Here is a 72,089-nt window from a genome sequence, read left to right on the forward strand (position 1 = left end):
ATTTATTTATGTCAACGTTGTGTAATTATTTATCTTTGATACACAATCAAAAATCGGTTATTAAGGTCAACAAGAATAACTATATCAACTCTCTACTCAATTCGAGCGTTTAGTGTAGAAAATTCAATAATGATATATATTAAAGTTTTCATTTTTATCAACGAACGGGGAATTGAAATATCAGTTAAGGAAACATTCTCAATATTCCAACAAACTTTAAAAAGCCGTGTTTCGTTAAAATTATTAAGTTACTTCCGGAAAAAACATCGACTAAAATTTAATAATAAATTACAAAATTTTGGTAACATAATGAATTAAGCCATCAAAACAAGTATGATTCGTCGTCATGATGTTAACCTGGCGACATAAAACCCATTCGATTTTGAGTATCGTGTAATGCAAATTCAAAAGGAAATAAATGAAAGATTTTGTGGGACAACAGTCAATTTGTTCGACGCCACCATGTCCGAACGGGAAACTATTAAAGTTCAATTTTGAGAAATTTGCGACGTAATATTTATGTGGCTAACCACTTACTAATACATTTTTCTAATCAGCATCAATTATATTTGATGTATATATCACAATTAACATGACGTGTCGTCCGAAAAGCGATTTTCCCAAATGTGTTCCAGCTGTTTGCTGAGTCAGTCAGGACGGAAAACATTTTGTCGCACGTATTGTTTTACTCGGCAGAGTCTGTTTTACTTAACAAATGTTATTTTGAAACTAACAATAATAATGTATTACTACCAGTATACTGACAAACAATAGATGTTACTGTAATTGGCGAATGTCCTTGAAAATGTGATTAATAATAGCCGCTCTCTGACTTAAACCGGGCATTAAGCAAGTGAATAAAGTATCCATAAGATATGCCTGTGCCGTCGACACAGACTAAGTAGGGACGATACTTTTCGCTTTTATGGATTTTTTCTTTAACCCATTTATGCCTAGTGGACTCCCCCATCCTTCAAAATTGGATCAATTTATTTCTAAAATTAGGGATGTCTTGTATATTTAATTCTATTTTTAGAATATTTATTAAAGAAATTCCTTTAAGCAAACAGCGCAGACCCTGATGAGACGCCGCATCATGCGGCGTCTCATCTGGGTCTACGCTTTTTGCCAAGTCCTTTTTTCTAGACGCTAGGCGTAGATGGGTAAAAGGAAATCTCTTCTAAACTGAAATCCAGTTTATGCGGAAAGTGTCGCGACAGATAAGCCTTTGCGAACTTTATGATCTACATGCCTCCAGATCGTTAAACCGAAATATGTATATCGTCTCCATGCAGGCTTGAGTTGCCGTATGAGGAACTTCTTGAAGAACTTCCTTCACCTCTCATAAGCAGCGGAATCTGAAAGATGACTTCGCTGTCATCATCAAGTACCACCTACCCTCGAGTTGATCGAGTAATCACAACACATTTCGGATGTCATTCATGTGTAACGGTAGAACTTCGGCGAAAGGCAGGTCGGAAGAGAGCCATGTACCGCGGAGGACGGTCGAGACGTACCCATATAGAAATGCAGACTTTGGCATTGAAAAGGTACTTGAATAGAGGATATGCAAGTGTCGACGAAAGCCGGTCAGAGTACACACAACGAACATAGGAAACCGTGCAATGGTTCGCATTGATAGCCAAACGACGACGACAATAGACTGAATATAGGTAACAGTACGAGAGGTGCGGAGGCATTGATTGGTACACGCGCTTATCACATAAACGACCCGGGTTCAATCCCCGGTCCTGGCGCATGCCAGTTTGGTCGTAAGTAAAAAAGGTAGTCAGGTACGAGTTCTGGGACGCACTCTCGGTCCTCACGTTATGCAGCCACAGGCTTAGAAGGACCTCATATCTTGGAAAACCACGCGAGGAGCGAAGGGGATGGTAGTAAAATGTTCGAAAACATCCAAGAGAAAAAGGACGCCACAGTACAGAAACGCGCTCGGCGTTCTTTTCGGGGGACATGGCAAAATTGTCGTTGTTTTTTTGTCTGATACATTTTCATAGCAGTGCAGTGTTAAGGTGCCATTAACGTGCACCGGGGGAGCTTCACTTTTGATCAATAATATTTGTTTCGGGAATGCTCGGAAAGACGGTAGAACAATTTACATACTTTGATATAAAATGTAACCTTTGTCCAGCAAGTTCACATACGTATGATCCTATGCAGCATGATGTGAGAAACTAAAAAAATCCAAAACAATCACCTCTGTCAACATGTTTTTTTCGTAAATGCAAAATCGTAAATAGTTTAACTTGAAACGTAATGTGTTAACAAATCTCATTGAGTCGAAGTAAGTGGCATGCTTTGCCACCTTACTGACAAGTCTCGAGTTTTGGTTTGAAATTTCCTATCCTCTATATATTTCTTATAAATATGTATTATAGTATGTCTGTTTTTCCTACACATTATTTTTGGGCAGCCCCTTACGTTGTTATGTTTTCTATTATTATGTGTTTATATAGCTCAGAGATGGTAACGCTTTAAAACGCATCTATTCATAGAAGAGAGAGGTTCACTCCTTCCACCATAAATGAGCGGTATGTAATCGGCGTGCAAAAGATTGGCATCCAATGTTCCAGCACTTAAAACATACAGACAAAATAACCTTACAACCTTACAACCACAATATTGCAAAAATAATTAAAATAATTTTCATTGCAGAAAACTAAATAAATGCAAATACAAACTAGATGTGTTTGTGAAACACTATGTCCCCCCATATATTTGACCTTTGACTTTAAAGGATGACCTTGACATTTCACCACTCAAAATGTGCAACTCCATGAGATACATATGCATGCCAAATATCAAGTTGCTATCTTCAATATTGCAAATGTTTTTACCAATGTTTAACTTTGACTAAAAAACAAACCAACAAACAAACCAACAAACTGGCAGGGCAAAAACAATATGTCCACCAGTATAGACTGGGGGACAAAAAAATAAAACTAACCAGGTCAGTAGAATTAAATGGCAATGGTCAAAATTTGACAATATAATTGATGTATGTCTCACAACAGCCTAAATACAAAGGATAGCATGGTAAGTAATTTGCAATTCCTTTAACTGGGTTTTAGTATTGGCCAATACAAATCTTGTTTGATTTCATATCTCTCATTCTGACTGGACAAAACATGTATGGCATCACGGTACATGGCCGGGCGCACGCATGACAATCGGACTGAATCAAGCAAGAGATGAAAATTGATTCATAAAGGAGAAGTGACATAAACACTGATATCTGAGACATAGTCACTTATAGAAAAATTGACATATCATACAGTTCCTTTTCATGCTCTATCATGCATATAGCCGCAATGCGAGATTGATATAACTAGATATACGGAGCCGGTTCTAGTTGACCGGTATCTTATGTGTATGCCGAACGCCGACTCGCCGACTTCCTGCTCCAATTATAAAACGACCACGACAGTATATCACCATCAAACAAAGATACCAAACATCGCAAAATATAAATATAATACTGACTACGCTACGTAGGTACCTAACATACAACAGCATAGCGCATCAAATCAACACATTTTACACAAATCTCTCATATTACCGACAAAATCATGTTCACGATGTTTAAAAAAGCACGGAGCAGGTTCTCGGTGACCGGCTGTCTTATGTGTATGCCCTACGCCGACTCGCCGACTTCCTTCTCCAATTATAAAAAGATTACAACAGTATAGCGCCTCTAAACGAATATAGTAAATAAAAACAAACTATACTTAATCAAACTCTCAAAGTATAATAAAAGCATTTTACATGACTTCTGTAACCGGTTGCCTTAGGTGTATGCCGTACACCGTCTCGCCGACGTCCTGCGCCAGCGGGGCTTGTGGCGCGCACCTGGCGAATTCCCATCACGCCGGCGCGCTTTGCTTAATATGACATTAAGAAGAACTGTGGCGGTTTCTCTAGTCAATCGTATGCTCGCTCGCATTTTTCTTATTATTTGATTTATAGTGCATGATATGTGCTATATGGGCGACGAGTAAGCAGTATAATTTAGGAAGGAAACTGTATTCCCGCCCTGCAATTTCCTCTTAAAACATATTAAGCGAGACTAGTTCAATATCATCACATGTCTGGATATAACAAGTAAAATGCCCATATTGAAATATTTCATTGCATGTCCTTGTTTTGTATCAGTGATAGAGTCTTGAATTATATTGACGGGCAGCAATTTTACTCAATTCAATCCCATCCACTTATTACTAAGTTCCGTAATGCAAGTATGTATTGCTAGGTTTTCGTTCACTGCTCATATATGTGGTTGTTAGTTTTTGTGTGAATTGGTTTAACTAATTCTGTTAATACTAACTTAACTGACTAACATGCCTTCCGCGAGGTACATTAAAAGGGGGTGCAATGTATTGGTGCTCTACACCGGGTTAAAAGAACCAGGGACGCCTCTGGAATAGGGCCGTTTCCTTTATCCCGCTCGAACCTCCACTGACACCTCTCTTTAGAAGCAGAGCACAGTTAAAACACACACAATTTCAAACACAATCTTTTAAACAACCAATCATAAATAATAAATGGTGGTAATTATAATAATGATAATACTTATAATAGTGATAGTGAAGGTGGTGGTGATCGAAATGCGGATAATGGTAATAATAATAATGATGATGATGATGATGGTGGTGGTGGTGATGATGATGATGAGGAGTAGAAGGAGGAGGAGGAGGATGTGATGATGATGGTGTTGTTGATGATGATGATGATGATGATGATGATGATGATGATGATGATGATGATGATGATGATGATGATGATGATGATGATGATGATGATGATGATGATGATGATGATGATGGTGACGACGACGATGATGATGATGATGACTACCAGTAAACATTAAGTTCTCATTTTCCACCATACACTGGTGTATTTGTATATAAACAAACTGTTTTTGTTCGTTCGGCGAAAACCCGTGAGCCGGAGTATATTTGATCTACTTTAGCTCAAAACTCAACATTTTCTCCTGAAAGGTCACATGGGCAGGTCTGCACATAAGGTACCCGAGAAGACTCGGCGATGACCTGTCCCTGTGACTTTTCAGGAAAAAAATGGACACACACGATAAAACTAGTCGTATGTAACCTGTACTGTATGAACTGTCGGGCATAGTATTTAGCGATAAAAATGGTTGACAAGGAAGCCGGTAAGTTACTTCTAAATTATCTATCGAATATGTATGAAAACATCATTAAATCAAAACTCAATATACTTTAATTTGTTTTATTTACGTGTATCTTTATCATGCGTAGACTATATTGGGAGATAAAGTGAAAAACTATATATGCAATACGTTTTCGCGACCTTCCTTTTCATATTGATTACTGTGTAAATCATTTGTTGCCATTTTTAGCACTATTGATAGGGCATGTTAAACGAAATTTAGGTCTTTCTTTTATATTTCCTTAAGAACCCTACAGCTGAATAAACGCAATTTACAGTAGAGTCCGGACATTTATTCCTATCGACAATACGTCTTGTGCTAATTTTGACGCCTGTTAGTGCGAACACAGGTACTTGAAAAAAAAGTTTGGTCCTTATAAGATATAATAAAAAAATAAATAAGGTCCAAAAATTTTTGTTTTGTACCTGCGAACATATTTCTTAGGTTAATTTGAAAACCTGATCAATGGTTCTTTCATTATTTATATAACATTGACATTGTTTCCTAGTCCTACATGTACATGAGTTTGACCCTAAACACTTGGTTCATACAATGTTGGAATTGAATTTGTAGGAATGGCAATTCCTATATTGTTTTATATTGTTTATATAACGTATTGTTTTCGTAATTTTTTAATTAGCAGTGAAGGAATCAACTAACTGTCTGTAAGTAAGTTAGTTTATCAATAAGTTAATTCAGAATCATTTCATGTAACAGCTTGTTATGAACAGGCTTTTGGTTAACAAGTAAGATGTATTGAATTATTTGCTAGTATGAGGTGATAATCTCTGATTGGTGTTAGGGTAACGAACACTTTACTCTTCATTCTCATAATAAAGAAAATGTCCAAATAAAATGTTATAAAATATTATCTCACAATGAATTCAACTTCTGGTGACGGGAAATTGAGAATTATCAATTATCTTTATACCATTGTCCTTTTTGGTTTCACTGCATTCACAAATGACTTTATGCTGCAAATATAACCTTATTCTATAGTAATGAGAAGTAATTTTCAGTGGTTCCCTTGATTGTATAGGTTTTACAGTAACAAATGAATAACATCTGAGCTCAATTAGCCAGTTAGGTGAATGCAATTCGCCCTTATGGTGAACATGAGTTTGTACTGGCAGAGGTAACAGATGAAATTTAACCACATATTCATTCCAATTAACATGACTCACTCTATAAAGAATCCCATAGCTCACAAACAACAAAAATCACATAATGTTTTATCATTGTATCATGTCTGTACTTTTCTTTGTCACCCCCAGTGCTACAAATGGTTTCGTTGTTGTAAGGATCCGATAGATACTAAAAGTGACTATGTCATTTTTACTGTTTTTATGCTTTATTTTAGTCAACATGTTGACAAATAATGAACTTAAAAAATCAACACAGGAATGTTACTGTGCAACTTGCATTTTTATAAATATAGGGAATAGATAACCACATAAATGCTAAAGCGACTTTTGTCTTATGCGACCACTTTAAATCCCGCCCGAGCGTTTTAACTATCTTTTCATATTGTATTAAGCGACTTTTGTCTTACGCCACCAGCGACCGCTGATTTTAGTGTATTTTGATGCCCAAGTCTTGAATTAAGCGACCGCTTTAAGGTAAAAGTGGTAAAACTGTTGACCGTTCAGGAAGAAGTCAGTGTTGATTGTTTATATAAGCCGATAACATGAATGCTTAAACTTTTGTTATGTTTTCACACCAGCCATTTTCCTTTGTCTCGATGACCGGTTCTTGCCGGTGTTAATGCTGACTGCGTATAAATTTTTGGTGTCGAATAATACACTGAGGTATTGCCAACAGTCTACGGGTTAAAGAGTTTACTATCTGGGACATTATGTGACAAATTTGATGGCAGATTTTACTGCAGAAACAATGCACCAACGCGACAAACATTTTCACAGTGTTCTTGAGAGGTGTAAAAAATAAACTATTAATCGGTAACATGTAGTGAAATCTGTTTATTAAAAAATGTAATTGTTATTATGCTAATTAGTTTGTGTTAGCAAATTTTCCAATCAGGCGTGTTTATTTAGTTTTCAATCAAGGTGTTTTATTTATTTCCCTATGTACCATAAACGAGTCAGATATATACACCGGTAAGCTTACATGCAGAAATTAAAATGTCAAAACGGAAAGTATTAACGTTAAATGAGAAAATTTGGGTATTGGAAGTGTCGAAGAATAAAATTGCACGTAAATTTAATCGCGATTTAGTTTGGAGTCGGAAAAACCCATTCTCCGTGCAAACCATTTACATTGTATGTAGAATTAGAGGGAACAAATACAACTTATTTTAAGCAAAAAATTGTTTTATTCATTTTATTTATATTTAGATTCATTTGATTACAAAAGCTGAAATCGCTGTGTCAAAAGGAGATAATCCTATATCTGGATTTAAAATCAAAGGTCCGCATTCATCCCAAATGGCCATTTTTTTTAAATTTAAAGACCATTTTATTAAGAGACCACTTTTGGTTACTCCCTTTAGTGGTCTCTAAATAAAAGATTGACTGTTCAAATCTGTGTCTGTGTTAAAGGTGAATGTGTCAGACTCATGGGCGAATTCAGTGGGTATTGTCATACATGCCATAAATTTTCAGACCAATTACGGGACATTGAGCTAAATTTTCTGGGACTTTTGCAGATTTTCTGGGACATGTATACATATAGCGATATATATAGACATATATTCAATTTTGATGCGAAAGACTATCCGAAATAAACAAGATCTATGAACGTCAAATTAAACATTTCTTCTTCCGTTAATAGATACAAGCCATGTGTTTTTCATGTTAAAAAAGAGCAGCAAATTGCTTTTTTGTCCATGTCAAATATCTGCAGGAAACGCGTGGGCGTATCCGCAGCCGCATAAAAACTTTGTAGCGCAATTGTTACTATTTAAAGATGTGATGAAATAAGTCCAATCAGGGGGGGGGTTTCCACTGAGCACACGTAAATCGCCTGACATGATGTTCATGTTTTTATACAACACAAAATACACCCACACTTTCCATTTGACGTTCTACATGACTGCATAATTTTCGTGCGCTTTTTATGGAGACAAAGGATAAAGCACTGTTTATTTGACGCTATAAATTGTTAATGTTGCGTAAGCATTAAAATTCGAAAGTGTGTTTCGGATAACAAATTGAATAATGATCATTTGAGAATCAAACGAAACATTTACAGTTGTGCATAATTAATTCAACAAACTGCCATAAAATCACACGCTTATGAAAATTACGTCACTCGTCGTCAGCATGATCTTACTGCAGTTTACGAGTGTTGTCGCTCATTTACAGCATGGGCCAACAAACTGCCATAAAATCAGTATATTAAAGCCAATTAACAACCACATTAAACAATGCCAACTTTTCGGTTTGACTGCGAACGTGAGACAATCGATATGATAACAGGACCCCTGTTAATTGATCGATTTTGACAAGTAGCGTAGTTACCTATTCGGGTAGGCATTGCCATGGAGACGTTGCAGATTAGTTGGAACACAGTGATTTGAGGTGCAGTTAAGCCTAAGATAAGGTACATGTATATATGGATTTTGTAAAATCCGGGACATTTGACTGATTTCCGGGACTGCGGGACACGACCTTCATTTCCGGGACAATTCCGGACAATCCGGGACGTATGGCATGTATGGTATTGTTAATGAACTATTTTTCAATGAACATAAGCTAGGAATCTAATTATATTTGTAAAATAGATTCATATGATATGATAGTTAAAGCCTGCACAAGCTGAGTCCCGCCTTTGATCACCAAGCGTTTTATTATAGACTTAAACAGTTAACCCGTCTAACCAAGGGCAAGTTACCCTATTTCTTCTTGAATGCTTTGAGCTTTTTTGAGTAAAAACATACAGCTAAAAGTTTTTCCCGGTGAATGCGAAAACCTTTAAAAAAAAGTCTCAAGTATGTCTGTAAAATCTAGTTCAATCAACCTAACAAACGCAATACCTGTTATCATCCACATCAATTTGCATGTCTTTGTCAAAACAAGAGATGTGTTTGTCATAAACACAATGCCCCCTATTGCGCCGCTTTGAAGCCATAAATTTGACCTTTGACCTTTAAGGATGACCTTGACCTTTCACCAATCAAAATGTGCAGCACCATGAGATACACATGCATGCCAAATATCAAGTTGCTATCTTCAATATTGCAAAAGTTATAAAAGTTTAACCAAGGTTAAAGTTTTGTGACACACACATACAATGACTGACTGACACAATGACAGACATGTAGACAGACAGACAGGCCAAAAACAATATGCCCCGATCTTTCGATTCCGTGGGCATAAAAATGCTGAAAAATTTGAAATAAACAACTATTGTACTTAAGAGGAAGTTTTTAACCCTTTGCATGCTGGGAAATTTGTCGTCTGCTAAAATGTCGTCTGTTGAATTCCTAAAATTAGCATTTTCTTCAATTTTTTTTCAAAGAATACTATCAGAACAGCAAACAGTTTGGATCCAGATGAGACGCCACGTTCTGTGGCGTCTCATCTGGATCCAAACTGTTTGCAAAGGCCTTTAAAATTCAGCTCCAGCGCTTTAAGGGTTAATTGACGATTCAATCTATCTTACGGCGGTTCGGGAGATAGCTGAGATGTAGCATGATTGCTTGATTAAACCTACCTTGCCAAGGAGATATAACCATATTTTCAATATCTGAATACTTGGCGTTGTCAACTGCAAAATGTTTCCTGAACTCCCAGCAACCTGGAGGGTCAAAAGCTTTGAGTTTTATTATCGCAACTTGAACTATGATTAGACTATACTATGTTGATTGGTAAGTTTGGCATCTCATTGTTGGAATCGATATCTGGTATGTCAATTGAATATAGAAACAAATGTCCTAGTTGTCAAAATGACATAGGAACCACAAAATAACTTGTGGGGTAAATTAACACTATTGCTACTTTGCATGAACCAAATTGGCTTCTCCAGCATTACCTTGGGTAAAACAATTTAGGGGAATCTGGTTCAAATAACTGTTCTTGGGAAGGACTTTTTTTATTTCTGACATTGCACTCTCTTCCATTACAAAGAGGAATGGCTTAGAAAGAGAAAGTTAATCCCAGATTAAGTTTGTTGGTCTTATAATGCACACCATTCAAGAAACAGCATGTCAAAATTTTGACATATTGATGATTGACAAATGAAGTTGTGGATGATATTTCAGATATTTTCCATGTTGAAAGCTTTGGGCTTTACCTCATCCCCAGCTTTTGATGTGTAAAACACCACTGTAATTGTTGTGTTTAATGTTGTTGTTTTCAGATAAGAAAACCAATGTGTATGCAGCAGTTGGAGTAGGTTTTGTGTGTTTGGTGGTCGGTCTGCCTTTATGGTGGAAAACCACAGAAGTCTACAGAGTCAGTCTACCTTACTCCGATATAGACACACTAGCTGGCACCAAGGTAAGTCTTAACCCTTTGCATGCTGGGAAAATTGTCGTCTGCTAAAATGTTGTCTGCTTAATTTCTAAAATTAGCATTTTCTTCGATTTTTTTCAAAGAATACTATCAGAAAAGCAAACAGTTTGGATTCTGATGAGACGCCACGTTCTGTGGCATCTCATCTGGATCCAAACTGTTTGCAAAGGCCTTTAATATTCGGTTCCAGCATTGAAAGAGTTAAAATGGATAAAAATTGTACAGAGAGTCAAGAAATTTCAAAATTGACACATTGCACAGCATGTGTTTTTTTTTGTCAAATTTGGAAAAGTATTGGAACCTGCCCAATCGGGAAACATTTGCGCAAAAGCCTCTGATATTGGAAAAATTTGCAGCTTGAAGTCTTCAAATAAGGATATTGGTGTATTTGAATTTTTGTTCATTGGTGTATTTGAATTTTGTTCCCAAATACTTTGAAATTGATAACTAAGCGCTGTCAAGCTGTCAGTATTATATTTACATAGGTTCAAGCCATAGAGCTGCATAGGAAAAAAAAATAAATGTTGCATTTTTTATCTAAAAAAGAAATGAAACCTTCAATTGGGAATTTTTTGGACAGCACTTGGAAAATTAGTTGTTTTTCCCCAATTGTGAAAGTGCCGTTTTTAGGTACTTTATAAAGACATAAAAAAATTGTATTCTGAAAACATTAAAGTCTTATCGAATGGTTGGCTGCACTTAACTTGACATCTTTTCTAGTTATCAGTTTACTTGAGTGTTGTTGGTTCAGTTTTAGAATTTAATATGATTCTTGGCCCTACCTGGCAATAGCTTTTTCACAGCTTTGTAAGGTGATAAATGCAGTGAATGTTTCAATTTTTTTTCAGATTCAGTACACCGTGGACATTATTGTTAAAAGTTTTCTGAAGACCTCTTCCGAAAAGGACTTGGCTGTGTTGTCAAGGAATCTGCTGGATCAGCTAGGTAGAGTTTGTCTGAACTTCAGAAAATGTGCACTTTTATTTTTTTTTGTTCAGCCAGACTAATATTGTACCAAAACAATATCCTACTTTCAATAGAAAATTATTAGAAAGTATTGAAAAAATGTTCACGTGTTGAAAATATGCAAGAAATCTTTTACCCGTAGTTGTATTATTTTTACATTATTTTCCTCTGGTGATATGTAAAAGCTAACACATGCTTAAAGCCACACAACTTATTTGGCTTAGTAAATTTAAGTATAAATAAGAAACATATTTTATCTATGCCAATTAGAATATATCTGGTGGTTACAAGGTAGGAATCTGTCTTTTTTTCGCTTTAAAACTTAAAAATAATCGTGTTTGTCGAAATGGACGTATGCGTCTAGAAATGCTACTTTCGCTTTCAAAAGCGTTACCATTTGAAAAATAATAAATTACTTGCTAACAAGGCTATAGATTTAATGACAATTTTGCACACTTTCAAATTGCATCTATATGTATTGATAAACATGTATTTCATTTCAAGGTCAGAAGCTTTAAAAGTAACTTGTTCTCAGTTTGGAAAAATGACATTTTTTTCTTCAAAAATTGGCATAGATTCCAAAAAGAATGTATGCATTATATGCAGACAAACATTTTAATACTCTTTATTATGAAGCACATGTTTGTTTTTTTTTTCTATCTTAATATATTTGTTTTAAAGTTTTTTAATGTGATGGTTTTGTAAGTAAATTAATTGCATTATATACATTTAAAAAATATGAAAATCTGTGTGAGCAAGGCCCTTTAAATCATCATTTACCTTTCTAAGTAGTACATGTAGTATTTGAAAGGTTCTTTTCTATTCAGGTGGCAAGCAAGACGCTCTCGTGAAATCCTATTATCGAACAATAGTCAAAGCAGCTAGTACTGAGGAACTTCAATTCCTGGAGAAAAGTGCATCTCTAAAAGGTATGAAATAAATGTTTAATTAAAAAGTGTTTATTCATCAAAGATAATAGCAGCAAATGCAGGTCTTGTTCTGATTTCTTTGAATTCAAATCTTCTCTTAGCAAAAAATATGGATTGTTATAATGGAATCATGTGATATTAATTTTGGCTGTCAGGCTAGCACGATCATACCTAGGCAGTCATGGGATATCTATAAACTGGAAGGCATATGGGAGCTTGGTTGGTGGTCATCATACCATGTACCGATTCTAATGAATTGAGCCTCGTACTTGGAAAGTTGGGCTTAATGCATGTTGGTAAAGTGTCGTCTCAGATAACCTTGATTAGTCTGCACTGGCTATGAAGGGACGACACTTTTCACCTGAACTGGATTTTCAAAATATTCCATAAAACAGAAAGTGTTGTCTCCAATTAGCCTGTGCAGATTGCATACCCTAACTGAAATAACACTTTATGCATATGCATTAAACCCTGTTTTCTCAGAACTAGGCTAAAATTCATCCCAACTTTGGATGCCTTTCAAAGTGAACTAGAAAATAATGCATCCCAGGCCTGCAAAGTCCGTTTCCACATAAGTCCTTCAGCCTGTGGACACATCTGGTAAAAGTGCAAGAGGTCCAGGAATGCTTTCCAGATTACAGGCTAGTTAATGTTTCGGTCAAGTTCTTCTTTGTATTTGCCTGGTCAGTTAATTGGCATTGGATTTTTGCTTAAAATTACAGCCTCTTACAGGCTGTTACCCAATTGAATAAAGTATAAAAAAAAAGTGCTGATTCACAATTGAAAAAAGTAAAGTAAAAAATTTCCCCCAAAAATCTGATCAAAATTTCCTCTAAAATATGCCAAAAATAATGTCTTTGAAAACTATCAACACAGCCACATCACCTGACCTCATAATGACTGTGACATTGACCTACATTTTGACTGAGACTTATTATCCCCACCGAAAAAAAATTCGGAGGGGATATAGTAATTGGTCCTGTCTGTCCGTCCGTCCGTCTGAATTTCTGTCTTTCCGTCCGAAACTTTGTCCAGAGCATAACTCCAAATGTATTTAACGGATTTACTTTAAACTTTGAATATAAGCAGATGGCAACTAGGAGAAGTGCAGTGACCAAAAACCATAACTCTATCTACCTTAGTTTTTGAATTATCTCCCTTTATATAATTTCAAAGTAAATTTTTGTCCGGAGCATAACTCTAAATCTACTGTAGGGATTTACTTGAAACTTCAAAAATAAACAGATGGCAAGAAGGAGAAGTGCAGTGACTAAGAACCATAACTCTATCTACCTTAGTTGTTGAATTATCTCCCTTTATTTAATTTCAAAGTAATTTTTTGTCTGGAGCATAACTCTAAATCTACTGAAGGAATTTACTTGAAACTTGTAATATAAACAGATGGCAAGTAGGACAAGTGCAGTGACTAAGAACCATAACTCTATCTACCTTAGTTATTGAATTATCTCCCTTTATTTAATTTCAAAGTAAATTTTTGTCCAGAGCATAACTCTAAATCTACTGAAAGGATTTACTTGAAACTAGAAATATAAACAGATGGCAACTAGGAGACGTGCAGTGAACATGAACCATAACTCTTTAGGCCATAGTTTTGATTTATCTCCCTTTATTTTTTAATTTTATTTTTATTTTAAATATTTATAATTTTAATTTATATTTAATTTTATTTCAAAGAAAATACATTTTATTCTCTACAGCATAACTCCAACACTGTATAACTATTTGATCCTTGAAATATAAATAGATGACACAGGTGCCATGTTTTACAAATATTATTCTACTCTTTAAAACAAATGTTGTCATACAAGCAAACACATATCGGCGGGTATTTGGCACTACTGTGACAAGCTCTTGTTCAAATGGCAAATGAATCAATACTGGCAATGCTTCCACTTGGGACATTTGTGTTTATTCCAGCATCTTTTTCATATCTTATTATTTTTAGCTCGGCTGTTTTCGGAGAAAACCTGCCGTATTGTCATAGCCAGCTCGTCGTCCGACGTCTGCGTCATGCTAAAACCTTAACATTTCGTTAAGGTTTTGAACATTGGCTCTAAAATCCAATTGCTTCCACCAACAACTTCGAAACTTAATATGTAGATGCACCTTAATTAGTTCTACACGCCACACCCATTTTTGGGTCACTAAGTCAAAGGTCAAGGTCACTGTGACCTCTAAAAAAACATTCTGACAAGCTTTCATTTATTCAAAACTGCACCCGCAGCCGAGCGTGGCACCTGTTATGCGGTGCTCTTGTTATAATATTTTTTTTGTTTTATTATAAAAAGCTCATTACAACTTTTAACACATAACAATTTATAGCTTTGATTTGGTTTTGTTATTGACTGTGATTGGCTTTATTTAAAGACTTATTTTCATTTTCATTTTCCAGAGCTAGACTCGCTTTTAAGCAACAATGAAGGCCAAAGTAAGCCAAATAAATACTCCGTTTTCATTCTTCCAAGGAATTCACGAATCTCCATCAGTAAACCTACGTTTGGATGTCGCAGAAATGTTTTCATTCCAGAGCCAGAAAAAGGTTTGGTCCAATTTTTTTCTAGCTTACCATATCATTAGTGAATTGTTAATGGGTAGAAACACATTATATGATGCCATGTCAAATTACTCGCTTTTTGTAAATAATTTTATCTAGGGTCTGTATAGTTTTATGATTAAAAGTTAATGCTTACAAGATAAACTGCTCACAATGAATTTTGTCACATATGGCCAACACAAAAAAGTCAGATGTTTCAGGCAACCAACCTTAATGTTTTTTAGAGATTTAAATCTTCACACTATCCCACTAGTTCCAAGGCCAATGTTTTCGTGTTTTTCATTTGTGGCATGTGGAAATTTGAAGACACAAGACATGGGGTATTGTATATATATGGGCCATGCTCTGCTAACACTTTGCATGCTGGGAAATTTGTCGTCTGCTAAAATGTTGTCTGCTGAATTTCTAAAATTAGCATTTTCTTCGATTTTTTTCAAAGAATATAATCAGAATAGCAAACAGTTTGGATCCTGATGAGACGCCACGTTCTGTGGCGTCTCATCTGGATCCAAATTGTTTGCAAAGGCCTTCAAAATTCGGTTCCTGCACTGAAAGGGTTAATACGGGGTATTATGCATGTGTGTAAAGTTTGTCCCAGATAAGCCTAACTGGATTTGTGCTAAGATGAGATTTTCTTTGAAGGAAGAATATCATAAAAGCGGAAAAGTGATTTTCAGATTTCCCAGGTGTTGCAGTAACTATAGCCCACCTCGTGAAAGATTCCCTAGTCAGAGAGTCAACAGTTCTTAAAAGATATAAGACAGCCAGGGGGACTCGAAATTTGAAGGTAGGGGTATTTGATTTTCAGAAAAAAAATAATGCTGTCATAAAATTGTTTTGACATAAGAATCATGTTTATTATGTCTGAGATAGTAGGCATTTTAATGAAAAACAAAACCTAATTGATATAAGTTCCTGCAAAGTAAGTACGTAATGGTATATAATTTTCCAAGTTTGAGCGCAGCGAATTAGAGGAAAATTATTTTCCTTTGCATACGAAAGTCTCCTGTAGGGGTCGCTCAGTGTATTGTATTGGCGGTTAAATATGCTCGTGGAATAGCCATCCGGCTTTGCGATATGAACCAGAGAACACGTTAATTTTCCTAATATTTTATTGGATATAAAATATTGACAAGTTTTCTCATGAAAATGATTATCTGCAGGAATATTGTCAGTTGTATTTTTGTGTAAACAATATGAGTGTTAGTTTATTTATAAGTTATGAAATCAATATCAAAATGTGAATTATTCACATTTGTTTATTGTCATACGTTATTAATGAGTCATCTGGTAATAGGCATAGATTACAAAATACAAGCTGTATTTTCAATTTATATCGTTATAATGTTTGTTGTTTATTTAGGAGGTATAAGAAACTGAACAATTTACAATGGTAAATGATGTGTTTGTAATGATAAGTGATAGGTTTGTAATGTTGATGGTAAGATTCTAAAAAAAGGTAAAGAAAACAAGAGCCACATGTTATGGCGAGTGTTTAACATATACATACTGAGTAATTAAGTATATCAACACTAACAATTATTCTATTTATTGCATTTTGTAAAATGAAACAAGTTTAACTCTTTATCACTTAGATACGTATTTTTACGCATTTGTAAACCCCTTAAAAAGTTAATTATAACTTACGACCTTTCTTGCTAGATTCCAGTTTTAAAGACTTCATTTCCAAGCCTTAGATACTGGTGAGCAGCAAAAAGCATAAAGACTGAACAGACTGCGAGTTACTCTGTTTGCACATAGCGATTTTCACTTTGCTTTTGAGAGGGAAAGGGTTAATAATAAAAATAGCATTTTTTCATGGAAACTAACAAAATGACTGCATTCCACTGGGCATGTTTTTTTTTAACTGCAACATTGTAGCAACTACATCTGAGGGTATAGCACTAGGAATAATTTCATAAATGTTTCGATAATTTGAAAGATGAAAAAGAAAAGTGCAGCCAATTGAAATTAACTGTGTTAGAAATAAGAGATATCTAAATTGGTCACAATTATGACTTTTATTGTTTATCATCTGTAGACAGAAATAAGCAATATAGATTTTAGTCACAAGTACATTTAAAAGCTAAGTTAATGATCTAACGTGTTCAAAGTCATGTTCAATGTTAGAGTCATGTCACAAATTTTGTAGCAACTTTCCTTTTACAGCCCCATAAAATCATGTTAAATTGGAGGCTAATGTAACACATTTTATATCAAATTTTCTTTTTACAGCCTGATAAGGAGACAATGCGGTCAGTGCGGTTCAGCTCCGGGTATGATGTGACCTTGACCTTGGTCAGCCCTAGACCAGACATACTGGACGTGCAGTGGGACGCAAAGTCGGGCATCAGTGGTTAGTTGACGCTATTTCATTTCTACATCCATTCTTTCTGTACCTGTTATTCAAGAAGGGAAGTTGTCAGTTATTAGAATAAATATATTGGGGGAAAACAGGGTATGATGCAAATGCGTAAAGTGTTGTTCCAGATTAGCTGTGCAGTCTTCATTCAAGGTTATTTTTTGGGGAAAATATCTACATTTTGAGCAGAGCAATCAGACTTCATTTAACCTTAACTCTTTCAGTGCAGGAACCGAATTTTGAAGGCCTTTGCAAACAGTTTAGATCCAGATGAGACGCCACAGAACGTGCCGTCTCATCAGGATCCAAACTTTTTGCTATTCTGATAGTATTCTTTGAAAAAATTTTCGAAGAAAATGCTAAATTTTAGAAATTCAGCAGTCGATATTTTAGCAGACGACAAATTTCCCAGCATGCAAAGGGTTATAAAAATCACCAACAGCTGACGAAACATGCTGGCTACACACATCTGAGTTATTTGAATGTTAACTCGTGACCACTTACATGTAGATACATATGAGCCTTGTTCTGAGAAAACTTGGCTTAATGCATGTGCGTTAAGTGTCATCCCAGATTAGCCTGTGCAGTCTGCACAGGCTAATCAGAGACGACACTATCTGCCTAAAGTGGATTTTTGCTAAGAAGAGACTTCATTTTAACAAAAATGTCATAAAAGCGGGAAGTTTTGTCCCTGATTAGCCTGTGCAGACTGGACAGGCTAATATGGGACGACACTTTATGCACATTTATTATGCCCAGTTTTCTCAGAACACAACTCATATATTGACGCATTTGCAGTATCATAGAAAGTTAAATTTAATTAATGACCTTTCTTACTGGATTCAAGTTGTAAAAGCTTCATTTCCAACCCTTAGATACTGATGAGCAGCAAACAGCATGAAACCTGAACAGACTGAAAGTTACTCACAGGCTGTTCTGGCTTAATGCTGTTTGCACATAGCCATTTTCAATTTACTTGTTAGTGGGAAAGGATTAACATAAGTGACAAAAGCGTGGGGGATATTAAGCACATTTGTGACAAAGCTCAACTCTTATAAATAGCCTTCTTTCTTTTATCAGCGTATTTGACTCCGTTTGTGTTGAGGATGTCCAACTACACGAGCATTGTTGTGAAGTCTCAGGTGTTGTTCTTCACCAAGCTGCACACGAAGCCAAAGAAGGAGAACAACGAGTTTTACTTCACACCAGATGACCTGCCACACATGATAAACCCGCTTGAAGCAAAACTGGGTAATTTAGGGACGACATAGCCTCGGTGTGTGAAAAAAAGGATTTAAATGTGAATTGCAAATGAGACGCGCTCTGTGAAAAGAGGGTGTGATGCATGTGTGTTAAGTGTCGTCCCAGATTAGCCTGTGTAGTCCTGATTATTATACACAGGCTATTCAGGGAGTACACGTTATTCAAACCAATTAAACCCTTATTCCCCAGAGTGAGGCTCAGTTGTGTCTTGTTCTGAGAAAACTGGGCTTAATGCTTGTGCGTAAAGTGCTGTCCCAGATTAGCCTGTGCAGTCCGCACAGGCTAATCAGGGACGACACTTTCCGCTTTAATGGTAGTTTTTGTTTCAAGGAAGTCCCTCCTTACCGAAAATCAAGTTTAGGCCGAAAGTGTCGTCCCTGAATAGCCTGTGCGGACTGCACAGGCTAATCTGGGACGACACTTTACGCACATGTATTATGCCCAGTTTTATCAGAACAAGACACAAATCACTTGCTGTTTTACCATAGATGGAAAATGTTTATCTTCAAGTTGGAATTAATATTGAAGCCTTTGTATTCAAACAGCACTTGTTTGAACAATTATATATTTGTAATACACATTTTAATAGTTGTGTGTGTCATGACTCCCTTGAGAAATAATTTATAGTGTTATGTATGTAATTCACCAAATCAAACATAACCAAATAGAAAAATCTTCTTACCCTTGATACTCAGATATGCACTATGAGGCATTTGTAGTTCCTTAAGTGGAATTAAATTAAAGACCTTTCTTGCTATAATCAAATTTTAAAGGCTTCATTTCCTACCCTAAGATATTGATGAGCAGAGACTCACAGAAACAGGCTGTTCTGGTTTTAAGCTGGTAGTATATACACTCGTCGAAGAATTTTCTAACACAATACTTTTCAAACATGAATATCTCAGATTATGAAAGATTAAACCATGCAAACCCAATATGCTTAAGTGTCCGATCGTCACAGATGGATGATTTTATTGTCAGCTTGTTCGGAATGTAGTCAAATAGAAACATGTAACATATTGAATCATAATATAAACTCATAACTGAGATATTTATGTTTGAAAAGTGTTTGGTTAGAAAGTCTCCAAGTGAAGCCATTGTGCTTTAATTTTGAGCTGAAAAGGGTTAACATCTTGTTATATATTACATCATACAGCTTTGAGGAGTGTTCATCACTACTTTGACTAGCTCTTGTTGTTATGGATTTATGAAACTTTCTGAACAAAGATGAAAAATGTTAATTATCATTTTGGAATTAATAATGGAGCCTTTGTATTTAGACATTTCTTCTTTTTTTTGTATAATAACAATAAAAACTTTTAATGTTGCAATAAGCACATGTGACATCTTTATGCCCCCTTTCGAAGAAAAGTGGGCATATAGTGATCGGACTGTCCGTCTGTCTGTCCGTCTGTCTTTCCGTCACACTGTGCGTTTAGGTTTTGAAAAATGCTCATAACTTCTATGTCCCTTGAGATATGACCTTCATATTTGGTATGCATGTGTATATGGACAAGGCCTTTCCATACGCACACAACTTTTTACCCCTGTGACCTTGACCTTGAACTTGGGGTCCGCGTTAAGGTTTCAAACTCTACGTTTAGGTTTAAAATAATTCTCATAACTTCTATGTCCCTTGAGATATAACCTTCATATTTGGTATGCATGTGTATATGGACAAGGCCTTTTCATACGCACACAAATTTTGACCCCTGTGACCTTGACCTTGAACTTGGGGTCCACGTTTAGGTTTCAAAATCTGCGTTTAGGTTTTGAAAAATGCTCATAACTTCTATGTCCCTTGAGATATAACCTTCATATTTGGTATGCATGTGTATATGGACAAGGCCTTTCCATACGCACACAAAAAATTACCTCTGTGACCTTGACCTTTAACTTAGGGTCCCATTTAGGTTTCGAAATCTGCGTTCAGGTTTCAAAAAATGCTCATAACTTCTATGTCCCTTGAGATATAACCTTCATATTTGGTATGCATGTGTATATGGACAAGGCTTATCCATATGCACACAAATTTTGACCCCTGTGACCTTGAGTTTGAACTTAAGGTCCGCGTTTAGGTTTCGAAATCTGCGTTTAGGTTTCGAAAAATGCTCATAACTTCTATGTCCCTTGAGATATAAATTTCATATTTGGTATGCATGTGTACATGGACAAGGCCTTTCCATACACACAAAAAGTTTTACCCCTGTAACCTTGACCTTGAAGTTAGGGTCCGCGTTTAGGTTTCGAAATCTGCGTTAAGGTTTCGAAAAATGCTCATAACTTCTATGTCCCTTGAGATATAAATTTCATATTTGGTATGCATGTGTATATGGACAAGGCCTTTCCATATGCACACAATTTTTTACCCCTGTGACCTTGACCTTGAAGTTAGGGTCTGCGTTTAGGTTTCGAAATCTGCGTTTAGGTTTTGAAAAATGCTCATAACTTCTATGTCCTTTGAGATATAACCTTCATATTTGGTATGCATGTGTATATGGACAAGGCCTTTCCATACGCACACAAATTTGGACCCCTGTGACCTTCATCTTGAACTTAGGGTCCACGTTTAGGTTTCGAAATCTGCGTTTAGGTTTCGAAAAAAGCTCATAACTTCTATCAAGCGTTTATAGGGGGCATAAGTCATCCTATGGTGACAGCTCTTGTTTTATTCTGTTTTTGTAACCACTATATTTGTTATTGACATTTACATCTTATCTTACATTTTTTTTAGTTCACTTACTTCCTTTAAAAATAATTGATGTTTTCATGTGATTTAAATGAATAAATCAAACATAATCAGACACTAGTTAGTATTTTACATTTAACTCCTTTTTGTGTGCTAAATTCTTGTACACAAAATCGCTTGTTCTATGTCATGTAAATCTCTAGTATATATTTTCACATACTCGTACAGAACAGCCTGTAACATTCTGCATTTCATTACTGTGAGATGCCATTTGTTTCCCAGGTTCACCTGCCTCCACCAATCCAGAGCTGAATTTCCTGGTGTACGTTCCCAGTAGGAGTGAATATCCCCTCTACATCCATGATGCACAAGGTAGATGTTTCCTTTGTAACTAGATGGTGCCACTTGGCAGTGGTGTAGACTACTAAATGCATTTGAGCCGTGCTCTGGGGAAAAAGATGTTTAACCTGTTCTCACTTAGATACGTATTTTCGCGCATATGTAGTCCCATAGAAAGTTGTATTTAAGTAAAGACCTTTCTTACTAGATTCAAGTTTTTGAGGCTTCATTTCCAAACCTGATGAGCAGCAAACAGCATAAAACCTGAACAGACTGCAAGTTACTGTTTTACCTCATGTAATAAATCCTTTTTTTTATTCACTTCATTTACTCAAGTACATTTATTTAGTCCATCATCCCTGTACACTGATTCCTCATAGAGTAATAGATTGTCCAATGGTTATGTGTCCCTCCTTCCCCTGGCACTGAGGGACCAGTACATTTACTTGAGAAACTTGCTGAGTAAACTGGGCTCAATGAACGTGGTTAAAGTGTTGTCCCAGTTTATCTTGTGCAGTCCGCATAGGCTAGGCTCAATGAACGTGGTTAAAGTGTTGTCCCAGTTTATCTTGTGCAGTCCGCATAGGCTAGGCTCAATGAACGTGGTTAAAGTGTTGTCCCAGTTTATCTTGTGCAGTCCGCATAGGCTAGGCTCAATGAACGTGGTTAAAGTGTTGTCCCAGTTTATCTTGTGCAGTCCGCATAGGCTAGGCTCAATGAACGTGGTTAAAGTGTTGTCCCAGTTTATCTTGTGCAGTCCGCATAGGCTAGGCTCAATGAACGTGGTTAAAGTGTTGTCCCAGTTTATCTTGGGCAGTCCGCATAGGCTATTAAGAGACAGCACTTTCCCATTTTACTGAAATTTTATTTTTCATGAAGTCTTTTTTTACAAAAAATTCAGTCTTAGCAGAAAGTGTTGTCCCTTATTAGCCAGTGCTGACTGCACAGGCTAATCTGGGACAACACTTAAAGACTTTACCCACTTGCCTTAAGCTCAGTATTCCCAGTTAGTAGCTTATTTATTTAGTCTGACATCCTTTTACACGGAATCCTCAGGTACCAAGCTGGAGAGCAATGCGTTCTTCAGTCCCCAGTGGGGAGGGGTCTACATCTACAATGTGGCCCCTCCCTCCCCTGACACCGAGGGGCCAGTGCAACACACGCTGGATATGTCGCGCATTATGGAGGTCTTTGTGACTGAACTCAGACTGCTACTGAACTTCAATTCACCGGTATACGTTAACCTCTTAGAAATGTATTTTGACGCATTCCTAGTCCTTTAGAAAGTTACATTTACTTTAAGACCCGTCTTACTAGATTCAAGTTTTAATTGCTTAATTTCCAACCCTTATATAATGATGAGCAGTAAACAGCATTAAAACGGGAACAGACTGTGAGTTACTGGCCGGCTGTTCTTGTTTTATGCTGGTTGCAAAAGCCATTTTCACTTGGCTTCTTCCGGGGGAAAGGGGTATAAGTGGTAGACATAAGCATATGAGCCAGTCTCAGGAAAAGCTTGGCTTAACCCTTTGCATGCTGGGAAATTTGTCGTCTGCTAAAATGTTGTCTGCTGAATTTCTAAAATAAGCATTTTCTTCGTTTTTTTCAAAGAATACGATAAGAATAGCAAACAGTTTGGATCCTGATGAGACGCCACGTTCTGTGGCGTCTCATCTGGATCAAAACTGTTTGCAAAGGCCTTCAAAATTTGGTTCCTGCACTGAAATAGTTAATTCATGTGGATAAAGTATTTTCCCAGATTAGCTTGTGCGGACAGAAAGGCTTATTCGGGACGATACTTTTCACTTTTATAATGAAATTTAAAGGCAGTCTCTTCTAAATAAAAAATTCAGTCCTGTGCGCCCGTATTCACCAACCGATTCTGAGACTTACGAATAAAGAATAGAGTTAGAACCAAGAAAAATGTGTTCAGTGTTTGAATATATACAGGCCTCCACTGGTAATTATGTCATAAACTAAATGTTCTTTATGAAGAATAATATAGATAGAAATGTTTACTGCAGAGTTTGACTCAAAATTAAAGAAATTATTGAAAATTCTAATTTAAAGAATTTTCTTTATTCTTAGACTTAAGTCGAAGAATTGTTTGGTGAATACGGGCCCAGTAAGGACTGCATAAGCTGATCTGAGAAAGTACCATACACACATGCATGACACCCTGTTGTCCCAGAGACTTGCTCATATGAATGTTTGATATATACCAATACAAGTTGATGATGATATAAACATATGAATGTTTGATATATACCAATACAAGTTGATGATGATATAAACATATGAATGTTTGATATATACCAATACAAGTTGATGATGATATAAACATATGAATGTTTGATATATACCAATACAAGTTGATGATGATAAAAATGTTTGTTGAAACCTTTCCTGGATTATTTTGTTATCCCCCGCCATCGGGGGAGGGATATTGTTTTGGCGTTGTCTGTCCGTCCGTCCCTCCGTACATAAATATTTTGTAACACCCTGTCCAGTGATAAATTACTCATTACTTGTCAAATCCTGTTGATGTGCTTGTGTTTTGTTATCCAGGCATCCGAAGAGCATGATGTGTTGCCAACGGGAGTAGAGTCCATTCGTGACTGGGTAGGGCACACTATCTAGTCAGATAATTTGAATTTAATTGATTTTCATTGGTATAACTTTATATATGAACCAATTTATAAAGCTGCCAAATAAAAATCGAGAAACTGAATGTGTCTAAATAAGCCTGAGGCTTTGGAAAGAAGCTAAATAGACAAATTAAATTTTACCCTCAGCATGTATTACTTGTTAGACAAAAGATTACCCATTTAACACGATAATATTGACATCTGGGTCCGTATTCACCAACCCATTCTTAGACTTCAGAATTAAGAATAGACTTGGAACCAAGAAAATGCATTCAGTGTTTGAATATATACAGGCCTCCACTGGTGATTATGTCATAAACAAAATATTCTACATGAAGAATGACATAGAAAGAAGGGTTTTGTGCCAAGATTGACTCAAAATTCAAGCAATTCTTGAATATTTAAATTTAAAGAATAGTCTTTATTCTTAGACTTCACTCAAAGAAAAGTTTGATGAATACAAGCCCAGATCAGGCCCTCTAGCTCGAAATGTAGAGCACTGGTATCCTGAGTATAATTGGTTTAAATGCATATAACTTTCACTTGATTGGTTAAAAATTGTTCTCCTACCTTTGATTTTTGGTGACATAAATATGTGCACAAATTTCCGGTAAGGCAGGGAAAAGGTTGAGTTTGTTACCTGACTGCCTTTATATTACTGAAGTAATTTTGAAAACAAGTTAGGCACAGTTTGGGAAAACTGAGATTAATGCATGTGCATAAAATGTTGTTCCAGATTAGCCTGTGCAGTTTGTGCAGGCTTATCAGGTTCAACACTTATGGATTTTATGTTATTTTTCCTTTGAAGTTTCTTCTAAGCAATCCAGTTAAGGCAGAAAGTTTCATCTCTTATAAGCTTGTTTGGACTGCACATGCTAATGAGACAAAACTTGACGCACATGCATTTAGCCCAGTGTACAGAGGACAAGGCTCATAGTACTCAGGGTTTTTCCTGCTTTGTAAAACAGGCCGTAAAACGAACATGATTCAAAAGCAAACAGACCCAATCCCAAACTGAAATTGTAAAAAAAAAATTATCAATTTTATTTCATTCATATCTGACAAAGTATATAACTCTTATTTGTTCCCAAAATGGCTAGGAAAAGGCCTGATTTGTCAATATTTTGTCAATAAAAATTCCGATTTTCCGTTTTATTGATTTAAAAAATTAAAAAAATCCTTTTTCGACCGGACTCCACTTCCTTAAATGGCTAGAAAAAACCCTGGTATTGTTTAATTGGCTCACCCAAGAAAATGGCAAGTAAGCAAACAGACTGCAATTGTATAACAGAATACTGTAAAAAAAAAAATGTTAAAAGGTATAAAAAAATTCCAACTGTTCAGGAGCTGGATGTATGGTTGCGCAGTCGCTGTGTGGAGAACCTTGCTACCTCGTCTGCCTCACTGAAGTCTCTTGCTCAACTGCTTGGCAAGATCAGTAACATAGTCATCAAGGACGACATTGGAAATGAGGTAGGTTTATCTAGTCTAGAAAGGGCACTTGTTTTCTAGCAAAATAAGCTGCCATCATTCATTGTTTGTGATAGGATAAATGAGATGAGATAATGCTGTGTCCACTTTTTTTATGCCCCCGAAGGAGGGCATATAGTGATCTCACTGTCTGTCTGTCCATCACACTTTGCGTTTAGGTTTCGAAAAATGCTCATAACTACTATGTCACTTCCGATGTAACCTTCATATTTGGTATGCATGTGTATATAGACAAGGCCTTTCCATACGCACACAAATTTTGACCCCTTTGATCTTGACCTTGAACTTAGGCTCTACGTTTAGGTTTCCAAAAAAGCTCATAACTTCTATCAAAGCATTTTTCTGGGGCTTGTGTCATCCTATGGAGACAGCTCTTGTTGTCCCCTTCCGGTTTCACCGGAGGGGACTTATGGTTTGCGCTCTGTGTGTCTGTTTGTCTGTCTGTCTGTGAGTCTGTCTGTCACACTTTTCTGGATCCTGCGATAACTTTTAAAGTTCTTAATATTTTTTCATGAAACTTGAAACATGGATAGATGGCAATATGGACATTATGCACGTCATTTCATTTTGTTCCTACGTCAAAAATTATGGTTGCTATGGCAACAAATAGACTAGAAAATACTGCTGAAAATGGTGGTTTTCTGGATCCTGCGATAACTTAAAGTTTTAAATATTTTTTCATGAAACTTGCAACATGGATAGATGGCAATATGGACATTATGCACGTCATTTCATTTTGTTCTTACGTCAAAAATTGTTGTTGCTATGGCAACCAATTTTATTTTTTTAAATCTGAAAATGGTGGAATTTCTGACAATGGTGGAGCCGGTATGGTACTATATTGCTTGACAATAGCCTTGTTTGTTAATATATAGTTTTAATACTCAATTCAGTGTGTATATAAACAAACAGCACTCTCACGCATTATTATTATCTTATTACTATTTTTTTTATTCCCCCGAAGGAGGGCATATACTGATCGACTGTCCGTCCGTCTCTCGGTCACACTTTGCGTTTAGGTTTCGAAAAATGCTCATAACTTCTATGTCGCTTCAGATAGCAATTTCATATTTGGCATGCATGTGTATATGGACAAGGCCTTTCCATACGCACACAAATGTTGACCCCTGTGACCTTAACCTTGCACTTAGGGTCGGCGTTTAGGTTTTGAAATCTGCGTTTAGGTTTTGGAAAAAGCTCATTACTTCTATCAAGCGTTTATAGGGGGCATAAGTCATCCTATGGTGACAGCTCTTGTTTCATGCTTTATTTTGATCATGATGAGATGTAAAATGCTTAAGTGAATACAATATTTTTTCTGTATTGTTCTTTTCTGAGAAATATTTGTTTTTGATAGCTTATGGTTTGTTGTTCAATTATGTGCTGGTCTCTATGAGAATAGGCCTAAAATGCATTTTCGTAAAAGTATTGCACTTGTCAGGGATAACACTCTCCGCATGGAATAGATTTCTGTTTAGAAGCGACATCCTTAGAATGAAAAATTCCATAAAAGTGGAAAATGTTGTCCCTGCTTAGCCTGTATAGTCTGCAAAAGCTTATCTGGGAAGTACACTAGGCTCGAGCATTAAGCCTTGTTTCCACTGAGGAAAGTCTCTTTTATTGTCTTTAAATTGTATTTGTTTGCTAGCTAAATAATCTTTCATCATTCATTTATTGTTATAAAATCAATATTACTTTTTCACAATTGTTAGTCTATTGATAAATCATTGTTTTAAATCAATAAATTCACTTATTACCCCCAAAAAGATTATGCAGCATATATACTTCAATCCATCCCCTTCCATCCCCTTTTATGTACTAAAACTGCATGGCAGTCTTCATTGACACTATGAGCTGTTTTCTGTGCCTCAAAGTTCTGATAATGTTTATGTTTATTCTTTGATCATTTGGACTATCAGAAAAATAACTAAAAATGTATATACATACAGTGCCATATTGTTTACCTTGACATTACGTGAGCTTTTTGTTGGCTTTCATTAAGGCCAAAAGGTCAGGTAGTAGATATAGATAAAAGGTCAGTTGGTGGTACAAGAAAAGTACAGAAGAGCCCCGGTTTTCCTTGAGTAAGGCTCCATTATAAGAAGCAACTTTCTACACTGCAAATATATTGCACTACACTGTGACTTACAATCTCAACTTTGTTTGCCATGCAGGTGAAGACAGCAGTTGCAGCCATGCAGCTGGCTCTGGACTTACTGAGGGACGGAGACCTGAAGGCGGCATACCTGGAGTCGAGGAGGGCTGTGACTGCTTCAGGTGACTGGCATTGAAGCATCTTACAAATCTGTGCTGTCTGGGAAAACGGAGCTTATTGCATGCGCGCCAAGTGTTGTCCCAGATTAGCTTGGGCAGTCCGCCCGTGCATTAAGCCCCGTTTTCCCAGAGAGCGATTCAAATACTTAAATCAATTATAAAGAAGTTTAACATTGGGCTGTTTGTGTTCAGGACTTATATCATGTATGCCGCATTTTCCTACAATCAGTGCACCAGCTAGGATTTGAAAAGGGCAGGTTTTTTTTTGTCAAATGGGCACATTTGACGCGCAGTATTTTGTCAAAACGGCACTTTCGAGCACGTGGGCGTTTCTGGAATGCTTCCTGTTGCATGTTAATTATATGTTATTAATAATTGTTAGAATATATTACTCCCATTATTATAAAACCATTCAAATATAATGTCTACAATGAGGAATACATTAAATACAATATAATAAGAGATTTATTAATTATCAGATGTAAAAAAAGGGAGCAGGGGGGGGGGCATAAGAAGGGCAGGGCGGACATTTGGAAGGACAATTGTATTTTTGTTAAAAAGATGTTGCTCAGCAAACATTTAGTTTAGGCAGAAAGAGTCCTCTTTAATTAGCATGTGCAGACTGCACGGGCTAATCTGGGACTGCATTAGGCTCCGTTTTCCCTGAGCACGGCACATATCAATCATAAATAATTTAAGCATTTGCTGTCTTGGTTCAAATCTAAGCTTTATATCACATGGTCGTAATATACTTAAAATAGCGTTTGGATGACCAATCAATTTCCTTTATACGGGCTGACCCATCAATTCACTTGATTTAGGCTTACAAATCAATTCATTTGATTTCTAGTGAAAAAATATGTTTCTATGTAGAAAGACGTGCACTTACCCATTAACTTGAATACACTCAATCATGTTGAATGCCAGAATGAAAGAGTTTTCAAAGTTTCTTTCCCTATCAGAGTTATTCTTTTGTTATTAATCATTTGCTGCTCCCAAGTCCTGAACAACAACCATAAACCAACATTTTCTTAAATAAGAGATTTTGCTATTAGTTTTTGGTATGATTAACAATTTTTTTTTAGTCCAATGAATGAACTTGTTTGCTTTAATTTCGTTGTCTTTAAAATAATGCAATAAGTTATAGAAGTATCTTTAGTCCAGTGTAATTGCTTTATTTATGTTTGTGAGTAAGGTTTTACAGGAGTGTGTTATGGGTGTCCATGAATGCTAAGAGAAACAGTTGTCTTCTCTTTTTTGAAATTGCATATGGGATTGATTAAATGCATTCAGAAGTATATATTTTTCCTATTTTACAGAAAAGGCCTTCTTTGACCCATCTTTACTGGAGCTTTTATACTTCCCAGAGGATCAAAAGTAAGTTATTAGTTATAAAATAAGCTTTTCTATCTTGTATGTTTGGTAATAAATTGATTCTAAGTATGCTTCAATCTGAAGAAGATTACCTTGATTGCACAAATTTACCTAGAACAAAAGCCCCATTACTGCAGTACTTCGATATTTGCACTGTTGTTGATTATTACATCATGTCCTCACGATTGCAATCATCAAAATTAGCTTTTATTTGGACCAACTTTCAAAGAATTCAGATTATCTGTTGAACACTTTGGAAAGTGCTCAGAAACAACCAAGAGTACTAACAAATGCTTTATTACAATCAGTATATTTTACTTATGGAAGTAATGTAAACAAATTAAATGTCACAAAAATCTTTTGTTTGACGCCTGATAAAAGACTCATTATTGGTTCTTAATGACATATTTTGGAGACTTCAAATCAGGGCTAGTATTCATCATGCAACTCATATACTTTGGTATGAAAATAACAAATATTCTCGATACTGTTTCATTAAAATACAAGTCAGTTTGATACCTCTAAGTAGACGATTGTTTCTTTACAAAATTCAGGCTAATGCCAAAACTTACAGTCTCTCTCTCTCTCTCTCTCTCTCTCTCTCTCTCTCTCTCTCTATCTCTCACTATTTTCTGGGCTGTAAGTCTGTTCTTTATTCTTATGTCGCCATCTATATCCCACTATTCTTGCAGGTTTGCCATCTCTATCCCACTGTTCTTGCTGGTTTGCCATCTATATCCCACTGTTCTTGCAGGTTTACCATCTATAACCTACTGTTCTTGTAGGTTCGCCATCTATATCACAATACCCTAGCAGGTTTGCCAACTATATCTCACTATATTTCAGGTTCACCAATTATATCACACTATTATTGAAGGTTTGCCATTCTATATTCCACTGTTCTTGCAGGTTTGCCATCTATATCACACTATTCTTAAAGGTTTGCCATCTATATCCCACTGTTCTTCAGGTTCACCATCTATATCACACTATTCTTGCAGGTTCGCCATCTATATCCTACTTTTATTGCAGGTTTGCCATCTATATCCCACTATTCTTGCAGGTTTGCTATCTATATTCCACTGTTCTTGCAGGTTCGACATTTATATCACAACATTCTTGTAGGTTTACCATCTTTATTACACTATTATTGATGGTTTGCCATCTATATCCCACTGTTCTTGCAGGTTTGCCATCTATATCCCACTGTTCTTGCAGGTTTGCCATCTGTATCCCAATGTTCTGCAAGTTCACCATCTATATCACACTATTCTTCAAGGTTTGCCATCTATATCCCACTATTCTTGCAGGTTCGCCATCTAAATCACACTATTCTTGAAGGTTTGCCATCTATATCACACTATTCTTGAAGGTTTGCAATGTGTACCCCACTATTCTTGCAGGTTCACCATCTTTTCACACTATTCTTGAAGGTTTGCCATCTATATCACACTATTCTTGAAGGTTTGCCATCTATATCCCACTATTCTTGAAGGTTTGCCATCTATATCCCACTATTCTTGCAGGTTCGCCATCTATATCCCACTATTCTTGCAGGTTTGCCATCTATATCCCACTATTCTTGCAGGTTTGTCATCTATATCCCACTGTTCTTGCGGTTTGCCATTCATATCCTACTATTCTTGCAGGTTTGCAATCTCTATCACACTATTTGTCGGGTGTGCCATCTATATCCCACTATTCTTGCAGGTTTGCAATCTATATCACACTGACTATATGTGCAGGTGTGCAATCTATATCCCACTATTCTTGCAGGTTTGCCATCTATATCACACTATTCTTGCAGGTTTTCCATCTATATCCCACTGTTCTTGCAGGTTTGTCATCTATATTCTACTATTCTTGCAGGTTTGCAATCTATATCACACTATTTGTGCAGGTGTGCCATCTATATCCCTCTATTCTTGCAGGTTCACCATCTGTATCACACTATTCTTGCAGGTTCACCATCTATATCCCACTGTTCTTGCAGGTTTGCCATCAATATCCCACTATTCTTGCAGGTTTGCCATCTATATCACACTGTTCTTGCAGGTTCGCCATCTATATCCCACTATTCTTGCAGGTTTGCCATCTATATCCTACTATTATTGCAGGTTTCCCAACTATATCCCACTATTCTTGCAGGTTTGCCATCTATATCCCACTATTCTTGCAGGTTTGCCATCTAGATTTCACTGTTCTTGCAGGTTTGCCATCTATATCCCACTATTCTTGCAGGTTTGCCATCTATATCCCACTATTCTTGCAGGTTCGCCATCTATATCCCACTGTTCTTGCAGGTTTGCCATTTATATCCTACTATTCTTGTAGGTTTGCCATCTATATCCCGCTTTTCTTGCAGGTTCACCGTCTATATCCCACTGTTCTTGCAGGTTTGCCATCTATATCCCACTATTCATGCAGGTTTGAAATCTATATCCCATTATTCTTGTAGGTTTGCCATCTTTATCCCACTGTTCTTGCAGGTTTGCCATCTATTCCAACTATTCTTGCAGGTTCGCCATCTATTCCCACTATTCTTGCAGGTTCGCCATCTATATCCCAATGTTCTTGCAGGTTTCCCATCTATATCCCACTGTTCTTGCAGGTTTGCCATCTATATCACACTATCCTTGCAGGTTTATCATCTATATCCAACTATTCTTGCAGGTTCGCCATCTATATCCCACTATTATTGCTGGTTCGCCATCTTTATCCCACTGTTCTTGCAGGTTTGCCATCTATATCGCACTGTTCTGCAGGTTCACCATCTTTATCCCACTGTTCTTGCAGGTTCGCCATCTATATCCCACTGCTCTGCAGGTTTGCATTCTATATCCCACTGTTCTTGCAGGTTCACCGTCTATATCCCACTGTCCTTGAAGGATTGCCATCTATATCCCACTATTCATGCAGGTTTGACATCTATATCCCATTATTCTTGTAGGTTTGCCATCTTTATCCCACTGTTCTTGCAGGTTCGCCATCTATTCCCACTATTCTAGCAGGTTCGCCATCTATATCCCACTGTTCTTGCAGGTTTCCCATGTATATCCCACTGTTCTTGCAGGTTTGCCATCTATATCACACTATCCTTGCAGGTTTATCATCTATATCCAACTATTCTTGCAGGTTCGCCATCTATATCCCACTATTATTGCTGGTTCGCCATCTTTATCCCACTGTTCTTGCAGGTTTGCCATCTATATCCCACTGTTCTGCAGGTTCACCATCTTTATCCCACTGTTCTTGCAGGTTCGCCATCTATATCCCACTGCTCTGCAGGTTTGCATTCTATATCCCACTGTTCTTGCAGGTTTGCCATCTATATCCTGCTTTTCTTGCAGGTTCACCGTCTATATCCCACTGTTATTGCAGGTTTGCCATCTATATCCCACTATTCATGCAGGTTTGACATCTATATCCCATTATTCTTGTAGGTTTGTCATCTTTATCCCACTGTTCTTGCAGGTTCGCCATCTATTCCCACTATTCTTGCATGTTCGCCATCTATATCCCACTGTTCTTGCAGGTTTCCCATCTATATCCCACTGTTCTTGCAGGTTTGCCATCTAAATCACACTTTCCTTGCAGGTTTATCATCTATATCCAACTATTCTTGCAGGTTTGCCATCTATATCCCACTGTTCTGCAGGTTCACCATCTTTATCCCACTGTTCTTGCAGGTTCGCCATCTATATCCCACTGCTCTGCAGGTTTGCATTCTATATCCCTCTGTTCTTGCAGGTTTTTAACCAGGTTTTTAACCAGGTTTTCCGAAGGAAAAAACTGGTTATTAGATTGGCGAATGCGGGCGGGCTGGCTGGCGGGCTGGCTGGCTGGCTGGCGGGCTGGCGGAATAAGCTTGTCCGGGCCATAACTATGTCGTTCATTGTCAGATTTTAAAATCATTTGGCACATTTGTTCACCATCATTGGACGGTGTGTCGCGCGAAATAATTACGTCGATATCTCCAAGGTCAAGGTCACACTTTGAGTTCAAAGGTCAAAAATGGCCATAAATGAGCTTGTCCGAGCCATAACTATGTCGTTCATCGTCAGATTTTAAAATCATTTGGCACATTTGTTCACCATCATTGGACGGTGTGTCGCGCGAAATAATTACGTCGATATCTCCAAGGTCAAGGTCACACTTTGAGTTCAAAGGTCAAAAATGGCCATAAATGAGCTTGTCCTGGCCATAACTATGTCATTCATTGTGAGATTTTAAAATCATTTGGCACATTTGTTCACCATCATGGGACGGTGTGTCCCACGAAAGAATCACGTCAATATCTCCAATGTCAAGGTCGCCACGACTAAAAATAGATTTAAAAAAAAAATAAAAAAATAAAAAGGGGGTTAATTTTTTTTGGTCATTTCAAAAGTTCAGTTTGAGTTTTCTCCCTTTATCAGAATTTTTTTTTCACAATGAAAACCTGGTTTTGTGACAATTTTGTCCCTTGTTCCATCTATATCCCACTGTTTCTGCAGGTTCACCATCTATATCCCACTGTTCTTGCAGGTTTGCCATCTATATCCCACTATTCTTGCAGGTTTGCCATCTATATTCCACTGTTCTGCAGGTTCACCATCTTTATCCCACTGTTCATGCAGTAACGCCATCTATATCTCAATGTTCCTGCAGGTTTAGGTTCTATATCTCACTGTTCTTGCAAGATTGCCATCTATATCCAGTGTTCCTGCAGGTTCGCCATCTATATCTCACTGTTCTTGCAGGATTGCCATCTATATCCTGCTTTTCTTGCAGGTTCACCGTCTATATCCCACTGTTATTGCAGGTTTGCCATCTATATCCCACTATTCATGCAGGTTTGACATCTATATCCCATTATTCTTGTAGGTTTGTCATCTTTATCCCACTGTTCTTGCAGGTTCGCCATCTATTCCCACTATTCTTGCATGTTCGCCATCTATATCCCACTGTTCTTGCAGGTTTCCCATCTATATCCCACTGTTCTTGCAGGTTTGCCATCTAAATCACACTTTCCTTGCAGGTTTATCATCTATATCCAACTATTCTTGCAGGTTTGCCATCTATATCCCACTGTTCTGCAGGTTCACCATCTTTATCCCACTGTTCTTGCAGGTTCGCCATCTATATCCCACTGCTCTGCAGGTTTGCATTCTATATCCCTCTGTTCTTGCAGGTTTTTAACCAGGTTTTTAACCAGGTTTTCCGAAGGAAAAAACTGGTTATTAGATTGGCGAATGCGGGCGGGCTGGCTGGCGGGCTGGCTGGCTGGCTGGCGGGCTGGCGGAATAAGCTTGTCCGGGCCATAACTATGTCGTTCATTGTCAGATTTTAAAATCATTTGGCACATTTGTTCACCATCATTGGACGGTGTGTCGCGCGAAATAATTACGTCGATATCTCCAAGGTCAAGGTCACACTTTGAGTTCAAAGGTCAAAAATGGCCATAAATGAGCTTGTCCGAGCCATAACTATGTCGTTCATCGTCAGATTTTAAAATCATTTGGCACATTTGTTCACCATCATTGGACGGTGTGTCGCGCGAAATAATTACGTCGATATCTCCAAGGTCAAGGTCACACTTTGAGTTCAAAGGTCAAAAATGGCCATAAATGAGCTTGTCCTGGCCATAACTATGTCATTCATTGTGAGATTTTAAAATCATTTGGCACATTTGTTCACCATCATGGGACGGTGTGTCCCACGAAAGAATCACGTCAATATCTCCAATGGCAAGGTCGCCACGACTAAAAATAGATTTTAAAAAAAAATAAAAAAATAAAAAGGGGGTTAATTTTTTTTGGTCATTTCAAAAGTTCAGTTTGAGTTTTCTCCCTTTATCAGAATTTTTTTTTCACAATGAAAACCTGGTTTTGTGACAATTTTGTCCCTTGTTCCATCTATATCCCACTGTTTCTGCAGGTTCACCATCTATATCCCACTGTTCTTGCAGGTTTGCCATCTATATCCCACTATTCTTGCAGGTTTGCCATCTATATTCCACTGTTCTGCAGGTTCACCATCTTTATCCCACTGTTCATGCAGTAACGCCATCTATATCTCAATGTTCCTGCAGGTTTAGGTTCTATATCTCACTGTTCTTGCAAGTTTGCCATCTATATCCAGTGTTCCTGCAGGTTCGCCATCTATATCTCACTGTTCTTGCAGGATTGCCATCTCTCTCCCACTGTTCTTGCAGGTTTGCCATCTATGTCCCGCTGTTCTTGCAGGTCCGTCATCTATATCCCACTGTTCTTGCAGGTTCGCCATCTATATCACAATGTTCTTGCAGGTCCGTCATCTATATCACAATGTTCTTGCAGGTTCGCCATCTATATCCCACTGTTCTTGCAGGTTCGCCATCTATATCCCACTGTTCTTGCAGGTTTGCCATCTATATCCCACTATTCTTGCAGGTTTGCCATTTATATCCCACTGTTCTTGCAGGTCCGCCATCTATATCCCACTGTTCTTGCAGGTTCGTCATCTATATCCCACTGTTCTTGCAGGTCCGTCATCTATATCACAATGTTCTTGCAGGTTCGCCATCTATATCCCACTGTTCTTGCAGGTTCGCCATCTATATCCCACTGTTCTTGCAGGTTTGCCATCTATATCCCACTATTCTTGCAGGTTTGCCATTTATATCCCACTGTTCTTGCAGGTCCGCCATCTATATCCCACTGTTCTTGCAGGTTCGTCATCTATATCCCACTGTTCTTGCAGGTCCGTCATCTATATCACAATGTTCTTGCAGGTTCGCCATCTATATCCCACTGTTCCTGCCAATCAGTTTCCCAGTGATCTCCTCCCTTTGGCAGGCCTACAAATGGTGGCGTGGGGCTGACAAACCAAAAACTGAATGAGGAGAATTGGCTTACTTAGTGTTTTAAATAAACTAAGCAGGGATTTCCATTGTAGCAGAATACTGTATTTTGAAGCATGCATTTTGAAATGTTATCACTTTTGAATCCTTCAAAATGTTGGCCTTGAATCATTTTAAAGCAAATATAACCAGGAAGGTAAGTCTATAATATATATTATGTCATGAAAATTGGGGGTTTGCATAGTATTTTTCTCAAATTTATACTTACAAATATTGGCAGATCAATTATGCAGAAAAAATGTTACTCTTGATTTTGGTATTTTGACCGCCCAAAAAGCGTATTTGACTCCTGCAAGGAAGGTTTATTTAAATCCTGGTTCTCAAAATCAATCGAAAGCCATTGGCAAGGGAGACTGATGAAGTCCTTTGAAAAGAAATAGAATGATAAGGGTGTTGATTTTGTTGCTGGCATTTTGAACAAACAAGAGAGAGAGAGAGGATAAGGGTCCTTAGAAAAGTGTAATATTCTATGTATATCTTATGTGCAGCTCAATATGTTTTGTATTTTTTAACTCGCCTGAGTATAAAGTGCTCAAGATGAGTTATGGCGATCATCCTATGTCTGGTGGCATGTGGTGTTCGTCGTCAACTTTTAACCTGTTACCACTCTAGAGGCCACATTTTAATGCCCCTACAACGTGGGAAGTATTAAGCCTTGCACTTGTCTGCTCAGCCTGAATCTTGTGTTTTGATCTCAAACATATTAACTGGGTGGATCTTACTCAAACTTTTGCAGTTCAATTGTAGATATGATGTAAAAGAAATGATTTTGGCATGGGACGATTTTATGCAGCATTTTGACCTTTGTCTGTATTTCCAACATAGTGGCTTTATCCAAGTCCAAACATGTGTTGTGGGTGCATCAGTATTTGTGACATATTTCTTGTTAAATCAATGTCAATAAAACTCGGTCTGAGTGTTTATCTTGACAATATCTAGACTTAGTTTGAATCTTTGTCAAGTGTTTCCCAAAACATTTCACCAGGTGAATTTTTTTAAAAACCTTGTAACCACGCTTAGGGTCATATTTATGGCTCTTTCTTGAAACTTTGCCAGATTGTTTATTTTGACAATATCTATGTCAAGTTTGAATCTGGGTCATTTGTGTCTAGAAACTATTTCACCAGGTGAGCCAGTTAGCATTCACCAGGTGAACCAGTTAGCATTCACCAGGTGAACCAGTTAACATTCACCAGGTGAACCAGTTAGCACTGTAGAATCCACATCTTTTACTCAATCTTGATGAAACTTGGTAGTATTTTAATAAACAATATCAAGGTCAACTTTAAATGTGGGTAAATTGTGTCCAAAAACTAGGTCACTAGGTCAAATGTTTGGATTCTAGAAGCCACATTAATAACTCAATCTTAAAGAACTTTGGTCAGAATGTTTTCTTGGCTGTATCCAAGCAAAATTTGAATCTGGTTCTTGGTCACCGAAAACTAGGTCACAAGGTCAAGTCTTTAAAAAAAATCTCCCTCAAAGCCACTTTAAATTCAATTGTTATGAAACTTGGTCATAATCTTTATACTTGATTAAGAATCTTTATACTTGATTAAGGCCTTGTTTGAGTCTGGGTCAAATTTGTTAAAATATTGGCTCACCAAATTAATTTGTGACTCTTTGTTTAGCTTGAACTCAGTTGAGCACTTCAGGACCATCACCCTCTTGTTGATGTGTTACCGCTGATCAAAAGTGCTGTAAATCATGCACAGGCCATTGGCAATAAATACAGATTATGCTGCCAAATTAAGTTATGATGATTCATAATTCCAATTATGTTGTGTCTTGTGCATTTAAGTGTAAAACCATATAGTATATATGAAGTTATTTAGCATGTTTGTCCTGTTAAAGATATAACCTTATGCTGACTTTTTTATTTAATGTTCAAAATTGAGCTGATATTTTGTATTATTTTCATATAATTTATTTGAAAACTTATCCCAAAGTGTGTTGTTTTTGTTGTTATGGAAATATTATCACTTTCAATAAAACACTCGTATTTTGATATCTACAATGTATTGTATTTCTTGTCTAAAATAAAATCATGTTAAGCTCGACTAGTCTTTGTTCAGATGAGCTTTATTGTTCGCCAGTTTTTTATGTGTTTGCTTAAAGCTGCGGTTAAGGTTTTCTTGCAAACACTGGATGTATCTGCTTCAATGACAGGTGTTTAACCCATTTATGCCTAGCGTCTAGAAAACAGCCCTTGGCAAACAGCGTAGACCCAGATGAGACGCCGCATAATGTGGCGTCTCATCAGGGTCTGCACTGTTTGCTTAAAGGAATTTCTGTAAGAAATATTATAAATATAGAAAAAAATATACTAGACATCCCTAATTTTGGAAATAAATTGATCCAATTTAGGAGGATGGGAGAGTCCACTAGGCTTAAATGGGTTAACTGAATCTTTACGCATGTGTTTCAGAGTCATTTTGTGAGGTCACAGATAGACGCCATTGACTCGGTTTTGCAATCATGCATGATAATTATACCGCTTTTATGTATTTCAGGTTCACGTTTGCATATATCAATGCACTTTTGCCATATCAAGTATTGATATTCAAATTGAACTTTATACATTTCTAAATGAAGAAAAAACTTTTAGATTGGAGTCAAATATTGTAAACCCTCTCAGGGCCCTCAATCTATCAAATCTGCCTCCGAATTTCGGCGGCAGTCCCCCACCTGAAAAGTATACTTTTTCCACTTTTGGGGGGAAAAATTCCCCCTAAAAAAAAAAAAAAAAATTTTTTTTTTTTTTTTTTTACAGGAAGATGTGTCTCATGATTATTATATCTCAATTCTATTTCATTTTAATCTTTGCAAATATACTAAATTATGAAAAAATGCAATGAATATAGTGCAAACATGTACAAATGTAATAATGAGAGAGTAAGTAAAAAAAATCCCCCAAAAAGGGAAACGCCGCGAAAATTCCCCCTCCTAAGGGCTGCGGACCCCTTCCCCCAAAGTAGTGTGAGGGCGCTGCCTCTTGATGTCACACGTTATGTCCAATCTTTATGTAACTTATTCAGAACATTTGTTCAAAGGATAGCAAGGCCTAGATTGAAAATTTCGGTGGTAATTTCTAAAATGATTACCTCACGTGCGCACAGTGAGACGCGCACATTAAGACTTGCACGTTCGCACATAACGATTAGTGCGTATAGACCACCATGTGCACATGTGAAATTTATTTATTTCGGATGTAATCTCTATACCGTTGAAAAAAGAAAATGTTAATAAAAAAAACACATGGCTGCCACAGAATGGGATAGTGTACGATATATTTTGTTATCGTCCGCTTGCGAACACTTAAGTATTCAGAACACTTTTGTTTCATTGAAACCCTTGTTAGCACCTATCGACATTTTTTTAGCTCATCTATTTTTTGAAAAAAAATTATGAGCTATTGTCATCACCTTGGCGTCGGCGTCCGGGGTTAAGTTTTGCATTTAGGTCCACTTTTCTCATTAACTATCAATGCTATTGCATTCGAACTTGGTACACTTACTTACTATCATGAGGGGACTGGGCAGGCAAAGTTAGATAACTCTGGCATGCATTTTGACAGAATTATGTCCCCTTTTATACTTAGAAAATTGAAAATTTTGGTTAAGTTTTGTGTTTAGATACATTTTATTCCTTAAGTATCAAAGCTATTGCTTTCATACTTGCAACACTTACTAACTATCATAAGGGGACTGTGCAGGCAAAGTTATGTAACTCTGACTGGCATTTTGACAGAGTTATGTGCCCTTTTTATCCTTAGAAAATTGAAAATTTTGGTTAAGTTTTGTGTTTAGGTCCATTTTATTCCTACAGTATCAAAGCTATTGCTGTCATACTTGCAACACTTACTAACTATCATATGGGGATTGTGCATGCAAAGTTATGTAACTCTGACTGGCATTTTGACAGAATTATGGGCCCTTTATACTTAAGTTTTGTGTTTGGTCCACTTTACTCCTAAAGTATAATAGATATTGCTTTCATACTTGGAACACTCGCAAACTATCATAAGGGGACAGTAAAGAACAAGTTGCATAACTCTGGTTGTCATTTTTACAGAATTATGGCCCTTTTTTAACTTGGAATATATGGTTAAATTTTGTGTTTAGATCCACTTTACTTCTAACGTATCAAGGCTAATGCTTTCAAACTTCAAATACTTTCATGCTATCATTAGGGTTCTGTACCTGGCACTTTGAATTTTACCTTGACCTTTGAATGACCTTGACTCTTAAGGTCAAATTATTAAATTTTGCTAAAATTGCCATAACTTCTTTATTTATGATTAGATTTGATTGATACTTTGACAAAACAACTTACCTGGCATACCACAATATACTCCATTTAGTTTCCTTAAAGATCATCTAATAAATGACCACCAAACCCTAACACTATACCCTCCCCCAACCCACCCCCCCCCCCCAATTTTTTTTTTTTAAACATGGTTAAAAAACAAATATTTTTTTGTATTATTTTATTTTGGAAATACTGTCCAACCATCCCACATGCATTTTTTTTGCATTTTTAGCTCACCTGTCACGAAGTGACATGGTGAGCTTATGTGACCGTGTGATGTCTGGCGTCCATATGTGCGTGCGTGCGTGTGTGCATGTGTCCGTCAACAATTTGTTTGTGTAGACAGTTGAGGTCATAGTTTTTATCCAATCTTTATGAAATTTGGTCAGAATGTTTATCTTGATGAAATCTGGGTTGGGATTGTATTTGGGTTATCTGGGGTTAAAAACTAGGTCACTAGGTAAAAAACCAGGTCACATAGTACGTCAAATAATAGAAAAACCTTGTGTAGACAATAGATGTCGCAGTTTTCATCCAATCTTGATGAAATTTGGTCAGAATGTTTATCTTGATGAAATCTGGGTTGGGATTGTATTTGGGTCATCTGGGTTCAAAAACTAGGTCACTAGGTCAAAAACTAGGTCAAATAATAGAAAACCCTTGTGTAGACAGTAGAGGTCACAGTTTTCATCCAATCTTTATGAAATTTGGCCAGAATGTTTATCTTGATAAAATCTGGGTTGGGATCGTATTTGGGTCATCTGGGGTCAAAAACTAGGTCCAAAAACTAGGTCAAATAATAGAAAAATCTTGTGTAGACAGTAGAGGTCACAGTTTTCATCCAATCTTTATGATATTTGGTCAGAATGTTATCTTGATGAAATCTGGGTTGGGATTGTATATGGGTCATCTGAGGTCAAAAACTAGGTCACTAGGTCAAATAATAGAAAAAACGTTAACAATTTGTTTGTGTGGACAGTAGGTAGAGGTCACAGTTTTCATCCAATCTTTATGAAATTTGGTCAGAATGTTTATCTTGATATAATCTGGGTTGGGATTGTATTTGGGTCATCTAGGATCAAAAACTAGGTCACTAGGTGAAAAACTAGGTCACTAGGTCAAATAATAGAAAAACCTTGTCTGACAATAGAGGTCACAGTTTTCATCCAATCTTTATGAAATTTGGTCAAAATGTTTATCTTGAGGAAATCTGGGTTGGGATTGTATTTGGGTCTTCTGGGGTCTAAAACTAGGTCACTAGGTCAAATAATAGAAAAACCTTGTGTATACAATAGAGGTCACAGTTTTCATCCAGTCTTTATTAAATTTGATCAGAATGTTTATCTTGATGAAATCTGGGTTGGGATTGTATTTGGGTCACCTAGGGTCAAAAACTAGGTCAAATAATAGAAAAACCTTGTGTTGACAATAGAGGTCACAGTTTTCATCTTATCTTTATGTAATTTGGTCAGAATGTTTGTCTAGAACTATTATACTGATTGTGGTGTCATTAAAAATAACGCGTGTAAAATTTATACATTTAATATTGAACTGATAAATGACTTTTCAAAACTAGTCAATATTTTCAAGACTGCTATGTCTGCAAAATCTTAGGTGTTAAATAATTGTTTTAAAACATGGTTATATATTGTTTTTATTTCAAAATTGCCTTTCCAAGGCTTTCTAGCTGTAAATGTTCTTAAACTCGTGGCTCAAAGTTTCATTTGAAAGGATGAAAATCAAGCCACATGTAACAAACATGTCTATAAGTCATTAAGACAGCTTAAGGTTACTGAAGAACTTGTGTAAAAAAAAAGGCCAATTGTAATCTTTAAGTCACTAAACCTGATTATATCAATAAATACTACAATTTGATATGATTATCAAATTATGTTCACAATAGGAATCATCTCTACAAATCTATGGAATTAAATTTAATTTATGGTTCAATTAATAAGATAAATTTTCTCAACTGTTCACACACGTGTGAATTAAGTGCTTTGCAGTAAAACAGCTGAAACTGGTTTGTTTGTTTTCGAGACAAATTTATGGCATTCACACGATGAATCCTACATCTGTTGTAATAAAGTCTGTTTGATCAAGAATTTCTTAACTTCTGTGTGAAACATTTACAATGGACTAGACCCGAAAACATGATCAAATAAATATGGTGATTATAGTGGGTTTAACATAACCAGTTTATATTTTGTTCACATGGTTATAACCAATTACAATGCACTTGACATTTGTCATGCTCTTTGTTCTTATAGCTTGGCTGGCACTTAAAATTGCTAAAACACATGCATTAACCAGCATGAGCCCTAGACAGGCATGCATGAGAATTGTAAATAATGTCTGGTAATATAATAAGAGATGAATACTAAAAATATACACAATTCAAATGCTGTAATATCAATTGAAAAAATGAAATAAGTTCATACAAGTCCAGTTGCCTTTTCTTATTTGAAGATACATTATGAATGTTGTCAATAATTGTTGGTTTTGCTTGGCTTTTGATTTGCAATTGTGTAGTGCCTTGATATAGGCTTGAAAAGGACATTTTTTCCGCAACTGTTTCTCAAATTACCTTAGGCTAGCTAAGGCTCCTTGAAGTTGGTAAGCTTTAACCATGTTAAAAAGATAAATTGACTTGATGAAGTATAAATATTGAAAAAAATAAAAAAATTCCTAATTTACGCTGATAAAAACTGTGTGCTGGGTCAATGATGGCGAGCTAAAACTACCATAAACTAATTTCAGCATGGAATGTATGCTTAAAAGACTAAGCAAGTGCAAGTTATGGGAATTAGAGTCACTTGATAGCAACCGAAATAAACTCAATAACAAATTAAAATACAATACATTAATACTCCAACAACAATATGGAAATTGATGCATAAGAAAAGCAAAAAAAAATCCTAGAAATTATCTGGGCTGGTTTACAAAATGGCTGGAGGAGTGACATGCAAAGAGGGTCTAAGTAAGTAATTGCTGCCAGTTTTTAGCTCACCTGTCACAAAGTGACATGGTGAGCTTATGTGACCATGTGATGTCTGGCGTCCTTTGTGTGTGCGTACGTGCGTGTGTGCGTGAGTCCGTCAACAATTTGTTTGTGTAGACAGTAGAGGTCACAGTTTTCATCCAATCTTTATGAAATTCTGTCAGAATGTATATCATGATGAAATCTGGCTTGTGATTGTATTTGGGTCATCTTGGGTCAAAAACTAGGTCACTAGGTCAAATAATAGAAAAACCTTGTGTAGACAATAGATGTCGCAGTTTTCATCCAATTTTTATGAAATTAGGTCAGAATGTTTATCTTGATGAAATCTGGGTTGGGATTGGTCATCTGGGGTCAAAAACTAGGTCACTAGGTCAAATATTTGAAAAGTCATCAACAATTTGTTTGTGTAGACAGTAGAGGTCACAGTTTTCATCCAATGTTTATGAAATTTGGTCAGAATGTTTATCTTGATGAAATCTGGGTTGGGATTGTATTTGGGTCATCTGGGGTCCAAAACTAAGTCACTAGGTCAAAAACTAGGTCAAATAATAGAAAAATCTTGTGTAGACAATAGAGGTCGCAGTTTTCATCCAATCTTTATGAAATTTTGTCAGAATGCTTATCTTGTTGAAATCTGGCTTGGGAGTGTATTTGGGTCATCTGGGGTCAAAAACTAGTTCACTAGGTCAAAAACTAGGTCAAATAATAGAAAAACCTTTTGTAGACAATAAAGGTCGCAGTTTTCATCCAATCTTTATGAAATTTGGTCAGAATGTTTATCTTGATGAAATCTGGGTTGGGATTGTATTTGGGTCATCTTGGGTAAAAACTAGGTAACTAGGTCAAATAATAGAAAAACCTTGTGTAGACAATATAGGACACAGTTTTCATCCAATCTTCATGAAATTTGGTCAGAATGTTTGTCTTGATGAAATCAAGGTTGGGATGGTATTTGGGTCACCTGGGGTCAAAAACTAGGTCAATGGGTCAAATATTAGAAAAACCTTGTGTAGACAATAGAGGTCACAGTTTTCATCCAATCTTTATGAAATTTGGTCAGAATGTTTATCTTCATGAAAATTGGATTGGGCTTGTATTTGGTTAGTCAGGTGAGCGATTCAGGGCCATCATGGCCCTCTTGTTGGAAGAAAATGTAATAAATGACCACACCCCACACTATACACCCCCTCCACTCCACCCCTCCTTCCTTTGTGATTGAAATTGAGATAGGTCCCTTCACCTTTAAAAAGAAAAATAGATGAGCGGTCTGCACCCGCAAGGCGGTGCTCTTGTTTCTTTTTAAGTGATAATTAAGGTTCATATTTCAATAACGCAATTACCGACAATTAATTGTTATTAATTAATTCAGTGTTTTTCATTATCACTAGATCAGTAAACTTAATCGCATTTACCGACAATTAATTGTTATAAAGTCAGTGTTTTCATCACTAGATCAGTAAACTTGAACCTTTGCTCAACCATAATTAAGTTTATCTTCATTATCGTAATTAATGAATCCATATTAGGTCTTTTTCTGTTTGGTAGTTGGGTCAGTTGGTGTTCAATAAATTCAACTTAAGCTCCTAATCATTGACGCTATAAGTGTTCTTCGTCTTTGTAATATGATACCGTTGCAAAAAAACGTCTTATATCGTGGCACAAAACTTATGATATGGGTCTACGCTGTTTGCCAAGGCCTTCCTTCTAGACGCTATGCATAAATGGGTTAATCGCGCACTTTTGGCTTACTGTCCAATCAGTTTAGCACATTGTGCGCACATCGGCCAACATTCGCGATCGTTATTGTCTGGCAATGCAAAGCGCTAAATTAGTCTCATATATACATGTATCATACCCAGACACTCATTTAGTACAAAGTCCTATTGTCAACTCGCAATAGCGTCTGACCTTGATAATACATAACGTTAATAAATCGGCTTCTTTATGATATGAGTCGCGTTCTGAGAAAACTGGGCATAATGCATGTGCGTAAAATGTCATCCCAGATTAGCATGTGCAGTCCGCTTTTATGATATTTTCTGTTTTAAGAAAGTCTCTTATGAGCAAAAATCTAATTTAGGCGGAAAGTTTCGTCCCAGATGAGCCTGTGCGGCTTTGAGTTAAGTTCGAACGAAAGCCATCATCATAATCAGTTAAACGTTTCCTTTAATGTCGGCCCCGTATCATAATTAGTTTTTTTTCGTATAAATAATCGATGAAAAATATTATGTTAAATATATTATGAAGAAAATCACGACTTTCATTAAATAAAGCCTGACTTGTGGTAAGATTGTGGTCCAAGCAGACCAGATAAAACTTTACTCGTGGTCGTACTGCTTAAGCCAATGCAAATTGATAAGTTGTTCCAGAGACGTAGTTATCTACGCCTCTGGTTGTTCTTAGGAATTAGTTCATCACAAAGGGTAGCGATCGAGTGAAAAAAATAGTGTGTTTTGTTTTCAATATGATCAGAGCAAAAAGCGAATAAAAAATACGTCTCCAAAATAGCCGTGTTCCGGAGGTTTTTTATGAAAAGCTTTCAGATATTTAGATGATATTTGGTATGTGAGTCTACCTACACGACTAACAGATCAAAATCGAGTTTTGTTTCGGAACTTTGATTTTTGGCGAAGTTATGAACTTAGAACTTATACATTTTCTCTATAATAACCGTTTTCTGGAGGGTTTTTGTACGAAACACCGACATATATTCAGCTGATTTTTTTGTATGCGAGTCTACACACATGACTTACATATGTTGTGTGAGTTTCGTTCCGGTCCTTTGATTTTTGACGAAGTTATGGGCCTTGGACTTAACAATTTTCTTTAAAATAACTGCCGCGCGGCTTCAAAGCGCAGTGGTGGGAATTGTTTTTCACAATGGAAGGTCTTATTAATATCTTACAATTATTTTTGTGGATTTCATTTTTGCCAAACCAGTTGCCTGTGTAATGCACTGAAAGCATTCCGGCGGCATTGCAGTCAGAAATAAAACTGTCAATCAAATTGTAACAAAACAATTTTGAGCAATTAAAGGAAAAAAGACGTTTCCGGTTGATACTTTCAACTTCCAAGGAAAGCTACAATTTAGTACAATTTACCGTTTAACGAAAACAATCTTCGTAAAGTATGAAAGCTTAGACATAATGAAATGGAGAAAAAAACTGCTCTACGAAATAAAAAACGATTTGAGGCAACATGGACACTGGAAGCGCAACACAAAGTAAATAACAATATTTTTATTCACGCCAATATTAGAAATCCGATTAATATCTGCACCATTTGGTTCTATAAAGGTGAAGATCCGTAATTATTTACCGATTTTTAAATATTATTTTCATATTTTATTTATAAAATTATCAAAAAACATTATATATATATATATATATATATATATATGCTATTGGACATTACAATAAAGAAATGAGCAATACAACTTGTTTTGAGCTCAAAATAAAGTGTCCTCCAAGTCAATTGTGTTTACAAACAAACCGTTTATTTACATCGCTGTTTACTCGGGAAAGAGAAAGTGAACGTGACTCAGGTCACCAAAAATATATCGATGATTTTTAACGTTTTCCGGTATTTCTCACCAAGTAGGTCTCTTCTAAATGGTTTAAACGTTTGTACTGAACTAATAAGTTACTTTCTGCTGGCAAAAAGTTGTTTAAAATAGAATTAAAATTGAATTTTCTTTCGGCTGTTTTTAGCATGTGTCACCGCTCTGAGGCTACACATCACGTTAGTTGCAAAAACGTAAACATTTCTTCCAATTATGAAACGGGTATATCTTCCATAATTCTTGGCAACGTTGTACCTAAGCTGTGTTATCAGCAGTTTTTATGCAAGAGTAACTGAAATCCGGTAAAAATTTGACCAGTTGATATGCATAATAATTTATGGATTTGTCACCTTTATAGAGCCTTTAAGATGAATACAGTGCGTGTGCGCATGTGCGCACTATGCCGCTTAAAGTGATACAATTGTCTTGAATCTGACAAAATGTGCCAAACTTTTTGTTTATACAAGTTTCAGATTAAAATGTATTAAGTGCCACTAAGCGGTTGTAATTGACGTCATGCCTCCGATTGGTTTAAACAAAGTCTATCACAAATGTATACATAGCCAATGCTATGGATAAAATAGTAATTGTCAATTGTATATATGACACAATTGTTGCAAAACAACTATAAAACAGATTTTATCCCTCAACGTGGTGGTGTATAAGCGAAGTTTATCAATAAATAAATAAAAGGTGAATGCCAACGATACAATAGTCATTCTCAATTCAAGCTAGAATCATTTCTCAGCATCACGTTGACATTTGGTGTGCACCTTTTCATTACACTTTTTCACCATAATTGTTTTATTGTATTCGATGCTAACCCCAACCGTTTTCAGACACCCCGACACTCTTGCCTTTTTCAAAACTTATTTAAAATCTTGTGGCGAGTGGAAGCAGGAAAAAGATGGTCAGCGTCGTTTGAGCGGCGATAAACGCCAGGAAAAAGAAAAAGTCGAGCATGCGCCCTACTTCTGGCCATTCCACTTCCGGTAGCGGCATGCTTTTGTCTTTATCGCAGCAACGGCAAACTTTGCAGCCGATTACTCGCACGATCATCTGCATCCAGTTTGGAACCTACAAACGAGAATGATGCTCGTTGGTAAATGGATTCCAGTTTTAGTGAAAACGTATTGATTTATAATTATGCACTGTTACTACAACCACCTCTTCCACTTCCAGACTCTTCTTTTACTTCTTCTACTACTACTATTACTACTACTACTACTACTACTACTACTACTACTACTACTACTACTACTACTACTACTACTACTTTTACTACTACGACGACGACGACGACTAGTGCTGCGGCTGCTTTTGTTGTTTTTGTTGTTAATGATGATGATGGTGTCACTGATGGTCGTGGTGGTGGTGGTTGTGATGATGATGATGATGATGTTGATGATGATGGATATGATAATGATAATGGTGGTGATCCTGCGTGTGGTGGTGTTGAGGATGATGATGATGGTGATGGTACACATTGTGTTGGTGGTTCGTGTTGTAGTGGTGGTGGTCGTGATGATGATGATGATGTTGGTGGTGGTGGTGGTGATGATGATGATGATAATGATGATCATGATAATTAAGATGATAATGAAGATGATGATGATGATGAGAAGGAGCAGGAAGATTTCGATTATCACTGTAAGTATTATAATGATCATGATACCTTTTACATTTTAATGCGCATGTAAAAAAAAACATGTATAACCTTGGTTCCCTCCGGCATGTGATATATTCTCAACATGAAAATGCACGTGATGTTGATGAAGACGCTGAAGCACATCATCAGGAACACGTAGATGCACAAGAGGCTCATGGGATTGGCTAATTCCGGTAGGAAGCTCATTGTCGTCTGCATCAGCACGATGAACGATAGGAAACAAGTTATGCAGAAACCTAAAATTGTAACATTCAGTGGATTCTTGTACATCAGCATAGTAATTACCGGAGCTTCGCTGTGGGAAAATGGGGTTTATGCATGTGCGTTAAGTGTCGCTTAAAAGAGAATTCCTTTAAACGAAAATAACGTAAACGCGTTAAGTGTCACCCTGATTAGCGTGTGCGGACTGCGCCGACTAATATCGGAAACGACGCTTGACGCACATGTATTTAACCCCGTTTTTCCAGATCGAGTCTCAATTATAAGTCCTTGTATAACAGTTCCTTGTTTTCTTATTGACGGCAGCCGCGCTAAACGTGGATTAAGAAATGCTATGGAAGCGGCGTGCGCGACTTAGCAAACACTGAAGTTCGTGCGTTAACCAGATGAATAAATATAAACAAACTACTCTGTGGTACCATACGGTCAATTGAACAGATGCGATTCTATTGGAGCGTAATTTTTAACTTTCTTATCAAGGCATGTATGCTTGCCAAAAACATAAAGCGCCTCTTAATTTTGGTTGAAGCTGACATATTGAAGCAAGCAACTCATTTGGAACCTGATGTATTGTGCAACCGCAGCCACTCGAATTATCGACACACAAACCTTTTCCCTTATCAAAACATAGACCGATCTAATGGGAATTGTAACTGATGGTATACCTATACGTTCGCCGCTCTCCGCCGGAAGTAGAAACACGAAGCCGTTCAGGAGTCCGAGAAGCAATATCGGAAGCCCGATGTTGAAGGTGAAATAGAGAGGCTCCCGCTGTATGGTGATCCGGAAGCGCACATTGTAGGCGTCATTGGAAACAAATGCCTCTGACTCAGTGCTGGAGAAATAGTGATGTGGCCATTGAATTGATTCATTCACAAGTTATAAATGAGTTGTATTCTGAGAAAACTGGGCTTAATGCATGTGCGTAAAGTGTCATCCCAGATTAGCCTGTACAGTCCGCACAGGCTAATGAGGGACGACACTTTCCGCATAAACTTGATTTTCGGTAAGGAGGGACTTCCTTGAAACTAAAAATACCATAGAAGCGGAAAGTGTCGTCCCTGATAAGCCAGTGCGAACTGCACAGGTTAATCTGGTACGACACTTTACGCACAAACATTAAGCCCAGTTTTCTCAGAACGCGGCTCAGAATGGTGAACGTGTAATATTGTTAAAAATATATGACGCTTCTTTACATGGAAAGCAAATATACCATATAGGACATGTGTTCAAATATTCAAAGGATACCTGGATACACATTAAAAATGTTATATACATACAAATACTTTTTTGCTAATATTTACTTGTATGAAAGATATGAAAAAAAGTGTGTTTTGAAAACAGTAAAAACGATTTCATACTAAAAATATGTGTCGTCGGAAACAAACATATATATACGCATTTTAAAATAACTTATAAATTTAAAATCCCTAGCGGTAATAACAACCTGATAATTTTCCAGACACCGTTTCCCTCCGCGGCGGAAGTGTCCCACTCCGACGTGGGTACGATCAGCTTCACTTCGTCTTTTGTGTAGGCCCAGGCCGTGTATGTGACGTCACATACCTGGCGGTCAAACGGATAAAACGTCACATCCGGCTCGCACGAGGCTCGCAAAAGGACACGCGGCTCCCACGTGACATTAGCAGTGTAATTGCCGCTAGCCACTTCACTGAAGGTGTAACGAAGCTTGTACGTCGTGTCAGCGATATCTTTAACGGTATCGACGGCGTTGGTCAAAACCACTCTTGGCGACCATGCATTTTCGTAATCGATCAATACTGTTCCGAGAATGACCTCGGATTTGCCCCTTATTGGGGGTTGAATAATGTCCATCCACGACATTGACATACTTCCAGCAATGTCGATCTGACCCGCTACGGCATCGAACCCGTTGAGTGACGTCAACTTCATCGCCATATAGACGTAAACAGGTACGCTGCCTTGCACGGGTAGAACGTCCGTTAAAGGGGTTCCTTCATTATAATAATGATTGTAAATTTGTCCGTAGAGCAGCTTTGCGTCCTCCCAAGCGTTCGCTGTATCATCTTGTCCTCCAACAATCCAGAATTGTACATTGATGAACAACAGCAGTACAGACACATATGTATACATTGTTGGTTGTGTCCGTCTTGTTTTTACTGAGTAATTTCAAGTAATAGTCCTTTATATCCTTTTAAACATGTGCTTAAATTATGTTTTTATGCAAAACCATGTGCTGCCACAACTTCAGTGTCTGGTTCACAAATAACTTCAGCAAATGCACCCAATTAATATTGGCTCTCCAATTTAAGTTGTCTAAATATAAGAACATAGATTCGTATTGTTGTATTCTCTTTTAAGTGCAAATTCATTACGCGACCACTTAAGCGTGTCTTGATTATCGATGACATTACACTTTTTCAACAGATTACTTTGTAAAGAGACCACTATCTGTTCATCTGTTTTGTTTCATCCAATTATTGCCTACATTGATAATTGCAGTATAGATATGCATCTTAGGGTGACTGCCTACCCTCTTACGTGCGTATTGTGATCGTCATTATTTGACTGTTTAAAATAATGCGGCATTTTGATATTTTAATACGCATAACTGCATGCAAGAAAATATACATTGGTAAACACAATCATTGAAGTAAATCTTCCCAGCAAAAGTCTGCAAGATCGTTAATTCATGCTGCATACACACATTATAAATGTGTCTTACGCTGTCACAGCGCTTTTGAGAACAAATTGTTATACCCAACACCTTCTGCGCCATTTTCAATTGAAAAGCTGTTATAAAACATCCTTCCTTAAACAATGCATAATTTATTCCAGAAAGGATTACAATAAAATACTCGTGTATAGTGGTATAATAAACGTTTTTTTGATTTTACGAGCATTTTATAAAATTTAATTTTTATTTCTTTAGAGTACTTAAATGAACAAAAAATCTTAGTTAAGAATTTATCAACCGGGACAGAAAATTAGGGGTTTCAAAGTATATAGGACTTTCTAACCTTCTGCATATCTATTTTTAATATAGGAATTGACAAAATGAAACCTTATATTGTTTCAACATTGTATTAAAAAAATAATAAAACTATGGATTTACTATGGTAATTAACCCATTAATGCCTAGCGTCTAGAAAAAAGGCCTTGGCAAACAGCGTAGACCCAGATGAGACGCCGCATAATGCGGCGTCTCATCTGGGTCTGCGCTGTTTGCTTAAATGAATTTCTTTAAGAATATCTAAATATGGAAATAAATATACAAGATATCCCTAATTTTGTAAATAAATTGATCCAATTTAGAAGGATGGGAGAGACCACTAGGCATACATGAGGAAAAAAATGAATATGTCCGAAAACACATATATAGTCGGCATCTGTATTGTCAATAATCCTTTATCGGTAATCGTTCATCTTTTGATTTAACTTTGATTTTCAAGCTATATGTTTAAGATTTAAAACACATTTTAGTTTTTGTTTAGAAAGTAATATGTTATAAAGCATTTAACTAAACACAATCGACAAGTAAGATATGAAGAAACAAATCCTGATGGTTTTATTCAGCGTGCAGCCATTAATATACGTTTAGACGGTGTGTGTTAACAATTACGTATACTTAATGTAATATGCAAACTTTTTGCAATATATATACAAGTTAAAGATCAACAATAGTTGGTTTGTTTTACAATAAAAGCAATTATAATGAACGACTAACTGAACGACTAACAATTTACAGTGAGGTTTCCGATGATGAAAGTTTTAACCCATTTATGCCAAGTGAACTCTCCCATCCTTCAAAATTGGATCAATTTATTTTCAAATAAGGGGTATCTAGTATATTTATTTCTATACATGTATATAGAATATTTCTTACGGAAATTCTTTTCAGCAAACAGCGCAGACCCTGATGAGAATCATGCGGCGTCTCATCTGGGTCTACGCTGATTATAAAGACCTTTTTTCTAGCGCTAGGCATAAATGGGTTAAAGATGATTTAAAAACAATTGCCTTTAAAACAAACGTCCATGTTTCTCTATAGTGAAAGTGTTTAAATATTTGCGTATTATTAAACTATTTTGTTTTGGTGTAGTTACTAACAGGTGTTTTTACTGATCTTTAACCCTTTGCATGCTGGGAAATTTGTCGTCTGCTAAAATGTCGTCTGCAGAATTTCTAAAATTAGCATTTTCTTCTATTTTTTTCAAAGAATACTATCAGAATAGCAAACAGTTTGGATCCTGATGAGACGCCACGTTCTGTGGCGTCTCATCTGGATCCAAACTGTTTGCAAAGGCCTTTAAAATTCGGTTCCCGCAGTGAAAGGGTTAACTATTTTTTTAAGCATCACTATTTATCGGATACAAAACCAGATCTTGATTAGTTATCGAAAACTAATACCCAAGTTTTAAAGCCACAAACCTTGAAATGAAATACATGGCATAGTAAATTTAAGTTTAAATAAGAAACATATTTGATCTATGCCAATTAGAATATATCTGGTGGTAACAATGTAGAAATCCGCATCTTTTGCGCTTTAAAACTTAAAAATAATCGCGTTTGTCGAAATGGACGTATCCGTCTAGAAATCTAACTTTCGGTGTCAAAAGCGGAACCGTTTGCAAAATAATAAATTACTTGCTAACTAGGCTATAGATTAAATTTTATCTATCTCAATTAGAATACATCTGGTGGTTACAAGGTAGAAATCCGTCTTTTTTGCGCTTTAAAACCAAAAAAATATCGCGTTTGTCGAAATTTACGTATACGCATAGAAATTTTACTTTCGGTTTTAACATTAAAACAAACTTACTTGCTAACTAGGCAATAGCTTTAATGACAATTTTGCACACTTTTAACTTGCAACGATATGTAACATGTACTTTATTTCAAGGTGTGTGACTTTAACAACTGGGGTCTCTGCGTGCAAAGACACTGTCAGAAATAATGATTTTGAGAAATAGCTCGGACCCTTAATTAGAGAATCTTGTTACAAACATTGTTTCTTTGTTAAAGAACAGTGATCTTTTGCCTAAACAATCCCGCACAATCGATGCACAATACGAAGCAAGGCTTTGTGAAAGCTTCCTTGAACGTACGGTCCTTGTAACACAGGTTTCAATATATACCCTAACAGCCTCCACCACAGATTCCTTTGAACTATTGTTAAACTATTAATATGGAACCGATTCATAACTCGTGTGGATAAATTGTAAAGAAATAAAAATAAGTCAGTCATATCATCCAGTCGTGTAATTATCCATTAGAGAGCTAATGGCATGGCGTGGTTTCCGTCGTCCGTGCGTGCGTGCGTGCGTTAGACTTTTTCTTGTTTACGCGATAAAGTCCACAGTTTTCATCCGATTCTTTTCAATTTTGTTCCGTGTCTTTATATTAATGAGGACTCGAACCCTATTGCAAATGGGTTACATCAGAGTAAAAAGTCCAGAATTATCTCCCCTTACACTTGAGACAATTGTAAAATAAGGCTTGTTTACGCAATAAAGTCCACAGTTTTCATCCCATTATTTCCCAACTTGCACAATGTCTTTATCTGAATGATGAGTCAAACCCTTTTGAAAATGAGCAATATCAGAGTTATAAGTCCAGAATTATATCCCCTTGAATTTGAGAAAAAAATGAAAATTCAGTTTTTTTATGTGATAAAGTCCATAATTTTCATCCAATTCTTGGCAAACTTGCACAGTGTCTTTGTATCAATGAGGACTCAAACCCTTTAAAAAAAAGAGCAATATCGAAGCAATAAGTCCAGAATGACTTCCCCTTGAATATGAGAACATTTTGAAATCCTACTTGTTTACGCAATTAATTCCACAGCTTTCATCCAATTATTTCCAAATTTGCACAGTATCTTTATATCAACGAGGACTTGAACCAAATTGAATATCAGCAGTATCGGAGAAATAAGTACAAAATAATCTCCCCTTGAATTTGAGAAGATTCTCCTTGTTTGCGCGATTAAGTACACAGTTTCCATCTTATTCTTTCCAAACTTGCACAGTGTTTATAGCAGTAGAGCGATTCAGGCCCTCATGGGCCTCTTGTTTAATGGAATTCGGCCAAAAGGAATCCGTCCTAAAATGCCTGTGTACATATGTCGATATTTTGCATTTGGATATACCGGAAATTGCGTCTGAATAAAACGGCTATAAAAGCATTGGATTATGTTTTCTCATAACTAGTGAATTTCATTGGTTATTAGTGACACTGTTTTGGTGATATCCATCGTAGTTTTAAACCATTATTACACGCCAAACGAATGATGTATTTCTAAATAAAAACTTTTAAGGGCAAAAATAAGCTACAACAGAACACATCGTAAACAAACTCAAAACATATTATCTTGAAAATGTTCCTACTCTTATCCGCCGGATGGCTTCTTGTTGCTGCTGAAATTGCAAGTGTGCAATTGAAAACTAACGTGTTTTACTCTTTCAGTGCTGGAACCGAATTTTGAAGGCCTTTGCAAACAGTTTGGATCCAGATGAGACGCCACAGAACGTGGCGTCTCATCAGGATCCAAACTATTTGCTATTCTGATAGTATTCTTTGATAAAAAATCGAAGAAAATGCTAATTTTAGAAATTCAGCAGACAGCATTTAAGCAGACGACAAATTTCCCAGCATGCAAAGGGTTAGGAAGGTTCAACTGCCGATGTGCTATCTGCATCATCCGTGATTGTAAAAGACAAGCATCAATGCATATTGATGTGTAAAAGCGGGTGCCAATTTTCAATGTTCAATCACATGACCGGTGCATGTAATCTTTACACGGACGGTGATACCTCACAATGTGATGAAACTACGGTTGACCTTCAGTATTTTTACATGAAGGTAAGTACGCCAAAAACGTGTGAATCTCAAATGTATTGTCATGCCCTAGATTGTTTATGAAAACATGTGTTTATGTTCATGTACATTGTTCATTTTTACCGTTTATGTTTTGCATCTAAATGACTATGTCACTGTTATTTAATGCTTTTATTGGATGCTGTGTGGAAGTTAGAGCTGATAACAGCCGATGCCTACCTTTTGCGCTTCTTTATTATTTGTAATATCCTTTTTAAAAGTCTCATTGTTTAAGCGTCTGTTAATGTGGCAGCCATTTTTGCATAAACAGGAAGTTGATTTCCTGATGCTGACATAAGTGCCTTCTGGGTAGTTTACACTGACTACAGTATTTTGACAGTTTCGTCATACAATATCTTTTGTTAAATACTCATATTCCTTCTTAAAAATTGTTTAAAAAGGTAATAGTCATCTTTATAAATGAATTATTGATTTAATTGATATGTATTTGACTACTGCTTCATTGTAATATCGTCAGAAATATCATTTTAATATGAGTGACATTTACCGTGTCAAGAACGCTCAAATTTTATTGTGCGCTCTTGCGCGCTTTACTGCTCGTTGTTTGTGCGCTTTTTGTGCACAATTCATATGTGCGCTTTTACGTTATTATTGCACAACGTTATGTGTGCGCTTTTGGAGAGTATAAAAGGCACTGAAAATTCTCATTCGAGGACTCTGAACTTTGTTTTCCTAGGTGTGAGACCTATTTTATTTTTCTTATATAAGCATTTAAAATACAGTTTTCAATAAGACTTAGCTATTAAAATTCAGACTGAATTTTATAAATACTTAAAAATTGCATTTGTCATCTTTTTAGAACATTATAAAATAGAAAGTGCAAATACTTAACATGACACATGTACGTGTATATTGCTGTATTATAATGTAAATGTCTGAAAATTAATCTGTCTGTTAAGAAATATATATATATTGAAAGTTGTTATTTATTTATTCGTTATGAATGAATAAAATTTAGAAAGGTTATAAATCTTGAGTTTGTATTTTTTTTTGACAATTTTAAAACAACTGAATAGGCAAAATGTTATTCTTAGTTTACTGTTTATCAGAGTCCATTTTAGTTCCATGTTAAACTTGAATAAAAGCTTCAAGTTTGGAAAAGTTAAAGAAACTGAAGTAAAATCACAGCTACCGCTCGGCTCGTGACATAATTTATGGTGGCAGCGAAGTGGAATCTTTGATTTCTACATAGATTCAGCGATTGAATCCAGTCTTCGAAAGCAAAATGTCAGACTCCGAATCAGAACAAGAGAATGAAGTATTCTTCAGAACAGCAGCTAACCAGCATTCTGAAGAACCATATCAAGAAAATAAAACAGCACCATCATCATCTAAGTCCAGTACCCCTAGATTAAACAAAAGTGTTTCCAACGTAGAAATGTCAAATGGCAATACAACCGACTGGATGAAAGATGCAGTCACAAATATGGTGTCAATGCAAAATCAGATGTCAAATGCTTTACAGAATGTTACAACACTTCTAGCAAATTTATGTGATAAAAACAACAAACAAGTACAAATTTCCCCCCTGGAACAGGAAGCAAACAATAACCATTTCCGTAATGACAGAGGTCAGGGTGAACAAATGTGGGACATTGGCTACCAGCACCCAAGGGAGAACAGGTCTTATGACAGGCAAACAAGAAGTGTAAACCTTCATAAATGCAGTTCAAGCATGAAAATCCCTTCTTTTACTGGCAAAGATGAGTGGAAAGTATGGATTAACAGGTTTGAAATTATTGCTGAAAGACTTCATTGGAATGAAGAAGAAAAACTTGACAATTTATTACCAAAATTGCAAGGCAGTGCTGGTGAATTTGTGTTCACTCAACTGAATCATGAAGTTTTAACCAACTATAGAGAACTTGTTAGTGAAATTAACAACAGATTTAGGGTCATAGAAACTCCAAGAACTTTTGCTGTAAAATTTAGCAAACGAGATCAGAAAGTAGGTGAAACAGCTGAGGAGTATGCTGCAGAACTTAAACGTCTGTATGACAAAGCCCATACAAGGAGAGACTACAGAACACGGCAAGAAGATTTAGTGAGAAGATTCCTGGACGGTCTACGAGATGAAGAAGTGCGGTCAGAAATTGAGTTTATTAAGGAACCCGAGGACATTGATGAAGCAGTGTACCATGTTGTAAATTACATACAAACCAGAACTAGGCATCAATTTCACGATGACAGAAAGAGAAAATTTGTGCGTAGAACTTCGGGATCAGAAAATGAAATAGATTATGAAGTGATTGAAACAGATAATGACGACACTAGCCAACATGCCTATAGAGTCCCAAACAAGAGCCAGCAAAAGCAATTTAATTCAGAAAATACCAAAACATGTGACATGAAGACTGATATTTCAGGAGAGGCTGCAAAAAGCAAAGAAACTGATGTATTGCAACAAGTTCTTGAAAAACTAAATCAGTTAACCCAAGCCCAACAACAACAACAAACTACTGAACATGGTTTTAAGCAAAAACCCAAGACAATTAAGTGTTATTCTTGTAACCAAGAAAATCATTTTGCTAGGGATTGTCCATTGAAGAATGCCAGGTATCAGAATGGGCAAGTTGCAAGAAAAGACTTCTATCAAAATCAGCCTTTAAACATGAAAGGACCAAGCCGATTGGCCGAGGGGAGGTCCTGGCAAGCATAAATGGCCATGATGACTCAGCAAGTGTAGCCGAAGAAATTGTGCGGCGCAAAAGAGCATTTAGTAGTGGTATCTATATCAAAGGAAATATTGAAAATGTGCCAGTTATTTTAACAACTGATACCGGAGCAACAAGAACAATCATTTCAGACAGAGTTTACAATAAATTGGACCCTAAAATTAGACCTCAGCTTAACAAATCAGCTTGTTTGACAGGTGCAAGTGGAATTCCTTTAAAAGAATGTGGAAAAGCATTTTTTAATATTGAATTAGGGCCAGTTTCAATGTACAAAGAATTGATTGTTGCTGAAATTGAGGATGATGTTTTGTTAGGAATAGACATTCTGCAAAATGATGATGGAGGTCCCGCAGATATACTTTTGTCAAAGGGAGTCATAGTTTTGAAAGGCAAAAATATACCATGTATTCAAATTGGAATGAAAAACGATGTTCGAAAAGTAACAGCAGCTGACCATTTCATTATTCCACCTCTCAGCGAAGCGGTCATTGATGTGTTTATTGAGCGTAAAGAATTAGATGATGTGTCTCAAAAAACAGATTTTATTGTAGAACCTACACAACACTTTTGTGAAACATATCCATTGAAGATGGCCTCAGTATTAGTTGATATAAATAGAAACCCGACAAGCAAAATACGTCTTTTAAATCCATTCCCATATAGTGTGGATATTAATCAAGACTCAGTATTAGGCCAAGCCGAACAAATTGACAGTATAAAAAGTACACTTAAAGGTCAAGAACACACAGAGGAAGAGGACAATCATTTCTCAGTACGCCGAGTTACTTTCAGTCACAAATCGGAGCAAATTATCAATAACGTGCAAGAAGAAATATCCTTAGAAAATAAAGAAATTCCAGAACACTTACAAAAATTGTACGATACGTCTGTTAAAAATTGCAATGAAGAAGAAAAACAAGTCATAGCAAAGCTGCTCATTAGATTTCAAGATAGTTTTTCTAAAAATGACCTTGACATAGGTTTGACAAACTTAACAGAGCACCCTATCAATACAGGTGATGCACAACCAGTGAAACAAGCTCCAAGAAGAGTGCCAATGGCGTATGCCGAAGCAGAAAAAAAGGCAATAGAAGAATTACTGGACAAGGGAGTAATAAGAAAAAGTACGTCACCATGGGCAAGCCCTATTTTGTTGGTTATGAAGAAAAATGGACAGGTCCGACCATGCATAGATTATAGAAGAGTAAATGCCCTTGTCAAACCAGATGGATTTCCCCTGCCGCGAGTGCAAGATTGCCTAGATGCTGTAGCTGGTGCTAAATATTTTAGCACATTTGACCTTACTAGTGGATATTTCCAGATCCCACTCAAAGAAGAAGATATACCAAAAAGTGCATTTGTCTGTAAATATGGACATTATGAAATGTTGAGAATGCCGTTTGGACTCAACAATGCTTGTTCAACCTTTCAGAGGACAATGGAGCTTGCTCTTCAAGGTTTACAATGGGAAACATGTCTTATTTATATTGATGATGTGATTGTCTTTGGCACCGATTTTAGCCAGCATATGAGCAGAGTGTATGAAGTTTTAGAGAGAATAGAAGCTGCTGGATTGAAGTTGAAGCCCGAAAAGTGTGAAATTTTACAGGAAGAAGTCTTGTTTCTTGGGCATGTGGTATCGAAACAAGGAATAAAGCCTAACCCAATCAATGTTGCAAAGATAGTTCAGTGGCCGGTACCCACAAATGTCAAAGAGGTCAGACAGTTTGTTGCTATGGGATCATATTACCGTAGATTTGTTAAAGATTTTGCCAAACTTGTTAGACCAATGGTAGAGCTCACGAAGAAAGATGTGACATTTAAGTGGCATGATGACTGCCAAAGGTCTTTTGAAGATCTCAAGAAGATTCTGATCAGTCCAAATATAATGGGATATCCACTTCAGGTTGGAGAATTCTGCTTGGACGTTGACGCCAGTGACATTGGCATTGGAGCTGTACTTCACCAAAACCAAGATGGCCGTGAACGTGTTATCGCATATGCAAGCAGAGCACTTAACAAGAATGAAAAAAACTATTGCGTAACTGAAAAGGAACTTCTTGCAATCCGTTACTTTGTTGAATATTTTCGACAATACTTGTTAGGCCGAAGATTTGTTGTGAGAAGTGACCATCAAGCATTAAAATGGCTTTTCAAGCTTAAGGAACCAAGAGGAAAAATTGCAAGATGGATTGAAATCTTGTCACATTATGACTTTTCTGTTGAATACAGACCAGGACACAAGCAAGGTCACTGCGATGCCTTATCAAGGTGTAGAAACCCAAGAGACTGCGACTGCAATTTAGAAGACATGAATGAGCCTCTAAAGTGTGGTCCGTGTAAGAAGTGCACAAAAAAAGCACAAGACATGGTTCATGAAGACTTTTTAAATGATTGTTTGACGGGAGTAAATGCAACCTGCAAAGGGCAAACGTGCGATACCCAACCAATAAGGTCAACAAAACAAATGGAAGACAAGCCTGAAAGTTCAGGACTTCAAACTCAGCTTCCAAACTTTGTACCATGGGCATGCAATAAATCATTAGAAGACCTTCAGAAGTTACAATCTTTTGACCCAGATATAAGCTGTATTTTGGAGGCGAAAAAAACAAACAAAAGGCCCAGCTGTAATGACATCTTAGCACTCAGCCCAGCTTCGAGACACTATTGGGTTCTCTGGGATGTTTTATTTGTTCGAGATGGATTATTATTTAAGAAATTCATAAGACAGAACCAAACTGATGAGCACTTGCAATTTATTGTTCCATTTGTTATGAAAACTGATGTTCTTTTTGAACATCACAACTCTGTAATTTCAGGTCATTTGGGTGTTAAGAAGACCTTAGAGAAAATTCGGCAACGGTATTTTTGGTATGCAATGAAGACTGATGTCCTTTTGCATGTTAAGAGGTGTGACACATGTGCTGCGAACAAAAAGCCAATGAAGACACCTCGAGCGCCTATGGGTTCAATTACAACAGGTGCACCATTTGATGTGCTTGCAACAGACTATCTTGGTCCACTGCCGCTCACAGACCGGGGGTAACAGATATATTCTGGTGCTAACTGATCTTTTCAGTAAATATGTTGAAGTAATAGCTGTACCTGATCAGAGCGCAGAGACGTGTGCATCTTGCATTCTCAATGAATACATTTCAAGGTGGGGTTGTCCGCTAAACATCCTTAGCGATCAAGGTCGAAACTACGAGAGCAAGGTCTTCAAGGAGTTGTGTAGAATGCTGGAGATAAGAAAGATAAGGACCAGTCCACGAAACCCACAGTGCAACGGTCAAACAGAGCGTTTTAACAAGACCTTGGTGCGTATGATAAAGGCATACCTTTGTGGAGAACAAGACCAATGGGATAAGAATCTAGGATGCCTCGCAGGAGCTTATAGAGCCACACCTAGTGAGTCGACCACTTTGACCCCAAACCTTCTTACCATTGGCAGAGAAGTCCGTTTACCATCAGAGTTGGTGTTCGGTAGCACAACAACATGCGACAACAACACTATTACATCGTATGGAGATTATGTCGACTGGCTGCGGTCAAGATTTCAAAAGGCACATCAGGTAGCAAGGGATCACCTTGGGACTGCTGCCAAGCGCAACAAAGCAATTTATGATGCAAGAGTGTCAATAAACATTTACAACACTGGTGATGTTGTTTGGTATCTCAATGAAGCAAGAAAGCCTGGAATAGCACCGAAGTTAGAACGAACATACGATGGTCCTTTTCTGGTGAGCAAGAAAATTTCAGAAGTGAATTTCAAGTTACGACTAGACAAGCAAGGAAATGAAAAAATTGTTCATCATAATAAACTCAAGCCATACGAAGGAGATCAAGTACCAAAATGGATTCTGAAAGAACAACGGAAGTTAAAATTTTAAACCATGATGTTTCATATTGTGTTTTAATATATTTTGTGTGCAGTTATAAAATTTGTTTTAGTGATGTACATGAGTGTAAACCAAGATTGTATGAACTTCATTGCATTAGATGATGCAGAGAAAAAGAATATATTGTGTATTTATTTGTGTCTTAAAAATGTGTATTTTTAAAACTGTAAAAGTATTTGCACCTCAAAAATCACAATGGATACATAGTTATGAAAAAATCAGCTCTTGTAATTGTTGTAATAAGTAATGTCAACAAAAGAAAACAGTATTTGTGATGGAATAGTGCTAATGTGATTCTGTTATAGAAGAGGTGTATAGTTAACTTGTGGCATGATTAAGTTGTGAAGTTAAAATGTCAGAGAGTTGTTTAAAGTCTTAAGAACGGGTATTCACGGTATTGAATAGGGAAAGATTGACCTTAAGTATGGTCGGGAATGAATCACCATGTGTGATGGGCAATGAGCCGGGAACCGATTGATAAAATGCAATGATTAAGAATGAGAACGGGTTTTGAGTCTGACAAAATAATCGTTATCAAGTTAACAGTGTAACAGAAAGCACAGCAGTGAATTTGAGCGTTGTTGATATTTTGCATTTAAATTTTCATGCAGTGAAATTATTCAGTGTAATTTTGTGTTAAAGCATTGAAGTGTGAAAAGTGTTTAGTTAATGTGTGTTTTTCACTTTTCATTTGGAGGGGAAGCATACAGAATTATACATCGTTAAAAATACAATGTGGACAAAGATCCATTTTGTCTGTGATGTAATTGGACAAGAAATCAAAATTATGGATGAAAAATAACAACATGTTTGTTATTTATTTCAGTCGCAATCTCACTATCATCCTTCATGTCTGTATCATCCTTCAACGGTCAACGGCGTCGCGCCTACCAATGTTTGAAATGTTACCACCGGATGGATAAGGTCTACATAGAGGCAAAGTACCGTGTCTACAATCATTTCCTCAAGGAACACATGAGCCTGGATCAAGCCCCGTTCTACTGTCGCCTTTGCCTATTCAGATGCTTCAAACGAGAAGAACTTGACAAACATGTCAGCAGTTTCCGTAGACATCAACTCGTGCTCCAAGAAAAGAACATACCGGACAGCCCTGATTTCCTTGTCTCCAATCCGACTCCATACTCCATTACCGACCGAGATGTTGCTATCCTTTCTGCTGAAGACAGCCAGCGTCACTGGATCTCAATCTCCAAGAAACAAGACATCCTTTCTCAAGCAATGCAGTCCGCCCTACCAGACCTTAGTCCTATCAGTAACTTTCCCCTCTCCCCTTTTCTGCAGACTATGTCACCATCTCAACCTACCAGACCGACTACCCTTCAAACTGAGCTACCCACTCAACTTCGTCAACAGCAGCCCATCACTTACATCAACCTGTCTGATTGCGTTGGCCCTCTTCAACAACTTATGAACGTCCTGGGAACATCAACCAACCCAACATTAGCCCCAAATCAAGCCACTTTGTCAAACCCTCCACCTCCTAACGTCCAATCGTCTCCTGCAATACAACAGGAATCACTCAACCAAGAAGATCCTCTGAACTCTCTTCCAACTATTGATGAATGTCGCGCCCTCGCCCCGGAAGCCACATCTGACACCAGCAGCTCTTCGTCATCATCCTCTTCGTCGTCATCAGCCTCATCCACCTCTTCTGCTGAACGACACAAAGAACTTATGTCTGTACTGTCCCAAATAAACACCAACTTACAGAATCTTCACTCGGAAATACATAAACAGTATCAATTCAACTACAATTTTGCAAGAAGTATGACAGATCTTACTGACATTCTCCGGCATCAACATCAATCCACCCAATCTGCTGCTGACCGTCATCCCCCAACATCGCTTCGTGTTGAGTCCGCCCACAACAACCATCAACACCATCCAGACCACTCTACCTCCCAAACCTCCACCATCCGTCATCACCACCGCGACAGATCACCTTTGAGATCCAGGAATAATGAAGCAAGACACGAGAAGGAAAACCATCGAGAGCGACGATTTGTTCATCATAGAATGTATTAGAAAAGTTCTGTTTTGATTGAAACATTGTTACATAGTCATTTAACATGAGTTACAATCTTTTAAAATCTATGCTTTTTTAGGTCAGTCGTTAATTTAAGAAAAAGTGCCTTAAATTATCTAGTCATTTTGTTAAGAAGGTTTAATAATTATTTAAGTATAAATGTTTGCAAGTGAATACATGTTGACTAATTAACTTTGGTATTCAAGTTGAAATATGGTATTCAAGATTTTCTGGAGAGTAATTTTTTTGTTGTATGTAAAAATATTGCTGAACAGTCAGTTAAATTATTTACATTGTGTTTACTTGTACAAATTGGAAGTCTAGTCATCACATTATTTATATTGACTTTCTCTGATCTCAAATAATTTATTATTGTACATAGGATTGAAATTTGTTGTGATTGTTTTTACAGCATTTTGTTGTATGGTAGTTCTTGTGCTTTAAGCAGTGAAACATAACACTGTACAAAGTGTTGTACCTTAAAAAATGCTCTAAATCACACTGTACAAAGTGTTTATTTTTTTTTATATATATTACAGTTTTACTGATATTGTAACTGTTAGAGAGTTAAAGTACAAATTTTTAATTACTTAATTATTTAAAGGAGGACCTTTAAAATTGAAGGAGGGGTAATGTCATGCCCTAGATTGTTTATGAAAACATGTGTTTATGTTCATGTACATTGTTCATTTTTACCGTTTATGTTTTGCATCTAAATGACTATGTCACTGTTATTTAATGCTTTTATTGGATGCTGTGTGGAAGTTAGAGCTGATAACAGCCGATGCCTACCTTTTGCGCTTCTTTATTATTTGTAATATCCTTTTTAAAAGTCTCATTGTTTAAGCGTCTGTTAATGTGGCAGCCATTTTTGCATAAACAGGAAGTTGATTTCCTGATGCTGACATAAGTGCCTTCTGGGTAGTTTACACTGACTACAGTATTTTGACAGTTTCGTCATACAATATCTTTTGTTAAATACTCATATTCCTTCTTAAAAATTGTTTAAAAAGGTAATAGTCATCTTTATAAATGAATTATTGATTTAATTGATATGTATTTGACTACTGCTTCATTGTAATATCGTCAGAAATATCATTTTAATATGAGTGACATTTACCGTGTCAAGAACGCTCAAATTTTATTGTGCGCTCTTGCGCGCTTTACTGCTCGTTGTTTGTGCGCTTTTTGTGCACAATTCATATGTGCGCTTTTACGTTATTATTGCACAACGTTATGTGTGCGCTTTTGGAGAGTATAAAAGGCACTGAAAATTCTCATTCGAGGACTCTGAACTTTGTTTTCCTAGGTGTGAGACCTATTTTATTTTTCTTATATAAGCATTTAAAATACAGTTTTCAATAAGACTTAGCTATTAAAATTCAGACTGAATTTTATAAATACTTAAAAATTGCATTTGTCATCTTTTTAGAACATTATAAAATAGAAAGTGCAAATACTTAACATGACACATGTACGTGTATATTGCTGTATTATAATGTAAATGTCTGAAAATTAATCTGTCTGTTAAGAAATATATATATATTGAAAGTTGTTATTTATTTATTCGTTATGAATGAATAAAATTTAGAAAGGTTATAAATCTTGAGTTTGTATTTTTTTTTGACAATTTTAAAACAACTGAATAGGCAAAATGTTATTCTTAGTTTACTGTTTATCAGAGTCCATTTTAGTTCCATGTTAAACTTGAATAAAAGCTTCAAGTTTGGAAAAGTTAAAGAAACTGAAGTAAAATCACAGCTACCGCTCGGCTCGTGACAGTATTAATTCACGGATCGCTGAATTTTATCATATCCCACAATACTACGACTATTTGCAAAACATTATATAAATATGATACATGTATTAGAACAAACATTTTTTTGATAAACAAAATAAAACATTTAAGCGAATATACGCCAGTTAGAGGAGGGAAAAGTAACGCTAACGGTTCTCAGTTCTGCTAACGGGCATCTCTTACATCAAGTGAAAAATACAGTAGGTTCGTGTTAAGGGTATTGGAAAGATATGTGTATGTAGACACGAGATTCGTTCTTAAATGCACTGTTTACGAAACATTAAGTTGAAATAAAACAGAAACAAATTAAGGGTTGTTTTAAATTTCGAAACACGGAAAAAATAATCGCAACAACTTTTATTTAACATACGAAGATATTGTGATGACCATTTTCACGTGTGAATAATTTTTAAAAATGATCAATAGTTAGACCTATGGAGTCGTCTACCTTACTCTACAGGAATATTGTCTCTCTTCTCTCATAGGCGTCACACACATACATCTATGAGGTGGCAAACAACACAAACATGAACTGGTTTGACGCCCAGCGATTCTGCCTCGCACTGGGCAGACGGCTTTCCAGCGCGAGTCAGGTAGAAAACAAGGTCGGCTGGTTAGGTGCTCGGAAGTTGCGTTCCGGATGGACCTGGTTGTCTGGAGAATCGGTGACCGCTTCCATAGTTGAAAATCAGAACTCGACCTGCTTGCTTCGTTGGCTAGATCTTCTGCATGACCATCCATGTGAACATCATCTTCCAGTGAATGAAATCAGATGCGATATTAGTTGATTGCTTTGAGGATGTTTAATGTATGATTAGTGTATGTCTATAGTGCATTTTGATATATTTTGTTTAGATTTTATTTTGTATAGTTTGTAAAGATGCTCGTTATTATGCTGGTACAAATTTGCCATGATTTTATACTATTACATGTATATTGTTGCCTTTATTTTTTTTGCATACAGATTCGTTGTTTAGTTTGTTGTCCGTTTAAACAATAAACCATTTATATCGCGGCGGTAAATTAAACAATTCGCATTTCCTGTTCCATCTGCGGCCCGTTTTATCAAACATCGTACGCCATTCTCACCTTACGATGCAATTTTCGAAGCGCCATAAATATGTAACCGTCACATCTATAATTACTTTTGTTGAATATTTCCATTCATTTCCAAAGTAGCTGTCAAATATCCTTTATATTTGAAACACACATATCATAATCACATATATTTTTAAATTACAAAATTCAATCGTAAGTTAACATTATCGTACGATCTTTGATAAGACGGATCCCTTGTTTACAAGTGCCTATCGCGTATATAGGGTGCAGGATCACGTGACTTTGTGGGAACCAGTAAGTGGTGATTTTTTAAAATAACTTTTTAAAACAAATTTTCTAGAGAATTTCAACTTGTGCATAAAAGACAAATTTTATGCTGCTTATGGCAATAAGAAATAAATCAGAATTACCTAATTTGATTAGAATGTCTTCTTGTTCAAAAATGATATGTGTACTGTTTTCATTTATACGGTTTTGCTTCATGCAACGTACAATTTTGTCCCCAATTTCAGACTTATGGAAGAATTTCTTATACCTTAAGAAATAGGGGCAAACTGCAAGACAAACTTTCTCTCATGCACGAAATAAATTTTTGCAAACTAATTTCAATAACTTGAGATATTTGCAAAAATACAGTTTAAACGGTGTGTTAACATTCTATGATTTCAAGACCACACGTGATATAGCCAAGCCGGGGAATCTAACCCGAGATTTGTAATCAAGCGCTTTACTAACTGACTATTAATGTGTATTTTAGGTATTTAAGATAGTCTCCCACAACTACTTTCTCTGTCCATCATTTATACTGTGTTAATTTTGTTTTGTCCTTATGATTGTATACATCGAGAAGTGAAAACAAGAGTACAATCTCTGCTTGGATAACAGATGACAGTTGTTTTTCAAGGAGTTATTTTTACAACGTTTTAGTAAGCACTGACAATTATTTCATGTTGGTATGTTCATTGGAAGACAATAACATGAAATTCTGTTCAGTGCTTACTATTAAATAGATTTGCAATATTTAGATAATGTAGTATGTATCTGCAAATTGTTTTGTCAGAATGTTACGTGATAAGGTCGAATGCAAAAGACTACGTACAGTGTATATGACTTTGTTGAACAAAGTGCACGTTTTAAAATCAACGAAACCTATAAGGCGATGATTACTTCGCTATGTGTGAGGCAAGCCGGTTTAATTGGTTTGAAATCCAAATAATTTGCATTGGCGGTTGTAGAGTGTATATATAAGCTTCATATCTTGTGTTGTTTCATTTCATAGATACATACCTGTTTTGTATTGTGGTAAGCGATTTTTTTCTCAGGAATTTTACATTATTCCTTTACATGATACAATAGTAATTGCGTTATTTAACTTCTTACTTAAACTAAGAAGACTGCAGAAGACGTAAGCTGCGTAATTGTCTTGTAATCATATTATAGTATTACGGAATGGATTATGTATTACAACTAACTGATTTTTAAGCAAGAAAGTCGGTCATCGACTATTTCCTGTAGTCACAATTCCTTCAATGTTAAACCGTTCAAGTTTTAAGTCACTTACATTGTTGTAATATAAGTTTGAATAGTATGTAGTTGTGTTTCTTTTCACTGCTAAGTATCTTAAATGTATTTCAAGAAAAGAAATCGAGGCGACTATGTCTAAAATCAAGTTTTAATGTCAACTAGTTACATTTCGGTACGTTTGGAACATACTTAGTAATGGATCACCTAGTATTTGATTTTTTAAATCGAGGATAATCCAAAGATAAAATGTGCTTTCAAAGATAAGAATTGTGGATGCTATTTTGCATGTCAGGTAAATGCAAAAATGACTTGCAGGAGTGACTTATTTTGACCAGAAGGGCATGATTTGAGCAGACTTAGTAGAGGGCATATAGTAAATGATCATTTAATATTGATCGTCGGGCGTTTGTCGTTATTCCTTGGAAGAGTTTTGACAATTTCATATTGCGGTTTATGACTTATCAATTTAAACAAACTCTAGACGACTGACTCAGCAAGAAAGACGACCAACGACGACGGACGACGCATGAACCCCTTCCCCCGCATTAATAAATTATTTAGAAATTGTATGTTCTAAAGCAAAATCAATCATCTCATTTCATCTTCGGCTGTGGTCCCATCTGAGACAAAGGCCGACAACCATCTTCCTCCAGGCGGCTCGGTTCTTGGCGAGTCTCTCCACCCGCCCCCATGTTTGGCCTATCTGCTTAGCAAAGTATTATCCACGATAAGGTATACTAATTATGTGTTTTTACATGGATTTTACAGGAGCTTTTGTTGCACGGCATTATTAATAGTAAGCGAGAACCTGTTCTCTTGCAATATTACAGAAATCCACTGTCATTCAGAAATGCATCAATGCTAATGAAGAAATGCGAATATGTATTCCATTTAATAGATAATCACACAAAAAAGCATGCTTAGTATTCAATGACTTATGACGTCGCTAGTTTTAACTCCCTTCGATATGAGACAAAGGATATGAGAAAGAAGATATGTGTGTGAGTGTACTACGATGTATTCGAGATTATTCTGGACCGTACCAGCAACTCGGGAAGTTAACTTGGATATTTAAGCTTAAGACGGAAGTTCCCAGTGGACTTTACACAAAATCGGAAGAAAGACGAGTGTGATACGCAACACACAGTCTCTTCATGGTAATATGGCAAATCATCTTTAAATTGCAATATGAATGACAAAGTTTCAAGCTGGACAAGCCGTTTATTGGCCAATTTTGATAATCGACCTGTCAGTTTTGTATTGACCTTTGACGTAAGAACATAGACACACGTTGCACACTTACTTATGATGTTCGAAATGTGTGGTAAGTGATTCTAAAAATTGCACGACGAATGAAAAAGTTACAATCCGGGCACTCTCGGACGCAAGCAAAAACTTAGATTAGCCAGGTACATCAGAGAGATCCGAGGGTCTCAGTTCATGCATATTGCACCTTGTGCAACGATGGACCTCTTAAAAGCCGCACTCACGAATACTTTAAAAGATCAAATTGTATGGAATGTTACCGACCAACATACAAACCCCGAATTGAAATTTGCCGACCAATAACGATTTGATTACAACCCAAAACAAGTAGTTTCTATACACGCGATAGCTTGTGATACATGTTTACAAGGACAAGGACACTTCGTTCGTACCTAGCGTATCGTTATTTACCACTGCGGGGAATCACGTGATCACAAAAGTATATCGTACGCACAAAATGGAGGAAAAGCTCTCGCTTAATGACGAAAATCAAGGTATTCTCATGTTTTATGATTTCTAAATTTATGATAACTATGCGCAAAGTACCCGCTTAGTCTCCTTATGTACTCTGGTAATTGTCGTTTTTCTTAGATTTCTGTAGTTTTCTCAAACATTCAGACACAATAAACAATGAAAATTGTACATCGTCTGAACATACTTTATTTTGACGCGTTTGCTATTCAAGATGACAAACAAACAAATAAATACAACAGTTTTTGCTTTCTAACATGCTTAGAATATTTCGTACAAGGTTTTCCACGTTGTTTTAGCTTTTTTCAGATCTGTGGCGAGTAATTTGGAACATAGTACATCGTCTTAACGTTTTTTGTTTGAGTACATCGTCTGAACGGTTTTGAGTACATCATCTGAACTGCTTCTGTTTTTACTTTTAATGCGATGTTTATCAAAATAAAATTGTAATAACATCTGTGATCAGCCAAGCGTTTTTTTATTCCAAATGACGTTCCGTTCTATGATAAGAAAACACAAAATCCTGCGTAATTTATACATGTTTAAATAGTATTTAATTTTATTAAATTAAATTAATTAAATTAAATAGAAGTCACGCTCGAAAAAGGTTGTTATTTATATATATAAAAGCATGAACATAATGTAATAGGAGGTATGTCATTTGGACGAAAGATCCTTGGCTTTCCACATATTTATATTTAAAAAGACCAAATGTAGTTTGCAGTAAAACTAAACTGAACTTAACATTTCTATTTACATACTTGGCGCATGTGACATTTCTTTTTACATACTTGGCGCATGTGAGAATTTATTTAAAATATAATGCTCGGCTCGAAACAGTGGCATTAACATTATTAAATGTAAATGTTAGTCTTAATTACATATATGTGGTAATCGATATATAACTATTTTTGTGATGTCATAAAATAAATTGGTATAATTAGATGTCTTTTATATTTAGCTGTTTTGTTATTTCAGAATGCGCCAAAAGTCAAATCTATCGCTTCATCGCTTGAAGAGAAAGCGCTTGAAAACATCGCAAACAATACGATTAGTTACAACAAAATGCATTTTGTCGACTGCATGTCACACTGGAGTTTGTCTGCAACAAATTACACCTGTGCTAACGCCCATAAAGTCACCATTTCGTTCACCATTGTATAAAGTATCTCCACCCAAAAAGCGAGCAAAGAAAAGCATTTCTGCAAGGGCTCTTTTTGAGCAGCAGCC

General features: G+C 36.5%; 2 protein-coding genes across 3 annotated transcripts; one reads left to right on the plus strand and one right to left on the minus strand.

Annotated features, from left to right (window-relative positions):
• Positions 1-5,110: 5,110 nt before the first annotated feature.
• On the plus strand, positions 5,111-38,533 carry LOC127841773 (GPI transamidase component PIG-S-like). 2 transcript variants are annotated; one of them, XM_052370841.1, is made up of 15 exons: positions 5,111-5,188; positions 10,526-10,665; positions 11,529-11,625; positions 12,474-12,575; positions 14,989-15,135; positions 15,828-15,937; positions 17,386-17,506; positions 18,593-18,763; positions 21,747-21,836; positions 22,860-23,035; positions 24,372-24,425; positions 25,796-25,924; positions 28,117-28,219; positions 29,536-29,593; positions 36,345-38,533. In XM_052370841.1, exons 1-15 carry the CDS (start codon positions 5,170-5,172, stop codon positions 36,451-36,453), a joined length of 1,626 nt encoding a protein of 541 aa, XP_052226801.1. In that variant the 5' UTR covers positions 5,111-5,169; the 3' UTR covers positions 36,454-38,533. The 2 variants fall into 2 exon arrangements, with proteins under 2 accessions (XP_052226801.1, XP_052226800.1); XM_052370840.1 differs by lacking the exon at positions 36,345-38,533 and adding an exon at positions 32,849-33,028.
• Positions 38,534-47,173: 8,640 nt separating this feature from the next.
• Positions 47,174-51,158, minus strand: LOC127840709 (acetylcholine receptor subunit beta-type unc-29-like). The gene is made up of 4 exons (XM_052369123.1): positions 50,686-51,158; positions 49,904-50,073; positions 49,068-49,255; positions 47,174-48,427 (listed from the first exon to the last, which is right to left on the minus strand). Exons 1-4 carry the CDS (start codon positions 51,156-51,158, stop codon positions 48,224-48,226), a joined length of 1,035 nt encoding a protein of 344 aa, XP_052225083.1. The 3' UTR covers positions 47,174-48,223.
• Positions 51,159-72,089: the final 20,931 nt, after the last annotated feature.

The sequence above is a fragment of the Dreissena polymorpha genome, chromosome 8 (assembly GCF_020536995.1).
Source record: "Dreissena polymorpha isolate Duluth1 chromosome 8, UMN_Dpol_1.0, whole genome shotgun sequence".
NCBI lineage: Eukaryota > Metazoa > Mollusca > Bivalvia > Myida > Dreissenidae > Dreissena > Dreissena polymorpha.

Bases quoted from the DNA above. Each gene is read 5' to 3' on its own strand.
- LOC127841773 (XM_052370840.1), top strand. The intron at 10,666-11,528 runs GTAAGTCTTAAC...ATTTTTTTTCAG, and splicing joins ACACACTAGCTGGCACCAAG to ATTCAGTACACCGTGGACAT. The intron at 28,220-29,535 runs GTGACTGGCATT...CCTATTTTACAG, and splicing joins GAGGGCTGTGACTGCTTCAG to AAAAGGCCTTCTTTGACCCA.
- LOC127840709 (XM_052369123.1), bottom strand. From the start codon at position 51,158: ATGGCGATGAAGTTGACGTCACTCAACGGGTTCGATGCCGTAGCGGGT. The intron at 50,074-50,685 runs GTTGTTATTACC...CTATTTCTCCAG, and splicing joins GGTGTCTGGAAAATTATCAG to CACTGAGTCAGAGGCATTTG. The intron at 48,428-49,067 runs GTTATACATGTT...TCTCGTTTGTAG, and splicing joins ACATGCCGGAGGGAACCAAG to GTTCCAAACTGGATGCAGAT.